General features: G+C 42.6%; 1 protein-coding gene across 1 annotated transcript; it reads right to left on the bottom strand.

The window, feature by feature from the left end:
- Positions 1-33,881: 33,881 nt before the first annotated feature.
- Positions 33,882-35,906, bottom strand: SOX14 (SRY (sex determining region Y)-box 14). Its single transcript, XM_012663958.1, has one exon. The coding sequence runs from the start codon at positions 35,419-35,421 to the stop codon at positions 34,699-34,701; it is 723 nt and encodes a 240-aa protein (XP_012519412.1). The 5' UTR covers positions 35,422-35,906; the 3' UTR covers positions 33,882-34,698.
- Positions 35,907-71,838: the final 35,932 nt, after the last annotated feature.

The raw sequence follows: 71,838 nt of genomic DNA, 5'->3' as shown, positions 1-71,838 counted from the left end.
CAGAGAAATGGGGGTGCTCTAGGAGAATCTTTTGTTATAATATTTGGTCTTTGACCCCAGTTCTTGACACAGAGGCCTTAAGACTTTGTAATTTCCTGAGTGATAGGAGTTTCTGACACAGAGTTCCTAAATTCCTTAGAATTTCCTGGGTAATAGGAACGTCTTTTATTGTAATGAGGTGACTCTTGGGGGGCTCTTGGATGGGGGCTGGTCACCAGAAAGACCAACACATGATTAGAAACTTGGAGCATTCAGCCCACCCTCCATTCTCCAAAGGGGGAAGAGGGACTGGAAATTGAGTTAGTAACTGTTCATATCTATGTGATGAAGCTACCATAAAATTCCAGAAGTACAGAGTTCAGAGAGCTTCCAGGTTGGTGAACAAGAACATAGGAAGCTTCTGAGCCTTTCCCCAGGTACCCCTTCAACTGGCTGTTCGTCTGTATCCTTTGTAAAATCTCTGGTATTCCTAAGTAAGTGTTCCTCTGAGTTCTGTGAGCCACTCTAGTAAAGGATTGAATCTGGGGAGGGGGTTGTGGGAACCCTCAATTTATAGCCAGTTGGTCAGAAGCCCAGGTCACAACCGGGGACTTGTGACTAGTCTGAAGTCAGGGGAAGCCATGTGGGACCGAACCCTAACCTGTGGGGTCTGTGCTAAATCTGTGCTTGTGTCAGAATTGAATTCAATCATAGGGCACTAAGCTGGAGTCTGAGAATTGCTTGGTGTGGAAAAAACTCAAACATCTGGCATCAGAAGCGAGGTATCGAGAGTGGTGTGGGTATAAGAGGAATAACTGTTTGTTTTTCCTATATTCATGGACTCTCAAGGTCCCAGGCACCTCTTCTTGATAGCACTCATCACAGTTGTAATTCAACATTTATTTGCATGCTCTTTTGAATAACAGACTGTAACTGTAGGTGAGTTGAGTTGAGGGACCACGTGTGTTTTGTTTAACATCACATTCACCAGTGCCTGGCACATAGCCAGTGCTCAATAAGTATTTGTGGAATGAAAGGGTAAAGGAAGAGTTTCATTGGGATTGACGTTTACTATCATAAAATAAGATCCAGGCTTATGTCAGTGTCATCTTCCCCTTAGTGCAGTTTCTCGAAGGCTTTGGAAGGAGCTGGGTGGTTCAACAAATGCTGATGCTGCAGGAGAATAACCTTGGCCTGGGAGATGACTCTGAGTGATGTTCATTCACATTGCTAATCCAATGGCCAGGCCCCATAGCCTCAAAAGGTAAATACTTTGTCAAATTGTCACTTAACCCCCCAAAGATAGACTGTATTGACAAGATATGTATGTTATTTAATGATTTAGTTGCCTTCCTTAATTTTATCTTATTAGAACAATAAAATAATGGTTTCCAATCACTAAAATTTAAATTAAAATTCAATTAAAGCAAGATTTGAAGAGACAGAAATATCAAGTTTTGAGCAGATACTATTCTTACTCACCCTTGACTAGTATCAATCACAATTTGTCCTAATTTATTTCTCTTCAAGGGCTTTTCAGGTTAATTCCCTAAATGCTTTAACCTCATGGAGTGTTTGTCCATGGTACATTAAGAATTATAGAACTGTGGCCAACCCTGCATCAGAAACCTCGGAGGGCAACTCCACCTCTCGTTTGACTTTCTTCTAACTTAATTACAAAAGATCAAAATTTTCCTCCTAGGAATCCCAATGACTAGTGATGGCATTTATTGGACACTTGCTATGTGCCAGGTACTTCATACAGATTTTTCTTTTTTAATTCTTTCAATAACGTTTTCTTTTCCAGATAGGGAATTGAGGCTTTGGCCCTTATAGCTATAACTGACTCCCAAACCTTATAGCTAGTACTCACTGGGGCCAAAAGTCATCCCCAGAAACGCCTACTCTTGCTCTTCACCATCAACTTCAATTTCTTGCAGCCTTTGTGATAGAAACTGCAAAGAAATTCGTTTCAGTGCATCTGCATGCTTGCTAGCATGAAACCCTGTAGTTTTTTTCTAGTTGGAAAAACGGAGTTTTTCTCTCTCTTTTTCTTTAACTGTTAGTGTTTTAAAACATTCTTGAGCCTTTTAAAAATGACTTGATAAAATCCAGCCAATCAAGAGATGAATACAAATAAAGTACTAGAAAATAGAGAAGTTGTGATAAACAAACTGATGTTGGGAATTATTAATAAATTCATTAAATACAAACTAAGACTCAACACCTGTGGGTTGTATGGTTATACACTCTGACCGATGAAAACAAGTAAGGATAGATTTCAAAAGGTAAAGCAGATTACAGGAGGAAAAACAAGAAGGATAATTTCCTCAATCTATAGATTAATGAATCAATCAATGCTGCCTAAAATTTAAGCAGCCTCTAAAAGTTCTTCTTAATCTTTGTTCTCAATTTTAGTGCTATATTCAAGGAATCTCTGACAGTGAAAAAATATTTACCTAAAGTTCAGACATTTCTTCATTTTATTTTAATTTCTCTTCCTTCTTTAAGTTCAATTAAGTTTCACTGTAATAACTTTTTCTTAAAATTAGTACATAGCATTGTTTTATTTTTATAAAAATATTTCTCATGTTCATTCTCTCTCACTCATAAAGAAATGTCTGAAATGAAGTTTATCTATGTAAACAATGGCTATTTCAGGGTGGTGAAATTTGGGGACCATTTCCCTATATAACTGTAATTTCATCATCACAGCTAACAAAATTAACAACAATACCTTAACATCATGTGATATGCAATCCATGTGGAAAATTCCCCAAACTGTCCTCCAAATGGTTATTCAAACTAGGATTTAACTGAGGACCACACATCACATTTCATTATGTCTGTTAAATCTCATTGTCTCATTTAATGTCGAACAACCTTCTTCCCTTTTGTTTCCCTTAACAATAATTTGTCGAAGAGACCAGCCACTTGCCCTTTAGAGTATACCACCTAATGGACTTTTGGTCATTTGTAACCTTGTTTCCCTTGTTCCTCTAATCCCTTGTAAACTAAAAGTTAAAACTGAAGGCTTGATTAGTTGCAATCTAAATAGTTTTGGTAAGAATATGTCATCGCTGATGTTGTAGTTTATATTGTTTCATTATGGAAGGCACATACTGTCTAGGTGTCCCACTAGATGCTGAGACAGAGCACTGAGTTCAAGTGGCAACAGCCAGATGCCCTTTGCAAAGTTATGCTTTCCCTCTTGTGACCGGGAAGTAATCTATGGGGTGGTGTTTTGACACCAGACAACTATCCCCTTACAATTTTAGCATCAATCCATGATCCATATCTGAATCCTTTCTCTTATTAGGGGTGGCAAAGTAGTGATTTTCTAATTCTGTAAATCCATATGTTATAGCTGGGGTTTTACTGTAAAGGAGAATGTTCCCTCATCATCTGGGGCTACTTGGAAAGGCAGGATAATGCCTGATTCTTTCCCATTAATTACACATTTTAAAAGTAAGAATCTGGTATAATAGCCTCCTTCAATGGTGATGAATAATTTTTTTCTCTCTTTTATCATTACAGAGTCATGGATTTTTATATATTCAATTTATAGTTATCATTTATTTGATGCTTAAATTATTCCAACTTTGACCGGTAGGAAACCCTTCAAGCTGATGCCTACATCTTTTTAATATAACTCCATGTTTCTTTGAATGTGTCCTTGCTTTCTGGGTTTCTTCAGTTGGTTTTAAAGAGAGTAAACCCCATTCATTCCTCCAGGTATTGACAGGAGACATTTACTCAAACAGATGTATCTGATGCATACATTTACATACTCAGCCCGAAGCTGAGTGCTATGAAAGAACCAAAAGAGGCATGTTCCATTATTAGTTGGTGAGAAGCTCATATTCTTGCAGCAGAAATGACTAGCACCAAGTACAGTTAGGGGAAAGTGGAGGAAAGTATTTGTTCTGGGTTGATTGTCAACCAAGCACATGGCCCACACATAATCAGGAGGGTGGGGGCATCTCTGACACTGAGGGCTGGCCCAGGGTGGGGAGGGGTGGGCGATCGCCTGACTTTGTTAAGATCCAGGCTAATGTCCAGTGTTTACCTGGGTTCTAGAGTGCTCACCTCAAGCCCCACTACTAAAGTGGCACCTCTGGCAGGTACCGGGGTTTACTTGAGAGCTTGGCTTCGGAGTCAGAGCAAGGTTTCCAGAAAGGGAATTCTGGGGTGGGAGGGGAGGTGGGTGAGTTGGTATGCCACTTTACCTGAAATCTCACAGCCTGGCAGAGGGAGTGTTTTCAGTGGGCTGCTGATTGGCTCATGTAATGATTCGTACCATGTGTGTCTCACTCTCTCCCCACTATATGGTCAGCTCCAAGCAGGCAGCAGCCCACCTTGCTTACCTTTCTATGCCTAAAGCCTGACACCATGCCATATACATCAATACTTATTTGATGGAAGTAAAAACTTTTTTAAAATATTGAGTTTAGAATTTGAAGTAGTTAAGAGGAGAAACAGCTTATTTTAGGCACAGGACTACAGACTTGACATTGCGTAGGCCCAGGGTTAGGTTAGAGAGGAGATATAACAAATTTAGCTCTGTGGCCAGCAGGTAGTAAAGGACTGAGAAAACATTGTTGAAGGTAGCATAGCATCTTTGATCATCAATCATCAGACTCTGTCTTTGTGACGTTTTTGCTTGTGTAACATTTGATAATTTACTTCACCTCCCTTAGACTCAGTTTCCTCATCTGTAAAATGGGGACACATTACAGTACCAGCCTCACCAGGATGTTGTGAGGATTTAATGAGACAATGCATGGCAAGTGCCCCATCCAGAGTCTAGCAGCAAGTCACTGTTCCACGTGTGTCAGCCGCTAGTATTTTTACTGGCAGGAGGTGGTGTTGGATGCGGGTGGCTGTGTCAGATGCTGCAGAGAATTTCAGAAAGTCAGGACTTCAGAAAGCCTTTGAGTTTGGAGCAGATGTCATGAGTAAGTCTGAGAAGAGCAGCTTCATTACAGTGGTGGGAAATAAAGAGAAGTGTTTGGTCATGAGAGTGAAAGGAAAATGGAACTGGGGCAATTAGGAAACTTATCTGGTAAGTCTGGCTGGAAATAAAAAGGAGCGGTTTAGACTGGTAGGTAGAAGGGAGAACAAAAATATGGGTGTTCTGTGCTGTTTTAAAGAGAGGGTTGACCTTTATCTATTTGAAGGAAGAAAGGAAGAAAACGTAACAGAAGGAAAAATAAAAATGGTGGAAAGACGGCAACAAATATGGGTTCAATCGGGGTCTGACACAGACCAATCCCCTCTTCCTACTGTTTATCACTAGGCGAGAGAGAGAGAGAGAGAAAGAGAGAAAATAGACTTTCCTCCTCAAACACCCACGTGGGTCTTCCATTAAAACCCAGCAAAGCAATCCATAAAGCCTGAGTCTTGTTCATGCCCTTGTTAGCCATATGACCTTACTCAGGTTACTTAGCCTCTTTGAAACTACTTCCTCCCACGGACAGTGGAGGTGATACTCCCAACCTTGCAGGGGTGCCTTAAAAATTAGAGATAATGCATATAAAACACAAGTGACTTTGTAGGTGATCCGTAAATGGTAGTTACTATGTTAGTAGATCATATTAACACTCCAGCCCCAACTTTAAGAGGAATTTTCTTGAAATTAATGTATTTGTCATCAAACATACACTTGAAAAATTATTTAAAGGGGTCTTGTAAGGGATAATTGTCTTTTCTTTTTCTTTTTCTTTTTTTTGTAAATTATTCCATACTGGAAAATTGAAGAAGACAGTTGTTAGATCAGGCTAGTAGCATTGCCCAGTAGCTTTGGTGCTCAGTTCTCCTGCCAAAATACAGGTACATTAAACACAGGGTGATTTCCCAATAAAAGTAGGGATGGGTTGGAAAGGAGCCAGAATTCTTTTTTCTCCTGATTTTGTAAAAGAATTCTTAATAGTAATAATAATAATGATAATGGAATATTATCAAACCAGGGGTTCTACTTAATTGAATCTTCTGATTAATTGCAGGTGGATCAGATAATCCTTGTGATTTCCACATTTGTCGAATAGCCTCTGTAACACACGCATGTGCTGTATGTCTAGTGTCGTCAGTGGAACATATTTGAACTTTCTTTGATAATTCAGGACCCTACAGTGCCACAGGGTGATCATTACAAACATTAACAAGAACTACAGTTCTGTAGGGGGAAATTAAGAAGATTGAAGGCATTGGACTGATTTAGTATCAACCCCAGGATAGAACCTCTTTATAAAGACTAATTTTCACATATTTCTTCTAGAAGCAATTCTAGCTTGCAACTGCAGTTGGTTGGGTTCTGGTTAATCTAATTTAACCAGGGAGTAGAGAGGGCTGCCTAAGTGGTGTTTATTTCTCATAGGCCCCATGATGATTCCCTGGAAGTCTATTCAGTTTTCTGCCGGGCTGTGAGTTCCAAAGCATCCCCATTTTGTACTGTTAGCTACACTCTTCCCTAACTTATCACCTTGTTCTATCCTGCCCCATTGTTGAACGTACATTTTGCTTCAGTGAAGCAAAATTAAAATATCAGCACAGCATTTCTGTGTTGATACCTAATTATGTGGCAATTAGATATTTTGACATTTGGGATGTTTTGACATTTTTACAAGCTTGTACTGAGAAGAGCTAATTTGCATTTCAAAATAGAATTTTACTAGTGGAGAATCCGCACCAAGAAGACAGAATCAAAGATTATTTTCTGGTAGTGACAGCACCACAAGGATGCACGTCTTAGTTGAACAAACAGCTTTCTTAAAAACAACCTCGATGCATGCAGGTTTCTTCTTCCCAAGGGACACTAACACTTCAGCTGAACCATGCAGGAAGGTTCGTCAAAGAGAAAGTTATAAGCTGTAAGAAAATAGTTTTATCACAAGAAAAGTAATGTTTTATTATTAACATATTTGCTAAACTACATCATTTCTGTGCTGATTCAAATATTTCCAAAAATACCTTTGCGTTTTTACCATTATTTAAACCCTGTGTTTTCTATCCCAAACTCTAAACCCACCTTTCAATTGGAAACACCTATTCCCACAGAATTCCAAAGAATGTTAGTGTGTTTCTGCAGCGAAAATATTTCTTATATTTAAAAAATTAAATTACAGAGCCCATTATGTCTGGTGACCACATTGTGTCCGATAGAATCATTCTTACAAGGGTAAGTCAAATTACAAAGCACGACAGCTCACACATGGTACAGTGTTGTCACTATTGTCCAATTGGAGAAAATTTTATATTAGATCTGATATATTAACACACCTTGTAAATTTAGTTTTCCAACAATGCTCACCCAATAAATTCCTAAAGTTTATTCAAGATCTCAGAGACATAACCAACAGGCACTACAAATTGTCTACCCAAAGCTCTCTTGACATCTTCAATCACCTGGGAGCCCCATCAGCCTAGAAGTGAAAGAGCAGAATGAACACTCATTTGTGCCTGTAGTTGGGAAAATGCAACTTCACTTTGGGATGAACGCACAGCATTCTACATGCCCACAAGATGGCAGTATTTCCCCAGGATGTTAATGCAACCACCTTGGAGAGTATTGGACAGTTGGCTGCAGAGCCTGAACTAAGAATACTGGTGAAAAGCCAAAAGGACACCAAGCACAGGAGTGAAGAGAGTTGCCCAAGAAGTGTAGAAAGCCTGGGAAGTAGAAATCTGGGTCAGCCTCCAATTCAAGGATTGTGTTTGTAGAAATACTATAATTTTATACGTCCAAGTGCTGGTCAGTTCTTGAGAAAGAACCAAGTGAAACTTACGGGCCCTTTTGATTTTGAATTACATTTTCCTATGTCTTATCTTATCCAGGTCTTTTAGGAGGAAAGTTTCAGGACAAACCCATAAATAACCCAGTGCATCAGAAAGCTGACTTGAAAAACTTAAACGATGGCCAGGTGCAGTGACTCACACCTGTAATCCCAGTGCTTAGGGAGGCTGAGGTGGGAGGACCACTTGAGGCCGGGAGTTTGAGACCAGCATGGCAACATAGAGAGACCCTATGTCTACAAAAAATAAAAAAAAATTAGCTGGGCGTGGTGACACACGCCTGTAGTCCTAGCTACTCAGGGGACTGAGGCAGGAGGATCACTTGAGCCCAGGAGTTCCAGAGTGCAGTGAGCTGTGATTGCACCACTGCACTCCAGCCCGGGGGACAGAGCGAGACCTATCTCTAAGAAAAAAAAAATTAAAATAAAAAAGACTTAATCATTGGAAGATAATAATTTTTCAAGAAATGCATAAATTAAAAAATATTCATATTTACGAAGATGGAGTTCTTTTACTTTCTTAGGTTTTAAAATGTTTTGGTGCATTAATGATGTTACCATCAGTTCCTTATACTATTACTACTTTGGATGATTACAGTATCACTGGACGTGGTCATTTCTTTTTTAATTTCTTGGTCTAAATATATGCCTGTTTTATACAATCTGGATGTAGTGCTCCGGCACTTGGGAGGCTCAGGGGTGTGTATGCAAATGTGTGAGCGAGCTTCTGTGGTACACTGGGAAATTTATTTTAAAAAGGCAAAGACAGTTCTTAGTGCCTTTGGATACCCCCTGCTGCCCATCTTCTGGCCTTTCTACCCCTGGGTATCTACAGAGCATAAGGATTTGTCAAGAGGACAAATTCCAGCAACCCTAAATCAGACCACATAGATTCTATGTTCCACAAGAAGAGCCCTGCTTTTATCTTAGGAAAGAAGAATTCTAGGCTCTTTGATTGAGTGGGATGGGTTACTAGGGAAAACCAGCAACCATCTCACTTTGACAGGGGTTAGTTTGAGTAGTACACAGTGTAAGCCCTGAAGTCCAGGGCTGGAGAGGAGAGTATGTTTTTTAAAAAAATGTATGACATAAAGTTAGAGTAAACAAAATTTAAAATAACAATATTCATTATTGACATTATAAATTGGCATACCCTTTTTAAAAAACAAAATGCGAAGGACTTTAAAATATTTCTGTCCTTTGACCTAGTAAGAACACTAACGAGAATTACTCTAAGAGAATAATTCAATAGAAAAAAAAGAAGCCATGTACCACAACATGTACCTCAGTTCTTTCATTTGCACCATTCCTTCAAATAAAGTAATTTGGTACCAACACCCCCCCTCCACCGAAAAAAGAGCCATATGCAAAAATATTCTTTGTATTATTATCCATAATTCTTAAAAATTGGAAAAATTAAATGTCACACATTATGATATAACAGTGATCAGATATTAATAAATTAAGGTGTACCTAGGTGCTGAACGAAACTTTAATCAACACTAAAAATAAGTATAAATACCATTTAGTAACATTTTTAAAATGCTAGTCTCATGAGGTATATTGAAAAATGATCGGCATGTCCCGTGATCTGCAATGGGACAAGAAGCACAGTCCCTGTGCTGCTAGGTCAGGGCTATCCTAGTTGTAGCCATGGACACCTCTCCAAACAGTGCCTGTGCCCAGCATGCTCACGGGGCAGCAAACAGATTCAGGGCATGGCTGTGTCTCTCGAGGGAGTACTGTAATCAGCATCCATCTGACCACTTTTGCTTTGCTGCAGCAATGAGCTTGGTGTTAGGACATCCATGACAGTGGACTGAGCTTCCAAGTGAATGGCCATTTGGTCTCAGTCATGCTGAGAACTCTCCTGTATTCCTGAGTGCAATCTGCAAAATGGAAACACAGAAATTATAACTGCTCCTCAAACTCCCCTTTCTCACCTGGCACTGATCTGAATTAGTGGAACAAAAGATGCTATAAATGAGCAAAGAGAAATAAACTATGCTTTTTACAAAGTAGCATCCACTTTGCAGATCATCAACTTTAGTGGTTATATATGTTAAAAACTTGACTTCTCTATGGCTCCCTTCCTCCCACCGGCTAACAGACTTCTTACCTTTCTCCCCTTACTATCTACATAGATGGCAAACTCGTTTTCCTATTATATACGATTAGTGAGGTAGATCGATTGAAATATAAATCATATCATGTATTCCAAAAACAAATATCTATGGATAGAGTTACAAGTTATTTGGGAGAGTTTTTTTTTTTTTTTGATCAGGTCTTCCCTGCAAGAGTACAAATAATTGATAGTTAATTGTATATTGATTTTTGTGCAGATACAGTGCAATATAAGCTGGTAAAATTCCAGGTTCCTAACCACATAGCCATCAGAATCAAAGCGATAGGACAGGGGAAGCAACAAGACTGGGAGAGGTTGCCCTGACTCAGCAAGCTTCCTCCAGTCTATCGGGATCACCTTGAGATACTAAATGGCTCCTACAACTTTATTTACTAAAGATCCTACTGTTGCCAGTGCCACTCCACTGGTGAACAGTCAGGATGAGGGAAATTCAAGTCACTTGTGGTTGTGTGCAAATGTCAGTGAGAGAGACTTTAATTATTTTGTGAATTATTTCTTATGTAAGTTAGAATAAATATTATAAATTATCTAGAAAAGATTAATCCTGTCTTTGTAACCATATTGGATGAAAAAGGAATTGCTGGTGAGTTATTAAAATAATTCTAAACGCCATGTAGCTTTTATGTAGAGGCTTCCCCCACCCTTCTATTTTCAACGTAAGAGATACTTAAATTTTGAATTGTTCTTTAAATGCTGGTCATGTTTAATCCTTGTCAAGTTTTGAAGTATGAGTAGAAAATGACAGAGGCACAGGTTGTGAATTAAGTGCTGTTTCAATTAAAAGTGTCATGGATGCCGTGTAGCTCACCTGTGCCTGGTTGGCTCATGGGGGAGTAAACTAGGGAGTGGGATGGAGGTGGGGGATGGGGCCTGAAGAAAGATGGATATTAGGCTGAGCTTGAGAAAGTCACTTTCCAGGGACTATTACCAGTACCATGTTGCTTCCAAGAGGGTCAGGCCTCAAACAGCAGCCAAATTCCCAGTGACGAGGCCAGCATCTAGAAGGGAAGAGAATTAAAAACAAAACCAAAATCAGGCATCACTGTCCTACATTAACTTTCTTTTCCTTTTGTTGCAATGGTTTTATACATGAATGGACTACATTTGCCTCTGCAGCCAAAATAATTTCCATCTTATACTGTGCCTATGGTAAATGAATTGGAACTCAAGCCTTCAGAGTTTAAAGAGCTATTACAGCTCTGTGTGTGAGCCAGAACTGAGGGGGTGCACGCATCATTAAATCACCACTGTGCTCTTGTGTGGTCCAGGGCCAAGAACGTAACCATCCTCCAGAAAGTAATGGAAGATTCCAAACTTTTGGAATTCCAAAATTTTGTACTTCTTATTAGCAAATTCGGAACATAAAAGTCACATGCATTTAAGAAAAAAAATAACAACATTACTCTGGAAACAAGACCCCTGATGTGTGTTTCTGTGCCAACCAGATGATTAGCAAATGGTCTATGCATGACCTCCACTCACAAACACTGAGATTTACTCCAGGCTTCTCTGTCATCTCTCCCATATTGATAAATAGGTAGGATCATGTTTTAGCATCTTGCTCAAAGAAACATATATATGGCAGGCTCTGCATTGTCACCAAATTTTCCTTTTGATTTTTGGAAACTCAAATGGAGGGACAGTGAGAGGCATGGCTGGTCTACCTTATTTAAAATAGGAGGATTTTTTTTTTTATTCCAGCATATTATGGGGGTACAGACGTTTAGGTTACATATGTTGCCCTTACTGGAAGATGTTTTTTAATTAAAAAATATGGAGTTCACTAAGAACAGCATATCAATCCTATGTATTCAGGGCTAAACAATTTGTTAAAGTTAATAAAGTTAGCATTTTGTTGTAAATTTTTAAGAAATAAAAGATTAAAATTAAACTTCAAATTCCCCATTTTCTTCTTCCTGGTGTTGTTCTCTCTCCCCCTCCCAAAATAAAATCACAGTCATGACTTTGGAGTGTGCCTGGTCAATGTGTCTGTACTATACCACATATATAAATGTATCCATAAAAATGAATTTTGTGGGTGTTTTATAAAAGTATATAGATGCATGCTCTTATACCTCAAGTAATGGTCTCTAGCTTGAATTTCTTCTCAATATTGTTTTTAATCTCCATCTATGTACTTATGGATTTGGACAATTTATTTAATATATTTAATACTGCCACGCAATAGTTCATCCTATGAACAATGTTATAATCTATACATTTTCCTATTCTTGGACATTGGATTATTTCTTTTTCTTTTTTTTCTTTTTTTTTTTTTTGGTTCTACCTCTACAATTATGCGAAATGGACACTCTTGTTTCCTTGTGTAACTACACAGCTATGGCTAATTTGTGGCCCAGTGCAAAACTAAACTTTGAGGCCAGCCCTCCTGTTCAAAATGTAGGAAAAAAAGTACCATTAAAGATATAAAGCTGTTTCCTTTCTTCCACGATCTCTCTCTTGACTTGTAATGGTGGTATTTTTTTTATTTGCCCTTCTAACGTTGTTTTAAGAAAAATTAAAAATGTAAATTATTATCATGAATCTTACCTTTCATCTTTATATTGTGCAATATCTGTTTTAAATGCAAATATAAGCAAATTTAGCTTGTACGTGAAATCATCAGAATTATACAACTTGCATTTTGTAGCTCCTATATGTGCATGTGTTTCATTCTTACCAGAACAGTGGAAACACTGCACAAAACTAACAACTGTTTTTATTTCATTTCTTGGCTCGTGCACAGTCTGCCAGCACTGTACCATTGGCTCACTGCTGAGTAAGGAAGGACTGAAAGAGAAAGCAACAATGAGTTGCCCAATCCTCCACTTTCCTTCTCTGCCATCACTTCCAGTGTACGTGGTTGACTAATACAGGAAGTAACATGAGTCATAAAGGGTACAACAGGCTTCCTTGGTTGTTCATGTTTCTTGGTCTGCCAGTCTCTCTTTCTGCATTGGAAGCAAGTTCTGGTTCAAAGGGAAAGTGTGGCCTTTTGGAGTGGTCGGCTCCCCACTTACGCGGTGGAAGGTATAACATGCTTACCTTGTTCTTGCTCTGAATACTGCTGCACTCCCACATGTCGTGGGGCCACTGGAATTCCGTGCTTCTGGGGCATCCTGAATGCTACAGGGCAGCAAGATGCAGTGGACGTGCTTATTGCACCGATCTCCTCTGCTCACGACATGCTCCACTGACCCATTGAACTTCACTTAAAAGCACAAATGCAAAAGTAAAATTATTAAGAATTTCAAGATGGTGAAAGCAGAGCATTAAATGAAACACAGGGCCCTTCTAAGGGCAGAGCCCAAGAGACTGGATGTGCCCATGAAGCTGGTCTGCACCTACATGAGAATTTCTTTGGTTATATGGTCCAGAAGTGGGTTCCTGAGTGGTTAGGCACATTGTCCGTTTTAACCTGATATTACCAAAATGGTTTCTATAACGGTTGTACAAATTTACACCAATACCAGTAATATGTGAATGTTTCTAACTGGCCCATATTCTCACTCGTACTTAATAATGATATATTACTTAATTTTTGACAATTGTGTTACTTTTGTTGTTATTTCCCTGTGGGGTTGAACAACTTTCTGTTTATTCTGAGGGTGTGGGTTTCTTTTCCCACACCCTCAGAATAAACTTCTCGTTTTATAACCTTTCCCCATTTATCTGCTAGGTTGTCAGTCTTTAGATATTGATTTGTAGAAGTTTTTTGGTTTGTTTCTTAATAATTCTCAATACTAATCTTGACTGTTGTAAATCTTGCCAATATCTTCTCTCAGGCTACTTCCCGTCTTCTAACTTTGTAAGCTGGGCTTTTTGTTCTACCAAAACTTAAATTTTGTGTTAGCCAAGTTTATTAATTGTTTCCATTATTGTTTCTATTTTTTGTGTCTTCCCTGCTCTAACAACGATATTCTCCTGTATTTTTTCGAATAGTTTTAAAGATTTAATAAAAATTTTCTTTTCTTTTAAGCTTTAAATACTTGAGCCATCTGGAGTTTGTTTTTATGTACGAAGTAGGGTGAGCATTTAACTTTAATTTTAATATGAAAAGTCGGTTGCCCCAAGACCATTTCTTAAATATCCATCACCTCCCCCACTGATTTTAACTGAGCTGTTTCTCAGATTCTTATATCATTCCACTGATCTATTTATATTTCCCACTTATTTAGTAGAGCTTTTAATGAGTTTTGGTATCTGGCTGAGTGATAACCCAGTACTATTAAATAACACATTTTTTATTCATTAAAAAACACAGAAAAAACAAAATGGAACCAAACAACTTTTCTTACTTTTCAGGGTGCTTTAAGAAATTCTTCAACCTACATAGCGTGAAAACACAATGACTTTGAAATCAGACAGACTTGAGTTCTTATCCCAGGCTTGTCATTTTCTGGCTGTTTGAACTTGGGGCATGTTTCTTAACCTCTGAGGCTAGACTCTCTAATCTGTAAAATGGGGATAATAAGATCTACGACCCAAAGCTATTGAGAGGATTAAGTGAGTTAAGTGCCTGGCACAACCTAAACACTCAGGAAATATTCCCTTTCCTGTCCTCGAAGAGAGCTGTGTGTTTCTTGGTTATTCTACTCACTTGTGGACTCTACAAAGGACGACTGGAGGTTGCTTAAAGGCAAAACAAAATCCATCCTAGGCTGGTGATCTGATTCAGTCACTTTTTTGAAACTCAAATAATTGCCTGGGCTTTTGGAAACCCAGAAGCTGCAAGGATGTCCTTAAGTGGTTCAGCCGCTGGCTGCTGCTTTTCTTATGAATTAAATGGTACAAACAGGTCGTAATAAAACCAGAGCCAATCAGCCCTCCCTCCTAAATTACACAAACTCAACTCTCCTGACAAGTGCTGAAAAGATCAAAAGGACTAAGAATCAATAGGATTAAGAGTTTGAAATTCTAACGTCTTACCCTCAGTTCGTCTGGGACCTCCAACTCTGGCATTGCTCAGACCAATATCATTTCCTCAGATAGAGAGGAATTCTTTAAACTAATACACCTTGAAACCTGGGATGGAGGTGAGAACATGCTTAGAATTTCATCATGTCCAGGTAGAAACCTGAATTGAAGTGGCTGTTCTGGAAGATCAAAGGAAAAAAGTGCATCAAGAATAAATACATGATTAATCTGGCTCCTGCAAAAGGATGAAGTTAATGGGCCTAACGAAGCAGGGCTTCTCTAGCAGCTTCCCCCATGCGGGCACACTTCTGGAGGGAAACAAACCATAGGTGAGTCACCAAGCACGCTGAGGCTGTGCAGGTTATGCTCTGGAGCATCCACTGATGGAGCGAAGAGGCCCAGCTGAGAGAGTTGAAGGCAGATGCCACGAGGAAAGGAATCTGCTGCTGCCGTTGCAGAGGACAGCATCCACTTGTCTCCCGGAACCACCACTGTGCTGCTGCAGCTCCCACGGAAGAAGCGCCACAGCACGGCGGAGAGAGGCTTCAGGAGCAGACCTGTGTCCAAATCCTAACTTCAGGTCTTGCTAACTGTATGACCTTAGGCAAGTTATTTAGCACTTTCTGAGTCTGGGGTTCTTCATCTACTAAATTGGGGCAAGAATCTTAAAGTGTTGCTTGAAAATAAATTGAAATGAGAGTTCTCAACACAGGAAAGGCTCAATGCATGTGCCCACTAGCATTGTGCACATGGAGATGTTCTGTGCCCAAGGTGGGCCTGGGCAAGAGCAGCCTGCGTTTTGCTCCTTCCCGCAGCTGCACCAAACCTCCTGTTTCCTGGGTCCTGCGCTCCCACAGTGAGTTGACCATCTACCGCAGCAGGCTTCCTTCGCCTCCACCTCTCAGCAAAGGCCCCCCAGTCTTGGCTCATCTCCACAACTGTGTGCATAGAGTTGCCCCTATGTGCAAATCCTGAACTTTTAGGATGTCTCCTCGAAGTTTGTAAATGGGATGTTTGTGACTCAGAACACATAGTCTCTCGGTTACAATGGTCCAGGTTAGTTTTTCCCTTGGGCAAACTGGTTCAGTAGGGTAGAGGGAGGGATCAGGAATCTGTTTTTAACAAGTGGCTCTAGATCCTTACTATAGGGTGTGGTTTAGGCACCCATCACCTGGGAGCTTGTTGAAAATACAGAATCTCGGAGTTCACATTAGACCTACTGCATCAGAAGCTGCACTTTATAAAGAATACTCAGGTAGAGCTGACAGATAAAATGTAGGACATCTAGTTAAATTTGAATTTTAGATAAACAATAAAATTTTTTTAGTATAAGCAAATCCCATAAGTGCATCTATATTTTTTATTTGCTAAATATGGTAACCCTCTCATTGGGTGACTTTTATGCACATTAAGGTTTGAGAAGCACTGGTCTAGATTAGTAGATCTCAAACTTTCCTATGCTTCAGAATCATCTGCAGGCATTGTCCAGATGGCCAGACCCAACCCCCAGAGTTTTTGATTCTGTAAGTCTGGGCATGGCCTGTGACTCTGCATTTCTAACAAGTTTCCAGTTGATGCCGATACACACACTTTGAGGATCACAGCTCTACATGATGACTAGATTGCCAGGTTAGCCCTCAAAAATCTCTGCAATCCCTGGAGTCTGGACAGGATGAGGGCTCATGTTCCCTCCAACACTCATATCTGTCGATAGAGAGAGAGAGAGAATAACAGTGCCTGATTCCAAGCCAATGGCCTATAAAACCTGGCCACGATCTGTAACAAGATCTGCAAGGACAGGTGTGGTTGACCATATGAAGCACCAGGAGCTTCGTCTGACTTCGTGTATTTCTTCCCTGTTTCTGAGTTCCTGGTAATAGTTCTTAGAGCATAAAGAGGAAAGACGGGAGGGCTGGAAATAGCAAATTCAAAGCAGGGACAAACCTCTCAAGGGGCTGAGTGAAAGTAGGGACAGATTTTAAGGGTCAGTTCTGGGGCGAGAGGAGACCAAGTGGGCAGAGTGGGAAATGGGGTCACCTGTGGTGGCAAGTGAGCAGAAGCGGGGGCAGGGCTAGCTCCATAGTAGGACTGGGTTACCCCAGCTGAAGCGGGCAGTGGAAGTGACAGGAAAGCCACTAGCTTCTGGAATCTGAGAACTAGATTCAAATTCCAGTTCTGCCGGGGATCAGCCTTGTAACTGTGTTCAGCGGTTTCACCTCTTATTTCCTCGTGTGAGCAATGGGGAAATGACAGCTTCCTCAACAGGATGATTCTGAGGAAGAATGGAGACAATGCATGTAGGTAAAGTGCCTGATCCCTCGAGTAGGCACTTAGTAAATAGTAGCAGTTGCTATTATAGTTGCAAGAGGGTTTAATGCTGCTTTAGAGTAACATTCTGTTTTAGAGAAACTCTTTACCTGTATTTAATTTCATAAGATTTAGGGGAAATGTCATCCATACTCTAGGATGATAGAGGCCTCTTTTAAAAAATGCATATTGTTAGTAAGATGTACATTCCTACCCAAATGTGACTGCCCCCCTCATCTATCCCCACTCCCATTCCTACTGACTCAGATGGAATGAAGGGGCCCATGGAAGAGTTGGAGTGGAGCCTGGATTTACAGGGAATAAGCCCTTGGCTCTCAGCTGGTAGCCTGGCAATGCCAGCTGTCAGCTGGACATCAGGCCTACACCCTGAGAGGCACCAGATGACACTGAAGAGTGGCTGGTTTAACAAGATACTTCCTTATTGTTGTGAACACAAACCAAGTGTTCTTCAATGAGTTTCTGTGCCTTGTTTTATAAAATTTTGTTTTATTTTTAAAATGTATATACAAAATGTATATATACCTAAAAACATCATGTTGTTCATGATAAATACACGCAATTTTATATGTCAATTTAAAATTAGTAAATAAGTTTGAAAAATCAACATACAGTACAATTGACTTTTTTGGTGTACAATTTTTGGTGTATGAGTTTTAACACACGGATAGAATCATGCAACCACTCCTGCAATCAGGATGCAGAACTGTGCTGCTGCTCTGTTAGCCACAACTTTCTCCCCAACCCACCCCCCTGCACCTGCCCTTAACCCCCAGCAACCAGTGATCTATTCGTCCTCATTATATTTTTGCCTTCCCAAGAATGTCACAGAAATGGAAGAAATTATATGAGTGAAAAAGCCAGTCTTGCCTTCTTTTATATTTTTAAATAAAGACAGCAAGACTTTTAAACAATTTGGCAGAAAAATTAAATATGAGGCAATGAAAAGACCCATTTGTAAACTAGACTTTGGGTTTTACTGTCGCACACCATGACCCCATACATATCTACCCTGAATTTTTTGCAAACTTACCTCTTCCAAACATCCTTACCTTCTTCCTCTGGTCCTTGTCCTCCCACACTCTGTACACCTCTCCTTGTTACTTTCTTGCGAAGTCAGTTCTGAGCACGAATTAAGCAGCATGGCACAGGGAGAAGCACACGTTCTTTGTAGACGCGCAGGTCTCAGTATCGACCTGGGTCTGTTAGGTTGGTGGGCAAGGTACTTAGCCTCCTGGATCCTCAGGGTAGAATCGCATCTACCCAGAAGGGTTCGAGTAGAGCTGGGACAAGAGGATGAATACAAAGCCCTGGCACAGAGTAGGTAGTCAGCATGTGGGTGCTACTACTCTGAGCCGCCAGTATTAACAGTGCTGCTTGTCCATCACAGAGCCCACACGCCATTCCGTCAGAGGCTTCGTGTGTGTATAGGCACAAAAACAAAATTAGTCAGGATCAGAAAAGGCTCCAAACAATGGACTAAATTTTTCATTTTCTCATGCATTGTTCTGGCAGCACAGTGAAGTGCAGTTCACATAGAGAGAGGCACCAAAGGACTTTGCTCTGCATGGCCCCCCTGGGTGACCTTGACCATGGCACTTTGCCCTCCTTGGTCCTTGATTTTTTTATATGAAAATGTGAGGCTGACCTCAAAGCTCTCAAAGGTTTTTCTCAGCTCTGAACTTCTAAAGCCCCAGGTACACATAGATCACAGCTTTAAAATGTAGTTCTTATAAGATCTTTCCCTATTCTCTCTAGGTTGAAACTGTTTGCTGACCCTGAAGGTGAGGACCCACCCCTCTTAGTTTATTATTCTGATATGTCACTAGATCTATAAAAAAATATGGAAATTAGCCGGGCATGGTGGTGCACCGGTAGTCTCAGCTACTTGGGAGGCTGAGGCAGAAGGATTGAGTAAATCCAGGAGTTTGAGGTTGCAGTGAGCTATGATGATGCCACTATACTCTAGTTCGGCCAAAAGAGAGAAACCCCATCTCAAGAGAGAGAGAGAGAGAGAAAGAGAGAGAGAGAGAGAGAGAGAGAGAGAGAGAGAGAGAGAGAGAGAGATGATTATTAAGTGACTCTAGATTGCATAAACAATAACTAAATAAATGACTTTAAAAAATATACAGGATTTTCCTGCTTTCCTGCCTAAATATCACAGGAAAGAAAAAAGAGAAAAAAATATCTGAATTAATAAAGTAGTCTACTCCATTGGTTTCTACCATTAGATAGAGTTTGATAATATTAATAATACATGACAATCATTGCATTTCACAGGCTTTAATATACATCAGGCACAAGGCTGGGCACCCTGCATGTTATCTCATTTAATCTTCCTAACATATCTGCTGCAAGGTGTGGGGATTGCTGTTTTAATCCCCATTTTTGCTGATGAGTAAACTGGCCCTGAGAAATGTATAACACATAGCTTATGGCTACACATGCAGTAGGTGGCTGAAAACCGGATGGAGTTAAATAAAGCACAGGTAATTTCAGAACAGGAATTATATTCATTCCCATCACTAAAGGAGGGCAGTAGTCTCCAAAGGTCCCCTCTGAATTCTTCACCAAAAAGTGCCTGAATGCGATTAGCACTCCAGGGCTATAGGTTGTAGGAATGAAGGTGTAGAGCGAAGTGGAAGAGAAGGAAGCTGGGGTAAGAATCTAAGTAAAGAGAGAGGGAGCAGGACTTTAGCCAGGAAAGAAAGAGGAGATAGAGGACAGGGGGAGGCAGGTCCTGGAGGGACAGCTGAGGCTGAGAATTTCCAAATGGTCCCAGCTCTGGGAAAGAAGACTCGGGGGCACAGGAGGAAGGGACGGGGCTGTCGGGGCTGTAGGTACCTAAGAGGACTGTGATGAAGACTGGGTCAGGGGGATGCTGAATTCAAGAACAGAGGCAGAGATAACGTTTTCTCTGGCCTCAATGCTGAGAAATGCATTGAAATCCCCTTGCCATTTCCAGCTCCTGACTACTAAAGAGGTGAATGTTTCTGAAACAGGAGATTTTTTTTTTCTTTTCAAATATACCTGGGAGGAAACAAGCAAGATTTTCAATTTAAAAATTTCTAAACTGTGCTTGCCCCTCCTCTCTCCATTTTGCTATGAAGAAAAGAAGCAACCTTTTTAAATGATGGGAAAACTGTAGCAACGTGGAAAGGGGAGAAAGGCTGGGGACTCTCTTTGTATAATTTGTTTTTAAAGTATAATGTCACTTTGAAGATCCTAAGGGGATATTCTCATTCACCATAAAAATATATGGAAAAAAATATCCTGGATTCAAAAAGGGGTTCTTAAAAAAGGTGGACTGCCCCACCCTCTAGTCCAGTAGTTAAAGTTCTGAGCTTTCACTGCTGCAGCCTGGGTTTGATTCCTGGTCCAGGAATCAGCCCTCTTGCTTTGATATTTGTTTCAACTTACAATATAACAACAACAACAAAGTGAAAGAAAATAAATAATACACTCAAAATTATAGCTAACATCAATTAATTGTATGGCATGGTACTAAATACTTCACAAATCCTTTAATCCTCAAAATAATCCTGTGAGGTCTTCAGGGCTGTAATTACCTAAAAGGACTATTTCTATCTCCATAGTGCAGATAAGGTAAGTGAGGCACAGAGAGGTTAAGCAATTTGCTGGAGCTGGCACAGCTAGCAAGCAGCAGATCTAGGATTCAAGCCTAGGGTGTCTAACTAGCTCTGAACACCCAACTGATTAGCCAAAATGCTAATCTTAGCTTCAAAAAACTTTGAAAGACAAAAAAAATTCAAAACAGAAGGGTCCCAGTGAATTAGTTATCACTGCCAAGTTAGAACTGATGAAGGACCCCAGGACTCTGGAGAAATATGTGTTGACTTGAGGGAGGAAAGAAAGAAAGAGGTGTAGGAGACACAAGTCAAGAGGTATGATAGGGTGACAGCAAGAACCCCAAATGAGGAGAGAAAAGATCTGAGTTTTAGGTCCTTTTCATATTGGCTTTGTGACTGTAGACGAGTCATTCATTAAACTTCTCAAAGCTCCAGCCTCTGCTGTAAAATAACACCTGCCACAGGGTCGTTGTGAGGACTGCAGGGAGGTTGAGTTAACTGAACAGGAAAGCAGTGTACGCTGGGAGGGGTCACACACGTTCATTACAGTGGTGGAGCAGCCCAGGAGCTTGGAGCTGCAAATTAGTTCGGAGTGAGAAATTTGGTGGGAGGAAAAAAAAGGTAGCGTCTGTGTCTAAAAGATGAGTTAGACCTTCAAACAAACAAATAAACAAAACCACTACCAGTCTGCAACAAAATGTTTGATTTGTTGGGTGCTTTTTCCTTCCATGGAGCTAAACTGTTTCGCTGGCTTTCTTTACTTTTACTGACGGCTACTTTGGAATCTGCTGGGAGAGACAAATTCGAGGCCATGTGATATTGGAAACAATCACATACTTTGAAAGGTCACACACCACGAATTCAGCTCTGTAAGGCTACAACATGCTCCAAGTTAAAACAAATATCTAGGGAAGGCAGACGCTTGGGCTGTGTGCAGCACTTGGACCCCATCTCCCTGAGGAGACTTCTTTCCTTGACACTGGTGACTTGCCCACGACTGGACTGCTTACGGTTAGTGGTCTTTCCCTTCCCTTCCTGCGATCTCCTGCCCAGCTGACCTTCTTGGAGGATAGGTAGCCCCTGGCTCTCAAAAGCCATTCAGGTCCTTCCTTTTCATAGAGCCCCTCCCACAGAAAGGTATTAGGTTGCATGCAATATCATTGCATTCTGAAGGCATTCTGAGTAAGCAGATAGGGTTTAGTACTACCAAGAAGCATTCAAACTTTATAGAGAACGTGGGGAATCTTCATGCCCTCTTCCCCTAAGAGATAGTGCTGATTGCCTCATGCTTTTATTTTTAACATCTGAGAAAAATGATAAAAGGAAAAAGTTCTGGGCCAATACCTAAAAGATCAGCCTTTCCTGTTGTCAGGCTGTGTGACCTTGGAAAAATGACTTTACTCCTCTGATCTTTCCTCATGTTCCTCAGTGGTACAGTGAGCACTTTAGATCAGTGTTTTCCAAAGTGACTTGAGATAATTATCTCTGTTACAGGGGAAACGTTTTAATTTCAATTAATATTACAAAAAATCTATCACAACAAACTTAGGATTCATGCACTTAGGATAAAACTAAAGTGAGAAAAAATGAGTCAACTTAAAGAAAAGTCTGAAGTAGATAACATCGTAGATGAATATGACTAAAATTGTGAAGGTAAAATTTGAAAGAAGGAGACTTGGCCAGCTCTGACCTTCAGTCCCTTATCAAAGGGCAGGTACCAGGACCAGCACTCAGCCACCTCTGCTGCTGCTCTACTTGGTGGCCCCTGTGCTCTGCCCTCGCAGCCTCATCAGGGATTGCTATCAGCGTTGGCAAGAAACTGCCCAACACACCCAGCCACTGCTCTGCTGTCCTTTGATATAAAACTGTAATTGGCACAAGTGACCATGTCATCAACTGCAGTTCACAAAAAGTCTTAGGAAGGACAACAGCATTTTAAATCTCCGTTGAAAATGTTTATAAAATTATCCAATCTTGCTCACGGGTCTCTGGCCCTCAGTTCTCCATAGGCTCACTCCTCTGGCTTCACACATTCATTTTCTCACGTGACTTGTTAGGAATAATCTGTTTTGCAACTGAGGGTGTGATTCTAACACTAGAAGAAGAAGGAGTAAATGAGCTGTTTCAGAGCAGTTTCATAAAAGTTGCATCTGAAGTAATCGAGAGGCTTTGGAATGTCCTGATACTGCCTTAAACATAAATATAGTGATCAGTAACTTTTTACTGATGGCAAGCTTTGATTTCTCCAGAGAGATGCATCAAATGCAAACTCTTAGCAGCAAGGCAATGCAAAAACCACTTGGTATACCATGCTTGATATGCAAGAGCTCAAAGCAGGCCAAGCAAACATTGTTCCTATCTTAAGGCAAAGACACAGCGGCTGGGTGGATTTAAAGAATTTTAGCTGAGAAATTCAAGGGATGATCAGGGTAACAGATTTACTAAACCCTATTAAGGACAGGAAAATGAGAAATAGAACTTTAAGAACTATTTCTTCTTTCCCTTCTGAACATATTATACCTTCAATTGCTAAGCTGTCTGGCAAAAAGGGCCCCTCTGGAGTGAGGATCATGAAATGGGTCTGAAAGGGCTTGGGGGCTCGTCTGCCTGGCTCTGTAGGAAATCTGTGTCTGTGAATGTGCCCCTCCAAATCTGTGATGATTCGGGATCATCCTGGTGATGTCCCTGGCTGTGTCTGTAAGATTTAGAAGCAGCCAGTGAGACATGGGCCTAGAGAGCTGAGCGTTGTGGGCCCAAAGATTAAGAGGGCTCAGTGACAGGAGATGCTGATTCTGCATATTCTACTGTCAACCCGAGAAATGGAACGTGTTTCGGCTCCTCTGCTTTACCCCCAAACTCTACCTTTTTTCCCCTTCCTTAGTTTCCTCAGCTGTGCATTCCATGGGTTCTCTTCTTCCTCCTTTACACACCTCCAATGAGCTCTTCATTTTATAAATACTAGTTTGGAAGATAGTGAGCTTCTGTATAGCAGGTCCATTGTGGGGCCCATGAGCTCTTGGGTGTGTCTCTTAATATTTTTAAGCCTCAGTTTCCTCATATCTGAAACTGGAGTAATAGCAATACCTACCTCATGGTACTTTGGGGAGAATTTAACAAGATGGAGTATCTAAGGCATAAGCTTCTTTGCACAGAATGCTCAATTAACATCCATCTAATAAACTGTGCGCTCCTTCTTATTACAAACAGAGCACATCTCCCCAGAGTACATCTCCAGGGAAGATGGAGACAAATCTTCAGAGTCCTGGAAAGAGATACAATCAATTAAAACATATCCATAAAATACATTTTAATGAAAGAAAAAGCAATCTCATTTAATTCATTTGCTGGGAGGGTAGCTAAACACTGTTGATTTTTCTCTCAGTCATTGATTTCAAAAAAATCAAAATCTTACCCATTTGTATCCAGTGGATTATTTTACCCACCAATCCAGACACAATCAATGCCCTTGGGAGTAAAATGCAAGTTTCCTGGTTTCTTTTTCTGTGTCTATGCCAGGGACTTCATTAAATGAATGGTCTGAGGCTTGGTGCTCAGTCTCTGGCTTTTGTGCCAAGCAACATCTCTGTCAGGCTCTGGAAGTCTTCCAGGCTGGTCTGATCATACTCTAGGTTTGTATCTTAAGTGTCATAGATTTCTCCTAGTATGACAGTCAGAGCTTTTGATGCTGCCCTCTCTTTTCAAGGGAGAGTATATGAGTGAATTTGATACCATCAGTTTGGGACTAAAGGCCAATTATTACAATTAACTGGCAGTGGTATGTTGATCCCTTCATCATCCCTTTCCTACCGTTTTTCATTGACAGTGGTGGAACCTGAGCATAGCAGGTCTGGGCTCCTCTGGGTGGTGGACAATTAACTGTCATTCAGAAAAGTAAGGAATTTGAACCATAAGGGGTTGGCAAATGCATTTATGAATCAAGGTCTTTTCAACTAGTTTCCCCCTTACTAACTAAAGAAATGCTTTTGACTTTTAGTTGAAACTCAGAGGATGACCGAAAGACAGAAATTAATCCATGTTCTTCTTTGGTCTCAATCAAAAGGACTTTTTTTTCCTTCTGAGTTTGTCTTACTCTTGAGCCCTTCCCATCTAAGAAAAGTAAAGTCATAATGGTAATTTTCTTTTTGGCAACAGTTTGTTACAAATATTCACCTGTTTTCCTGCAGGTTGTCTCATAAGGAGATGAGAGCTTCTCTCAGTGGGTTTGATGATTTCAGATGCCCATTCTACCTATTATACACTAGAGCATAGTGTAGATAACCTAATTTCTGTTTCCATAAAAAAAAAAAATTGAAGGACAAAAAGAAAATGTTCCTGTAAAATGTCCTCTAATAGTTGACATGGGAGGTCAAGAAGATGTTTCTCAAAAGGCAGAAGCTCTTGATCTTTCAAGAAAGCTCCAGAAGAGGCCACTTGCAGAAGGGGTGGGGCTGCTACAGAAACAGACCTAGTCATACATAGGCTTGGATTCATATTTGTCAGTGAAATTTCTCTTGTTAAAATAAAAAATCTAACCCCACCTCAATTATCACTCATTTCACCTGCTGATTGTAAAATATGTTTTCAAGAAAGGTTGGAGCATCTTTAAGCATCTGCAAAGGAGCTAAGTTTATTTAATTTAGACAGCAGATTGACCTTCCGTCTGATTCCAACCCTCCCTACCTAATAGGTTGGCCAGGAACATTGCTTTAGTTGTGTGATACACTTTGGGTTTCACCAAGCCTGTGGTAACAAGACTGGTCTGAACTCCCAGTGTCAACTGAACCTGCCACAGCAACCAAGAGGGAGTCATTTGTATTTATACCAAGTTTGTGTGCACATTAGCTCAGAGCATAACCTATTTATACAAATACATAAATGTCTTATTGTAAGTCAAAAGTATATTCAGATAGAGAAGTTCAGCTCACCTCTTCTATAGATGACACACCTTCAGGCCTTCAGCTCTTTTCTTGTCAATTCAGTTCTCAAAGATAACGCAAAGCAAATGTAGCCTTCTGATTAGATATAATTATCACAAACATTCACAAGCCCAGGAGGTAAAAGACAATGGTAAGAAGCAATTCTAAAATGTTTCGAAAGTGTTCTTTTACCCAGCTGGTTTATATCATAAGCACTTACTCCAAATAAGTCTATAGTGTTCGAGGCAAAAAATATACATGAGACATTTCAACTTCTGATCAAACTGTTACTTCTTTTGTCTCATACGCAGCTTGTTTGATTAAAAATTAGGTGGGTAAGAAAATGCATTATCGCAGTGAAAGAAAGTGAGACCAGGAAGAAACAGACATGACAAAGAATGACGTGGAAAATTTATGAAAACCTAGAAAGTAAATTTCTGATCCATCATTAGTATTTACATGTGAAAAATAAAAGCTAAACAAAATGAGGAAGAAGGGATAGAAAAGGGGGAAAACAAGAATGAAAGAATTAGTCTTCAGTCTGGAGAAGCTTCATTCTCCGGAAATGCACTGCTGCCTTAAACAATTTACTGTTTTTCCTACTTGTGACAGCCATCATCAGATGTTGATGGTTGGTCTTGTCCTTGCTTTGGTCTGCAGATCTCCAATCATTCATTTGGCTGCCACTAAAACAGGGGGTGACACTACATTATCCCTTTATTTAGGAGAATATGGAAAAAGTGTCTGTCATGCTGGTTCATCATTTGTTTTAGGAAAAGTAAAACCTATTCTTATGTAATTTTCTCTAGCACTTGGAAGCCCCCCAAATGACAACACCTCTCATACCTTCTCAACATATGCAAATTTTACTACACACTTATTTGGACCTGGAAACTTTAAACACAAAAGATTTGATGCTGCTCATACCTTGACCAGGCAGAAAATGTGAACTTGTTCGTACCCATAATAATAACTATTTTAATGAAACAATGCATTGTTGACCCAATATCTAACTCATCTTTTGATACATTTTCTATGTTACAGGAAGGTTTGTAACTCATAAATGTCTTTATATAGCATACATATTTTATGGAAAAATAATTGCATATTCTCTGCATATAATCTTAACCACAGGCACGCAGCATGTACTCAAACTGCAAAAATAATGAGACGTGAATATGGTTAAAATTTTGCCCTAAAAGCACAAATCATAATGTTAAATTATCAAGGATAATTATTTAACAACAACAAAACCGTCTCTCTTTACCTATCTTTACCTACTTCATCTCAATCTCATATTATTTTAAAGAAAGAAAACTCCATTGCATATTCTAGCAAAGCATATTGGTAGGGGAAGGTTTAACAGAGCCAGAGAGAATGTGCAAGGAGTGAGAAAGTGAATTGATGGATGGATGGTTAAATGAATATAAATGAACTGACACCTTTACAGGAAAATAACATTTCTTTTCTTTTTTTATTCTATAGATCAGTGGGTTTTGTATCTGTAATTCTTTCATATCAGCAAAGAGGAAATAAACTCTCATGTAAATCATTTCCCCCCCATCTGGAGCATATTAAAACCATGCTTTTTTTTTCTTTTAAGCAGACTCTTTTTTTCCCTATTTGCTTATCAGTTCATCCACCATTACATTTTAAATGAAATTGCAAGACCCTTGTCCCTCCCCCAAATTTCAGCCTGATGTAGGAAAGTGGAAAGCAGACTTTTCTTGCTTTAGAATAGTGACCTAGATTCAATTACAGATAGACCCAGAAGGGAGAAGTGACACCTCACAATTTTCTTAGAGGTCTTGGAAAAATTAGAAATCTCAAAACAATACTTAATGAAAAAGAATCTGTTTATTCCCCCATTTTCCATCTCCTCCTCTGCCTTAATTTCATTGTTTTGGTCCATTTAATTGTTACTGGTATAACATCACAATAGGTTTCCCACGGGATATTTCCGAATCACAAAAACGAGCATTTCAAGGAAATTTCTGAGTTTGGCTTTTGAGGGTAGGTGTCTATACACGGAGTGTGTGTAATTCTGCAAACTTAGACAAGATAAAAAATAATTGCTTAAAAGGCGCGTTTTCCTTATATCCTTTACACAAGAAAAAAAAGTTACATTCCTAAAGTACATCTATTATAATTGCAGACAAAGCACTGACCAGGGAAAGAAAGGGCATATGTGTTGTATTGTTTTCCCAATTACTGTAGAAAAATGTGGTCAAAAGAAATAGGAAGAGGGAGGAATCCTGTGATTCTTCTTATTGACTTTTATCACTAAATTAAGCATATAAATGACCTGAACGGGTGGCTTGGTATATTAAATTTAAAAAAGAACAACGATTCTCTCTTCTTTTTCCCTCCCTCTCTGATCTCAGCCTGAAAGGAGTCTCGGAGAGATAAGAAAGATGGGATTCGGGCAGCGCGCTGCTCCGGTCGGTCCTGCTTACCCGGGAGCGGGGAGGCAGTTGCCTTCCAAGCAGGATCTCCGTTCAGGGTTCACAATAAGCAGTCACAAGCGGGGGCCACGTTCCCCGCCACTTCCACCGCCCCTCAAACAAAGAAGCCAAAGTCGGCTGTCCCATGACCAACGCACCCGCGAAGCTTTGCGGTGCTTGAAGGGGAAGCAGGCTACTGTGGGCAGGTGAACACCGCAATCCTTGCGGCAGGTTTGGAGCTGCCTGGCGTAGGAAGAGGGCAGAAATGGGCTCGCGTCTATGCGGGTATCCAAAATGAAAAAGAGCTGCAAACGACACAGAAGTGCGGGGGCAAGGTGCAGGAAAACAGAGTAAGGGAGCTACCTTGGTTCTCAAACGCCGCCTAGGATGGGCTTTCCCCGGGCGCTTATTTTAGACCCTGGGAAAAAGGTCGCCGCTGGGCGCTCGCCGAGACATTGGGGATGTGGGTGCGCGCCTGGCCCCGCTGGAAGGGTCCCCTGAGCCGCGCGGGGGAGCGCGGGAGACGCCTGGCCCCGGGGGAACCGGCGGAGGATTGTTTCATTTCAAAGTGAAAATCTGCAGGCTTTGGGAAACGATATTCAAAAAAGTATATAATCTCCATATGCCGCTCAATGGAGGATCCTCATAATTTACAGCGGCAGATAAGGCTAGAGGGTGTAATAAAAAATCTGAAGCCCTCCCCTCCCCCTCGCCGCCTCCCCGGAATTGCACCTTGGGCAGCGGAGCAGAATCCGGAATGTGAACTTCTCCCGACATATGTTTCCCGCAGATAAGTAAACAATCTGGACGTGAAATGGAAATGGTAATTAATGCAGTAATGCTGTTACACCTCGAGTGTGCAAATCCCATTGACTCGCCGCGCCACGGGGGGTGCCGGGCGTACAGGGACCGCTGGCGTTCGCCCAGGCCGCCCGCTCCCTCCCTCATCTCTGCCTCCTCCCTAGGTCCTCGGGCGGGGCGTCCGGAGATCCCGCAGGGACCAGGTCCGGCTGCGGGAAGTCGGGAGCTGCTCAGAGGCGCTAGGGAATCTCGGCTCCCGGCCCTCCGCCCGCTAGGCGCGTGCACCGCTCTCCCAGGCAGCCGCGCCTCTCGCGCGTCTCTCCCAGGTCTGGCCGCCGCACTCGCGCCAGGAGGGCCTCGGGGCTCAGAGGTGCAGCCCGGCCTTGAAGCCCCCGGGAGAGCCTGAGCTCTCCAGCAGGGAGCAGCAGGCGGTGCAGAGGTCTGAAGGCAGAAGGAACCCCCGCACCCCAGTGCGGCGGGTCGCCAGCAGTGCGTGCGGCCGTCGGGTCTTCGGTCTCCTCACCGCACCCAGCCTCACCGGGTCGGCTGGCAGAGTTTTTCTGAAGTTTGTTCCCATCCTTTCCCCGAATGCGCTGATCGCGTATGAATTGCTTCTCTTATGGAGCTGAGTGGGAAAGTTTGGAAATGGCCACTGGCTCCCGAGTAGCTCAACTCTTCTACTTTGTAGCAAAGAGGAAAGTTGAGGACTCCTTTCGGCCTCTGCTCAGGCTGAGCGCCCGCTCCCTTCCCCTACTCGGACCAAGCGCTGTGGGCCTTTGGGGGTCAGGATGGATTGCCCCGCGCAGGGTTTCTAGGGAAGAGGACGGAGAATCGGGAAGGCAGACCAGGGACGTCCCGGGCGTGCGGACCTTCCTGCTCTCCGAAAGCACAACTTCCTCACTCAGGCCCCAGAGGCTGTGCTGGACGCAGGGCCAGGGGCTGGGCTAGGAAGTGGGTAGCGAGGCCCCTTCTTTCCTGCCTGCAGGCCCCTTCCGGAAAGTGTGGGAGCGGGTAACTCTCACGCTGCGGGATCTGGGCTAGCACAGAGCCGGGGTCAGGCGGGGGCGACCGCGCGTGTCCCGTTCTGTGTGGGCGCCCCGGGATTTCTAGCGCCCCCACCCGCCTCCAACTGCATTATTTTCTTAATTACTCTGCGACGGCCCAGAGCCAACGCTTCTGGTTCCAGGCCAATGCCCATCCCCGCTGCACCAGAAAAGAAACCAGCCCAAGTATCGCTCCCACCGCTGGGTCCGCGAGGGCATCGTAGGCCAGGGCAGGGCCAGAGGCCAGGAGAGCACGCCCCTCGGCGGAGGCGGGAAGCGTTGGCCCGGGCATCTCCTGCGCCCAAATCTAACCATTCTGCCTGTCTCTCTTCATCTCTCACACTCACACATGCACAATCCACTCAGTAAATGAAGAGATGAGAGTTCTTAACACGAATCTTGTGAATTACTTGATATTCAAATTCAAATTAGTTGAAATTCATTGTCCATTTGAACAATGGTGACAAGGCCTGAGCTGGGGAGGAGCTGATGGAAAGCAGAGTCCTCAAGGGCAGTCCTGGCACCACTGCTAGCCAAGTTTTGAGGGCCCTGGCAGTCTTAGGTCTCTCCAGTCAAGCTGCCTTGCTGTGAGATGCCTCCCTAGGAGGTGCGATGTAATGAAAGTCCCTTGGCCCTACCCTGACTGAAATATCACTCTGCTTTGGACCCTGGAGATTCTTGGAGGTTATCTAGCTCCAGTTGTAAAATGCAAGTGTTCAGGGGGTTTCAGATGTCAGTCACTCACACCTTAGTGTGATTTACTCAAGGTAGCTGACCTTCTCCACCTTTAAAGTTAGCGATTCTAAGGAAATTGATATTTAAATAGAAAAACTCGGAAACTGGAAGGGAATCAAAGGTTTTTGGGTCAGACCCAAAGCCAGAGAAGTGCATTAAATACTGCGGAAGCTCTCCAAGGAGGGCCAGGAGGGAAGGGGGCCAATGATACCGCATGTCTCAGAAGACGTGGCCAATGTACCCCTGAACCAGGTAGCCGCCAAGGTTTAAGAAAGAAAACCTAGCTAAAAACCCCAACAACTCTGCTCCTGCCACGCCAGCGCCGCCGACTGCCATCGCGAGCAGCTGCTGTTTAGGAGTCCGCTGTCCTGGGAAATGTCCAGCAAAGAAGCGGCTGGGGCGACAGCAACATGTAAATTTGGGTGAAATTTGTTTGTCCCCTGGAAGCAATGGCCCCCGCAGGCAGGAGGCCTGGGACTGCCCTGGCAACCCTGTCTTGAGGGAGGTCTAGGCTGCGAGCGGGAGAGTCTGGGGCTTCCCGGCTGCGGGACGCGCGCCTAGTAGAGGGGTCGGCGGAATCTCCTCCTGCGGGGTCCCGGGCGCCCGGCGCGCCACGGAGGTCGGTTCTCCAGACTCCAAGACCCTGTCGGGAGCAGCTCTTGGCTGCTCTGTGCTGCGCGTCGCGCGCTCGGGAGAAGCGGCTCTTCTCGACTCTGGGCGGGCGGGGCGCTCCTCTCCCTACAGGTTTGCTTTAATGATTTTCTTGAAAGAAAGAGACAGTTGTGAGCAAACAGGTTTGACAGGGACTGCTTCCCCCCACACCCCCCAGGGGATTCCTTTTTGTCTGCGCCTGACTTCAAAGTCAGTAATCGGCCCCTGTCAGCGGCGTGACGAGCAGGATTTCGGCTGTTTGTCAGGGCGAGTCCCGGCCGCGCACCTCGGCGGACGCTCTGCGGCCCGCGGGGCAGGGGAGGCAAAGCCGAGGCAGGGGCCTGCGGGGGCCGAGGCTGGGACCAGGTCTACGGAGGGCAGACGGCCAGGAAAGCCTGTCTGCGAAGTAAGGAAACCAGATGCAGAAGCAGCCGGAGCCATGTCTTCGGCTTTAGGTCCCAGGACCCGAAATGGGCCCCCAGCCCTCTGCGGGCTGGAAGGAGGTCTCAGTCACCTGGCCGCAGGCTCCCGGGCGCTTCTCCGTTACCACGCACCCTAGTTTCCTGGAGCTCCCCTCGGGGTCCCCAAGACCGGGCGCAACCTGGAACCCTGGTTGCAGTTTTCTGGCTTCTGCCGTCGCCCGAGGCCTTCGCCACTCGGACGCGCCTCGTTCCTTTTTCCAGCCTAACCCGGCTCCGGAGTTGGCTGGGAGCCCTAGTGGGGGCATGCGCCGCGGACTTCCCTCACGGTCTGGGGTGCTGTGTGCACCCCCGGAGCGCTCCTGCGCTGGACTGTGCGGGGAGACACCCAGACCCCTGTAAGCTTCGTCTTAGGAGATGTTAAGGGACGCTGAGCTATGAGGTAGATCAGAGTGGCTGACAGGACTGTCAGTTGGGGTTATATCAGACTGCGAAACCGCAGTGCCTCAGTCCCAGGCCTCTTGGGCTTCCAAGGGGGCGGGAGGAGGGGCCTTCACTTTGGGCCCAGGGCCCCCAGACCGGACGGCCACCAGAGGCAAGTCACTTCCTAATTGTCTCGATTTGTAAGAGGGTTTTGTAATGCTAAGTAAGCGTGGCGCAGCCCGCCCGGTCTCCCCCAGCCCGCCTTTGTTTACCTTCGCCTGATCGCTCATTTATTTATCTATCTATTATTTATAGGCGTCCCCTCCTATTCAGCGCCCGTGTATGTTAATTGTGTTATACCATTTAATTCTAACATCGGTCTCAAAAGAGCTCTTAATGAGAAAAGCATATACAACACGAATCACTTTGCTATTCAGCTCAGCCAGATGGACAACTGCTAACTTTTTTTTTTTTTAGTAATGAAAACCCCCCTTTGACAAAGGGGCTCGGATGAATAGGCTCCAAATAGCACCTCAAACACTTCTAATTGTTTTGAGGACAATATGCTAATCCGTGGGTTTCGGCTTTGGTGTCTGTTGACAATGTTTCCCGTGCACCTCGAGCCACCGACTCCTTTGGAAACGGCACAGGCAAGCGCACAAATCCAACGGCGGCCGAAAGCCGACAAGCCCCTAGGCTGCCCCACCCCCCACTCCCCACAATATGAAAGCCAGTGGGAAAAGCACGCGACTTACGGAAAAACACGCGTGAGGGCCGCTTTGGGGGTGAGACTCGGAGACGGGGGTGGGGTGGGGAGCACCCTTCGATTTTGAGAACAATTCCAAAGAGTTGTGTTGGCATCAGAGGGTCCTTTCTCCTCACGAAAAACAGTACTCTTTAAGCAAACACTCACCCAGAGGGGAAAGAAAAGGGCTCTTTTCCTTGTTTGTTAAACACCATGGGCTGTGAGTCATTTAATTTTTATGATTTTTTTTCAACTCCTTGCCTAAGCCATGACAATGCCGCCTTCCTTTTCCCTTTGCTCTCGCAGCGTCTTAGTAAAAAGTCTTCCACAGTCTGCAGCGGGGGACCTAGGACACATTTTTCTGCATTTCTTACAGTTTTATTTTTTAACTTAGGAACCAGTATTGAGCCCCAGATCCCCAGAGGAGCCGGCAGCAGCGTTTCGAAACACCTGAAAAGCCAAAAAAAAAGATTCCACCCGTGTTCCCCCATGCTTTGAACTTAAACACCCACCGCAAGACGCAGTGCTCCGTGCGCAACTGGTTCTCAGGAGATTCCACGCTTCTCCCCATTCCTTGGGAGTTTGATTTTAAAAAAGTAAACAGCACCCAGATCTCAGAGGTCTGGGGCGGCCTTTGTCTTAGTTCATTTGCTCCTTGAAGTGGTCTGACCCCTTTGTGAAGAAGGTGCAAAAAGAGTGATGTCCGGGGACAGATACCTTTGTCTAGCCTCTAAAAGCAAAAAGCAGGTCTTTGGGGTGGGATCCTGACAGATCCCAGACTCCAGCCCCTCTGCACCCCACTCGCAGACCACCAAGCTGGGCCAACGCAGGGCAGCCGCTAGCCCTCACTACTAGAGCTGCTCTATGCACTCATCCTCCCAGCAACCCAACTTCCCAGCCCCGAGGACCTGGCCTCCTGACTTCAGATTCTATGCACATCAAAGGTTACTTTTTTTGCAATGACAGATTGTCTTTATTCAAAATGTCTTTGTTCAACAAATGAACAGAGTAAGGAGGTAAAATCCTTCTAAGTACATTTCCAAGACATCGTCAAAACATTTATGACCATTTAGGATGTTTTTATTCTTTGAATTTTTTGTTTACTTTCTACTTCCTGACTTCGTAATCCGACATTCTGTCTAAAAGTAAACTTAGGTCTCTAGGAGCACTGCTTTACACAAAGTAAATAACCATGTGGGTCCTTTTTGTTTTCCTTTTAAAGAAGCAAACACTCTCATAGCATGGTTTTAAATAGAAATGTTTCCCTTTCTGTAGTTTAAAACTTTGAAATCTTTCCCCATACACACATGAAGAGCAAATGGCGCCTAGTTGTGTCTGATGGCAAAACACAGAGACACGGCTCTTTTTTTTCAGGGGTCAAAAGAAAATATATATGCATATTCTAGATATAATATCAGGATCTGGGAGTTCGGAGTCCAAAGCCTATCCAAGGAGAGTGAAGGGGACATAAATAAAGCAAAACTGCCTACTTTTTTGTCCAAAGGGGGTACAGTTGGAGATTTGTTTTGGGAGAGTCGGATAGGGGCAGCTGTGTAGCTGTCAAAACCTTTGCAAGTTTCTGGCACCTGTCTGCGCCTTGGGTCCGGGAGAACGCCTCTCCCTTCCCCCCGGGAAGAGAGAGGAAAAGTCTGGGATGGTGTAAGGGACAGCAGCAGGGCTGACCCAGAGGCGTCTGCATGCCAGGGCTAGGCGCAGAGGACAGGGTGCATACCCCACTTCCAGGCCACCCTTCAAGTCCAGGCCAGGCTGGGGGTTACATGGCGGTGGCGTGGGCTGACGAATAAGGGTCTATGCCAGTCTTGGTCATGCCTGGGAAGAGGATGTAGGCGACGGGGGGCTGCAGGGTGGAGGCAGACCAGGCAGTACAGTTACAGGGCACCACGTAGCCCGGGTTGGTGGGGGACGGGTGCGTGTGCGTGTGCTGGCTGGGGCAGCTGAGGCTGCCGAAGGCGCCGTTCTGGTAGCCCAGGGTGGACGCGTAGGGCAGCGCGCCGGTGGCCAAGGTGTGGGGCACTTCACCCATCTTCTGGATGGCGCTTGAGCTAAACTGCGCGGGGTCCAGCAGGGAGTAGGGCGCCGAGGCCGGCGGCAAGAAGGCCCGGGCTTTCTCGGGCGCGCTCAGGAGGCCGTCGGAGGCCCCCACGGGCAGGCCAGCCGCCTTGAGCGGGTCCGTGTCGCCCAGGTAGGGCAGGGGGAAGACATACCTGTCCTTCTTGAGCAGGTTCTTGGGCTTGCGCCGCGGCCGGTACTTGTAGTCAGGGTGCTCCTTCATGTGCTGGGCGCGTAGCCGCTTGGCTTCGTCGATGTATGGCCGCTTCTCCGCCTCGGACAAAAGCTTCCATTCTGCGCCTAGGCGTTTGCTGATCTCCGAGTTGTGCATCTTGGGATTTTCCTGGGCCATCTTGCGCCGCTGGCCCCGGGACCATACCATGAAGGCGTTCATGGGCCGCTTGATGTGGTCTGAAGGTTTGGACATGGTCCCGGCGGCTAGGTGGGCGGGGATGGGGAGTGCAGGGGTTCTGCAGGCGAGCCTGGGAGCGGTTGGCCGTCTGTCTGTCCTGAGCTGGGGCTCTGCGCTCCCCTCGCCTCGGAGCCGCTGAGGGGAAGCCAGAGAGAAGAGCTGACCCCTCAAAGTTCAGCTGATCATGCCAGTCCCAGCACCCAGGCAGCCCCTGGGGGGCTAGAAAGGGCAGGAAGGGCGGGGGAGGAGATCGGCGGGGGGCTTTGGGCAACAGAGGCAGGGGCCCAAGTATCGGCGTCTCGGGGATTAAGTAGCCAGGTAATTTTTCTGGCGAGGGAGAGAAGCTCCTCCTTTTCCCCCTCTCCACCTTCGCCTTCACTCTTTCCCTTCTCTCCTCTTGCGTCTCCGGCAGTGGCTCCCCCCTCCAGTGGCTTTCCCGGGGCTGCCTTGCCCAGCGCTGCACCTGGCTGAGAATGCGGGGAGGCTGGTGAACCAGAGCCAAAAGCGGCGAAGTTCAAAGGCGAGGTGGGCCGGGACAGCACGCACTCTGACATAAGCGCGGGGCGGCGACTCCCCAACCTGGGCGCCAATCAGCTGCGGAGAAGGCGAGGGGGCGCACCTGCCAACGCGCGGGTGGAGGAAACCGAGAGCGACTGGCGGGGGCGGGGAGAGGTGTGAGGGACAGAGAAGGCCGAGAGAGGGAGAGAACGCAGAGCTGCTAGCTCAGGACTGGGGACTTGGATCCCACATTGTCTCTGGCACTATCAACAAATAAAGCTCTTCGCGCCTCCTGTTTCCTTTCCAGGTGGTGAAAAGAGAATTAGGGCTTCGAATACAAAGGCCCAGGGAAGGGGCAGCAAAGGGAACCAGACGAGAGCTCCTGCTGATAAATAGGACAGCCTTGCCACGAAATACAAGGACAGCACTCTTCCCCCTTGTCAAAGATCCTTGGAAGAGAAAAAGAATATATCAGACTCAGGGTAAAAAGCCAAATAAACTTTTTGCGCCAGACCAGACCCTAGGTGGTCCTTTGGTGGGGTGATCCCGGGACGCCCCTGCAGCCTCCACTCCTCCCCGAGGATGCGGCGCCCGAGGGTCGCTCTGGGCTCCCCGGTGGCTGAGCAGTGCGCTCTGATCCGATGCTGATGCCCGAAGGCCTCAAGTCCAGCAACGCAGAGATTTCAAACCCTGGTTGGTGAGCCCTTAAGAGCACCAGGACCGCCTTTTCACTTTTGGGGCGGGGGTTGGGGTGGGGTGGTGGTGGGATTTCCATCACGGTTCCTATTTATGTTGTTATTATTTAATATTTTTAAACCTCCAACTTTTACTCCACAACTGTCCAAACTGTAAGGGCAGCCTGGAGGCCAGGCGTGGCGGCCTTGCCAGTGCCCCTTCTGCAGCGGCCCTAGAGCGAAGACTCAGGCTGCAGCAGCAACCAGGGTCGGTTGGTCCCTAGGCGCTTCTTTCCACCCAGCGAGGCTGCCAGACTCGGTTTCTTGCATGAGATTGAGCATTCTTCGGGTAAAGAGGAGGAAATAACCCGCAGAGTCAACCAGCACTGCTGTTTCCTTTGAATAATTGCCTGCCCGGTGTGAAATGCCCTTTGGGGAAATATTTATTAAATGGAAACCATTGTCCCTGGCCCCGCGGGACCTGCGTGTGTTCCAGGCTTATTGGCTTTTGCACCAGTCTCTCTCGGGAGGACTGACCAGAAATATACACCGCTCGGTGGGCTTGGAGGGGACGGGAATAGGGGAAAGTGGCAGACAGCCAGGAGGCAGGAAGGAAAGGTCTTTCTCTAGCATGTATTGTACCAAGTTTGAGGAGAAGCTTTTGCTTCTCCTTCCTACAATTAGAAAGACGCATGGAATTTCTCACCCTTAGCGCTCTCTTCAGAGAGGTGGCCATTATTCCCATTTTACAGATTAGGAAACTGAGGTTGAGAAAGGCAAGGTGATTTGCCAAAAGTGACTCTGGGAGGAAAGTGGTGATGTCTCGTGTACAGGATTTGAAAACCTATAATTTTTTTTTCCCACCCCACGCGGCATCACGTCTGAGGACTTGATGGTGCTGCAGCCAAACGCGGATCACTTGACAAAACTATTGGAGCCATCGAACCCTGCCATGCAGATAAACGTCACTGGATGACCGATTCTGCTCTTGATTTGTTTAGTCAGGGCGCCACCTCTGTGCAGGTTGGCGAGCAGGTGCACAGCCTTTACATTCCTTCTCAGCCTCAGCCCGGCCTCCCCACAGGAGCCTTGGTCTGGTCCCGTTACTATGTTATGTCTGCGGGAAGTTTCACTTAGCTTGGGGTCTCAGGAAGTAGGAGCACTTTTCAGTCCAGTAGGAGGAGGGTTTCCAAGTGTCGCAGACAATCCCTACTCAGGTCTGACCAGCGGTGCACTACACTGAGAGCCTGCCAGGGATGGGGGTGCAGGGGCCACGCAATTCTAATTTTACCCGGCGATCCCGACGGTTTTGGGAAGGAATGAGAGAAATGCTGATATCTTCAGAGAGGTCCAACGTCCTGTGGGGACCCGCCAATCTCTCATTCCGGAACTTTCAGGGGTCACCAAATCCACAATCCAGAGGTGTGGGTTAATACAAACCAACTTCTTGGAAACTGCAGGAGGAGGGGATCTGGCACAGGGTCCTATACCCTTTCTCTCCTTTCAGCCTCCAGGCCAACCCATTCCAGTTGCCCTAAGGCAGTTGGGGGCAAGTGAGCGCCTTTCTTCAATTCCTCATATTTCCTCCTGCTACAGCCTGCGCTCCTCTCCAAGCCTCTCGCGTTCATTCCTAGCGCGCAATCCAAAAGCTATCTGCAATCCAGAGCGGATTAATACGAAGGGCGCACGACGAAGAGAAGGGTGTGGCAGTTTGTGGTCACGGAGCCATCTGACCTCCAGGGTTTCCGGAGCCCTAGGCTGCCTGGTCAGGCTGCTCGGACCCAGGAGGACGCCAGCATCCACGCTGCGTCTTGCCCTTAAAATATGAACTCGGCGCTGGGAAGGAGCGCAGGGTTGAGAGCCGCATCTGCCAGGCCTCGCAGTCGCTTGTCTCCTAGACGAACCGCGCAGCCGCGCATTCCCCTTACGCAGTACTGGGTGGCCACCGGTTTATTCAGCACTCCTTAGAGCTGGGCGGGGCGCAAGAGTAACTGTGATCTTGAGGTCTGGCCTAGTGCTGTCTCCAGCCGGTGCCTCTAGTACGCTGCGTTGTCCCTCTGCACTGTCTCCCTGACAGGCATAGACCACTGGGTAGCATGTCCCGGAGAGGTGGACCCTGGGGAGAATCAGCAACTTGGATGACCTCTGGAACAGACATTAGGACTGAGGTTGCCTTAACGCTCCTCCTGCTTTGTCCTCAGGCTAAAGTTTGGGCCTCAGGCTACCAGTCCACTCTCCAGGGATGGAGACATTCCTTGGATGAGGTCTTTCCGCTTCTACATTTGCCTGCAGAAACTGTGCACACACTCAGCACGCAGCTCAGTTACTCAAGGCTTGCCACGTGCAGGCCTTAGCCAGGTGTCCAAACCCCTGATCTTACCCCAGGGATTCTGTCAGCGAACCGTCGCTGTTCCACAGAAGTGAAGGAAGAAGCCTCGGAAATCACGACCCTATCCGCTTCTCTTCCGGCCTGCCTTGCGCATCCCTCCACCGCGCACAGAGTCCACGCTGCACCTTCCTCTTTTCTGGCTCTGGGCCTTTGCAGGGAGTATTTAGTGTTTCCCCTCTTCTTTCCTCCAACTTTTTTATGTTTCTCAGGTACCAGTTCAAGGCTATCACCACCTCTGGGGAGCCTTTTTGTTTCCTGGGCTGGGATCAGATCCCTTCTACGCTCTCGCTCGCACACGTCCATTTCAAGCCCCTTTCCCCAGCCTCGCGCGGAGCCCTTTTGCAATCCGTGCAGTCCGCCGGCTCCTCTGGGACGATGGCTGCGTGTTATCTTTGGGTGTTAAATGTCCGCACAACTCCAAGAGCAGGGAAGAAGAATAAAAAAGAAGAAAGTTTCCTTCTGCCCAGGCCCAGGTAAACTTTCCGGACAGGCTTTTCCCCAACTCACAGCTGCTAGAATCTGGGACTGGGAGGCCTGTACCCACCTGCCTAGCCTCAATGCTCTCCCCTGCCCTCCGGCCACCATTCCTTCCTCTCCGGTGAGTAAAGGTCACCGCTTCGAGGCCTCTGGGACTGGGAAATGGCTGAGTGCTGAGAGGACGGTGCAAAGAAGTGACATGGAGAATGCGGTTGGGGGCGGAAAGAAAGAGGGGAGCAGGCCTTGCACCCTGCATCTCCCACGGGGCTTTCAGAAGAGGCCAGGAGAGTCACCTGCTGCGCGGACTGGCGGGATGCTGGGGACCCGCTGGGCACCAGTCCTGCTCGTTCACTGCGGACCCTCAGGGATTCCAGTGAGCAAAGTCGTGGGTGCCTGTTACTGGGAGCCTGCGCGCAGCTCGGGCTCCAGCTCACTGCTGGGAGGGTGAGCGCCAGCGTGCTCAGGTGTTTAGCGACAGGAGCTTTAATCAGGACCACCCCTGAGCGCCAGCAACCGGCCAGCCATTGGGGTGATAAATTGATCTTGGGAAATAATGTACTTTAGCCAAGTCATGAACTTTTAATTTTTGTTATTACTAAAAAGTTTTAATATGTGGTACCCCTAATCCCCCTCCTCCATTTTCTATTTTAAAATTCAGAGACGTCATATATCCCGTCTCTAGAGAGTGCTCAGATGAATCCAGAGCTCTTGTCTTATTAATGCATTTGCTGGTAATTGCTCTGGGTCTTCTCTCCAGAATCCAGCCTGTGTAAAATTCACGTGTCCCTCGCAGCCAAGAAGGTACAGGAGGGCACCGTTTATACCAAGAGACAAAGAGAAACCCAACAAAACCCGGTCCCAGGACAGACGCCTGAAGCGCCTGCGACAGAACGCGTTTGCCCTCAAAGAACTGTTTAGCCGGCTGGGCTGGGTTGAAGAACACGTCCTTCTCAACACCCCAAGAGAGCCCAGGTAAGACTTTTTGGTGCTTCAAACTACCTTAGCTTGACTAGTTTAACTTGAGTCTATTGATAGAGAGCATGTGACTCACCCACAGGGGTGCAAGTTTAATAGAGGATTGCATTACATTACACTTATCTTCCAGAAAATGGAGGGCGTGGGAGCAGGAATACAGCTGTGAAATCTTCTTATTCATTAATTCAACAGCTATTTATCGAGCACCTACTATGTGCCAGGCATTGTGCTAGATACCAAGATACAGGAAAACAAGATGTATGATTGTTTAGTATCTGTCCTCCCATTGGGCTATAATAAGGATGATTAATAATGGGAACAGACAGAAGCAAATTCCTGGGGTAATTCCTGGCTCTGCCATCAGATAGTCATGTCACTTCAAGCAAGGTACTTAACCTGTCTGTGTCCTGGCTTCCTAACCTGTAACACAGGTGTAATGAATTATTATCAGGACTAGATGATTTAATATGAGAAATGTCCTTAGAACAGTGCTAGGAATATAGAAACTATTCAACAATTTGTCAGATTATATTACTTTATCAATAAACATAAGGAATCATATGTTCCAATAATGATAAGTGCTAAGACGTGAATCAGGGCGATGAGATGGAAGGAGGGAAGGAGGGTGTTCTAATTTACATTGGTGGTCAGAGCCTTGAACACAGGAAAAAGCCAGCCTTATGAAAGAAGGAGGAACAGAGTAGGGGATCATTCCAGGCAGGAGGAGCAGGAAATTCGACCGCCTGGAGAAGCCCAGCTGAGAGCACCTGATGGCTTTAAAGAGCCATGGTGGCTGAAGGCTGGCATGATCTTGGGGAAAGTATAAGGAAGAGGCTGGGTGAGGTTGGCAGGGTCCAGATTATCCATGGCCTTGTAGACCCCATAAAGAGTTTGGGGTTTATTCTAAATGCACCGGGAAGTCATTGGAATGAGATACACCAGAATTATTTAACAATATCCCAGCAATCACACACAAGGAAATATTTGTTATCGGACACTCTACTTATGGAGGAATCTTACTTCTAAACATGGGCCAGAAACTTTTAAAATTGACAGATTTTTTTTTATTGGCCTTGGGGTCAGCTTTTTGACCATCCCCTAAAGATCAAGGACACCCCTGCTAAATGCTTGGAACTCCTCTTACAGTCTCCTTTCCCTCAGGAAGCCAAGGGATAAAACAGGGATGATAGGTCCATCTATACCTAGTGGATATTCACAGCCTGCTGCATTCCTGATTTACTTTTTTCACTTCCTACCAAGTGAAGTTCTTCTACTTCCTTGTGCAGAGTGCTAACCTCTGGCCCTTTGGCCCTTTCCGGAGAAACTGAGTCCACATTTAGGAAACTTGAATATCTCAGCCTGAGAAATAGAGGATTTGTGTATGAGCAAATGAGGTTTCTTAGGATTAAAAAAAATCCCAGTGGTCATAAGAATAAGAAAGACACATTTTGTTTCTAAGAATAAAGGCCAGAAGAATGTCAACATTGTATGCCTCTGCCTTGAATTTTATTGTATTCATGTTTTTCACATACATTAGGGCTTCCCCACCTCCATTCTTCTAATGTAAGAATCCTTGGTCAGCTTTTATCATAAACAATACTCTTTAAAGCTCTGTTTGCCTAATGCAATTGGCCAAGTTATTGGAGCATACATTCTCTTGCCAGTTTTATCACAAATTATTCACTGCAGAGGATAAGACCAAACTTTGGCAACAAGCCCCAGTCAAGGATTGGAACAACAGTTCCTTTTTTTATGTATGGTACCTGCCTCTGCCCCCAGCCTAAATAACAGGAAATATTAGTGCGGTTAGCAGTTCCAAAAGGTGCTACATTAAGCATGCTCATTTTCATGAACCTGTTGTTTCTTTAAAGCACCATTTTTATATTTTCTGAAGAGCAATAACATGTAGCATTTTATTTAATAAGAAAGTCAGTGTAAATATTTGCTGAGTGAGCAGAAGAAAACTATAAAAATGGAGTTCAAGACCTAAGGCTGCCAATTACTATGAGACTTTGGGCAAATTATTGTACTAACTTCTCTTGGTCTCCACTTTCTTTCCTGCAAAACGGGGATAATCATAGTCCACTGGTGGCCCGTCGGGCCCTGTATTGGTTATCTATTGCTGTGTAACAAATTGCCCTAACATTTAGTGGTTTAAAACAACAAATATTTATTATCTCATATGGTTTCTGAGGGTTAAGAATTCAGGAGTGGTTTAGCTGGGAGATTCTGACACAGGGCCTCTTACGAGGGAACAAATCACAATGTCACTAGGGCTGTAGTCATCGGAAGGCTTGATTGAGCTGGACGATCTGTTTCTAAGCTCACTTGTGTGGCTATTGGCAAGAGGCCTCAGTTTCTCACCACATGGACCTTTGGGCCTTTCTCTAAAGACTGCTCTCAACATGGCAGTTCAATTCCAGTTATGCAAGTGGTTTGAGAGTGACCAAGCCTGGACCCAGATAGAAGCCTGGTGCCATGTGGGAGGGGACTACACATGGGTGTGAATACTACAAGGAGGGACCATTGGGGGCCATGCTAGGGGCTGCCTGCTGCCACAAGCTCCAACTGGATAGCAGACTAGGAAGAGCTTTCTAGGTAGCAAAACACCCTAACTCTAAACCACACTCACTGACTTCACTTCCTCCTGGCATTATCACAGCTAGCTTTTGACAGAAATGTGTGGAGAACATTTAGTTCTCTGACCCCTCCCTACTCTCTGCTTCCCCTCCTCCACCCTCCCAATGTAGTTTTATTACAGTTTTTTTTTTGTTAAATCAACAGTGTTTACATTATTATACCTATGCAAATATTCACAGTTGAGCGTTGTCATGTATTATGACAATTTTCCTTTCCTACTTTCTAATAATTGCCCCATTTTCCACTACTCGATTTGCTTTGTAGCTGTTACCAGTTCTCTCCATACCTTCCCATACCCTCTCACATAGTTTTCCACAAGGTCGGTCATATCAGGTAATTTACCATTTCAGGCTCTTTCTTAAAGGCCTTTTCTTTCTGGGTTGACTTTCCCATTTTCTCTTTCTCACATCTTTCCCTTCCTCACTTTACTTCCATGTTTTGTTGGAGGGTATCTTCCAGTGTTTCCATCAGGTTGGAGAAATGGTATGACAACGGCAGTCCCCAACCTGAGCCTCTTGACTCCCACTGCTCCAATCTGGAATGGTTGCTTCTCTGCCTGGGGCCTTGGGGTCTCCCTTCACCTCCCTCCCGTGTTGGAGCTGCAGTTTTTCATGTCCTCTTTTCCCCTTTCAGGCTTCATTCCTCATGTTTTGGGTGTGCAGGAATCCCTCCTGCCTTCACTTTTGCTGCTCCCCTTGGCTCTGATCCTCTGCCTCTAACTTTCTGAGCGCCCCTCTGTCTCACCTCTTAGCATTCTTTCTCTGCCCCCTGCTGGGAGCCAGTGCCCCCATGCTGTCCTATGGCAGTCCTGCCCTCTGAGAAGTTGTACGTGTTTCTCTACCCTTACTAAAACTCCCTCTGAAAACATACAAGGGAATAGTTGTGTCTGAAACAGCCCTGGCCTAGAGATCTGGCAGAACTGGCATCTGTGATTCTACTATGGGTTATTGGTGAGAACACGAGCAAAAGTTCAGTCATGATTCAAACCTGGCAAAGCCTCCTCGGCCAAGGTGGTGAGAGCCCAGCAGGACTTGATGAAAGCATTGGGCAGGGCAAGGGATCTGTCCTTCCTGGTCATTGTCCACAGGGATTTCAGCTGGACCGGTGAGACAAGACTGCAATTTGAGAGCAGACAGTTGTAGCAGATAGCAGCCAACAGTTACTGAACTCTTCTTTACTCATACCATGTTCCAGGTACTATGCATAAACTTTTTATATGCATTATTTTATTTAATATGCAATAAGCCTAGGTGGAAAGATCTATTATTATCCCCATTTTGATGATGAGGAAACCAAGGCACAAAAAGTTTAGCTAGGATTTGCCCAAAGTCACAGGCTTAGTAAGTGGTGGATCCAGGCTTTGAACTTAGCTGTTGAGTCCCTCAAGACCCCTCACTGTTGCTATCCCGACTGCCCTCAGTATAACCCTGTGTGGACTCAGATGAAACCTAAGTGTGGTAGGAGGCAGAGGAGAATTGTGTGGATCTTTGAGGACTGGATCTTCACAGAAGGCTGCCTTGAGTGGGGTCCTTGCCACTCTTCTGTCATGAAAATAGGGAAGGATCACATAGGCTGAGGGGTGGGATAGAGCCTGTTGAGATGGGAAGGTATTGGGGCAGGTATAGAGATGGGATAAAAGACTCATGTGAACTGGAAAAAAAGTGAAAGGTAAGATGGACTAGATCCCAGTGGCATTGGATGTCAGAATGAGGGACAGGCAACGTATCAGAGAGGCAACCAAAACAGTACAGTTCAGAGATGAGAAGTGAGATTGAAAGTGGGACTTTATAAAGTTCAGAATGAGAGTGTTACATAGTCGGATTGAGAAAGAAATTGGAAGTTACTCTGTACTTATTTACTGTCTTTATTTATTCTGGGTAAGCAGTTTGCAATGTCTCTGCTAATGTGACATTTATTTCAATAAATTCCCCTAAATTCTCACTTTTATCAGAAAGCAGAATGTCTGGTCTGCTGATGAGGACTTATTTTGATCTGTTATTATGGTTTTAACTGCATATGTATTTCGGCAGTTCTTTGCTAAAAATACTTTTAGGTTTGTACTTATGATGCTAGAGTGGATTGATTTTCTTATCAACCTATATTTAACAGCTAAATTCAGTAGAATAATTTTAGCAATGATTAGCCTAGACTATAAATCAGGGCAGTCCATTTATAATTCTTGGATTATAATTTAGAAGATAATCACAATCCTTGTATTTCATAGTACTTATTATACACCGGGATTCTTTGTTTATTAATCTCCACGGTAGACACAAGATTATGAGAGAAGGAAGCTACATTGGAATGGCTTGGCCAAGGTCACTTATGTATGTGCATGTCATGGGGCCAGGGTAGGTAGCTAGGTCTGTCTGATCCTACTCTACCAGGCTACACTGCTAAAATACTTGATTAAAGATATCTAAACGGAGAGCGTGTTTTTTGGATATGTGCAAATGGATTTGAGCTGAGTAACTAGGTCAGATACCTTGAAATTCCTTTGTGGTCCTGGTCGATGGCACAGAACCCCTTCCTCATTTGTGAAGCATCCTATCATGATTCTCTGACTTGCTAACACAAAATCTGTGACAGGCAATGCTGTCTGCCCAGCCAACAGTCATTTCCCCTATTCTTCCTTGTTAATAGGACCTTGATTTTTTTCACTATCCAGTTCCCAGGGGTTGCTTGATTAAGCCGGTAATAGACTCTCCATCTGCTTGCCAGCGATTGATTTAAAGGTGGGCATGTGACCCAATCTGGCCAATGAGCAGAAGTCTGCTCTGGGGTGAGGCTCTGGGAAAAGTTTTCCTTGCTCATCAAAAGAGTTGCACAGCAGGAAATGATCCTGTTTTCCTATTTTTGGAGGTTTTCTGCATGTCACCACTTCACCACTGCAAATAGGGTGACCCCCTGGAGACCATGAGGGGAACTGGCTTAAGAGGGCAAGTCAGTAAGATGAGGATGGAGATTAGTAAAAGGGGGATCTAGTTTCTTGATGACTTTGTAGAGTTGCTGAATTAACCAACTTTGGAACCCAACATTGAAACTTCTTGATGTGTGAGAGAACTCATTTTTCTTATTGTTTAAGTCCTTCCTGGTTAGGTTTTTGTTGGTGCAGCCAAAAGCTTCCTATGTGATAGTAAAGCCTCCTATCTTCACCACCCCAGGTTTTGTCTGGCATTGAACTTAGATGAATTTATACAACCACAGCTAGGCTTTTATGTGTAGAAGCTGAAGCTCTTTTGGTATGCACATCTGAATCTTCTTTTTATGGATTTTCTGTTCAGGTATACTCTATTTTCACATACTTTAATATAGTAAAATTGTGATTATTTTTACTGGCCAGTTTATTTGGGTTGGCATCTGCTTGCTGTATAAATAATCCCTTAGTTTTGCAATCCAGGAGGAATAGGAATGAGCTGTGCTGAGTTTCTCCCTGTAATGATATTGGGATAGTAGACTTTGCTCTCCCTTTACAGCTGCTGGGGAAACATGGTGCTGGCTCCAGTGGGATTGGGGGCAGTACCTCCTCAGCTCCTCTCCTGGGGCCAAAACCTGTGTCCTGAGATTGTGCTGGCTTTGCCAGTCCTGTGCCAGCTGCCCGTGTCTGCTTAGCAGTTCTTTTTCCATCTATTGTTCTGACTGTGCTCCTTTCAGTGGGACTGCACTAAAGATCCATCCAATTTTAGCCGTTTCACCAGTGAGGTCCCTCTTTGCCCCTCTTCATCCCTAAACATGGCTGTTTCTTCTCCATCTTTTCTTTCTCTCTCAGTCTCAAAGGAAGAAGTGCCCTCCTTTTCTCCAAAGTTCCCCGTATACTACCACACCATTCCCCTCTCTTCTCCCTGCTCTAGGGCGTGACCCTTTATATTAACATGTCTTTTGCAAAAACTTCATCCTTCCTGCCTAGAGATGAGCACTGATTTCTCTTGTCCCGGAGCAAAGACACGCTGCCTGTGCTGTCTCCTTAATGTACCATCTTATGGTCCCTCTTTCCTTTACAAAATATTCCTCAGTTTTACATTCCAGGACGAATAGGAGACAGCTGTGCTAAACTTCTGCCTGTAACAATCTTGGAATAGTAAGTACATCTCCAGATGTCTAGAATGGAAAGGCCATGCCTTTGGCTCCCTGTCTTCCTTGTACCTCTAGCCCTACTGTCCTGCATTCTATTCCCTGCTCCCATAAATTACCAAAAGTGAACTAGCAAGTGAACTAGCAGCCAGACCCTCCTAATTGCAAATGTGTGCCTTTTCTCAGCTCTGCTTTCCCCTGACTGCTTTGCAGCCCTTGGAGCTGCCCTCCAACCTCTTAAACTTTTCCCTCCAAAAGACCCTAACCTCAGTCTTCTGACCCTTCCTTTTCCCTCATTTCCCTGGGAGAGCTCACTAGTGTACTGAAAACCTATCAGCTGAGTTCAAATGACCTTCTGGCCAATAACAGTCTTGTTAACCTTGTATCGAGGACACTTCACAGTCTTGCACCTAATAGCTCATCAGATGTCTGCCAAATGGATTCAGATCTGTCCTCCATTCTCACCTCTTTCCCGAGTTCCAGTCCTACTTCTGTGCTTAGTGGACATTTCTAAATGGGTGTCCATACATTACTTCTAATTCCTTCTGTCCCAAGCAGAAGTTATCTTTCCTTCCATGCTTACTGTCCACTCTTTTTCCTTCTTTATTTCCGCCTGTAGTAGTATCATTCACTATTCTCCCTGGGGTCCATGAGAACACCAATATTCTAAGCCCTTCTTCTTCCTTCTTCTCTTGTGTGCTGCCAACCAGCAAGCATTGTATAGTCTTTCTACTTAATGCCCACCCATTCATCCCTCCTTTTTCTTTCTCATCTTTAGCCTGTGTCACCTCATGCTTGAACTGACAAGAGCTTCCCACTATTCTACGTAATATTCAGATATCTATTTTAAAACCAAACATAACACTCCACATGGTGCTTCTGTGCTAAGATACCCTTCATAATGTGGATGCTGTATCCACTGCTTTTTTGGCTTGTAGAGAAATAGCTAGCTTGTTTTCCCCATTACCTCCATGGTTAGGAGAGAGCATTTCCCTTCTGGCCATCTGCCACCCCAAGGTGTTAGGACTGTTAGGTGGTGGGTTTTATGTAGATGGTGGGCCAGCTGGGGTGCAGAGGACCTGGCAGTGTCCTCAGGTAGGTGGCACTGAGCATGATTCAGCTTGCTCCCAGCTCCCTAGTCATTGACATGCAAAGACTCCACTAATTCCCTCCTCCTGTAGAACTGAACTTTCTCTTCCCTCTCAAGCATCTCAGTTCCCCCACTCTCTTCCCTTTTTTCCTACTGAGTCTAACCTTGTTTTGGGTAGTGGAAAAAAAAAATCCCTGGGCAAGCAAGCACCCCAATACTCTGTCTTTTGCCTTGAGGTTTGCTCCCCAAGTGAGTGACTCTGACAACCATGGGAGTGGCTAGGTGAGGCGAAAAGACCCTCAGAACACCTGTGAGAGGGGAGGGGAGAGGGAAATATATTGAAACACAGGGACAGTTACAAAGTGAAATAATCTTGCCACTCTTACACGACTCGTCTGTCTTTAATGTCAATTTCAAATGTGTATTTCAGCTTCAGATTCCTCAGCTATAAAATGGAAATAATAATGCCTTCCCTACAGGTTGACATGAGAACCAAAAATGAAATACCATGGAAGCAACAGACCCAGCTGGAAACAAAGTAGGAACAGAATAAAGTGTTATTGTTTCCTCATTATTCCTCTTCCTTACCATGGCCCCAAATAGCCTTTTGACTCTCACCCCTAAGTTACACATATTACATCTGCTCAGTTTCATTGTCCAGACCCGAATCACTGACCCGCCTGGCTGTGAAGGAGGCTGGGAATTGTGGTCTTTGTTTTGGGTAGACATGTGCTGTTCCAAATATGCAGTGACTGCGGAAAAAGAGAAGAGAGGATGCCGGGGAACACTAGCAAGCACTCTCTGCCACATCATCCTGATGACTTTCTTCTCTTTTCCTTGGACACAGAACTTTAATAAGGAGTTTATAAGAATACCTTACACTGATCAAGACATATATACTACCCTCTTGTTTCTTGCTGGCAAAGCTCACCTTTTACTTAGAGGCTATAAATGGCAAATACATACATTCATAGGCTCCTTTAAATTTACGGGTGAGCATGACACACAGTTGTGGACACTGAGACCATGAGACAGCACATAAGCAGGGATCTGCTGAGGGCTTTAGGAATAGTTTTCTTCCCTCATGAAAAAAAGAAACTGTACTGGACACCTCTGGTACATCACTTCACCATCCCCCTGGCCCCCGTGGTGGGGCATCCAGCTCTGTGCAAGCCAGTGCCTGTCTGCCCAGTGCAGTCTGACAGGGCCCACCTGGGCCCAGAGGGTATTTCTCACTTCCTGTCCTAAGGCTTCTCTGGTGCGGCAGCCCTATAAGTCCACCGGAACCCTATTCTCTGCCCTTGTTCAAGCATAACCTGCTGGTGTGGGGGAACTTAGTGCCTCTGAGGCAAACCTTGACCACTGGGAGGTCTGTAGTGATCAGTTCTTTCCCCTTTTATCTTCTAAGTGGACAATTATGATATGCCTTTCACAAGGCTCCACAGAAAGTCCCTATAGTTTTGGATACCAGTATCTCTGTTATTGGCTTTCCTTCCATCCTTGTTTCATTGCCTGTATCCTAAACTCTATTCGTTTTTTTTGAGACAGGGTCTCACTTTGTCCCCCAGGCTAGAGTTCAGTGGTATCATCATAGCTCACTGCAACCTCAAACTCCTGGGCTCAAATGAGCCTCCTGCCTCAGCCTGCTGAGTAGCTGGGACTACAGGTGTGTGCCACCACACTTGACTAATTTTTCTATTGTTTGTGGAGACAGAGTCTTGCTGTGTTGCTCAAGCTGGTCTTGAACTCCTGGCCTCAAGTGATCCTCATGCCGCAGCCTCCCAAAGTGCTAGGATTACAGGCCTGAACCACCGTGCCGAGCCCTAAACTCCTATTCTTTATTAGGGAATCACATTCCCTAATCAACTATCTGTATATAAGTCTTTGTCTCAGACTCTGTATTTGGAAGCTCCCAGACTGACAGCATCTTTGAAGAGAAGTACCCTCCCTCCCTATTTCCCTGTGCTCCCTTCCTCTCTCCTCCTCTCTCCTTCTCTTCTTATTGTCCTGTGGGGATGAGGTTTGTGGAGCAACAGCAGTGGATTTGTAATTATGAAGAGAAAATCTAGAGAATCACTGAGAAGCTAATCCAGAGTCCTCACATCAGTGAGCCACTGAACCAACCCTGTAACCATCTACAGCAGGCATCTCTGTTGTGTGAAAAAACAAATGACAATTGTTCAAATCACTTTTAGTTAAATATTACGGAACTTGAAGTTGAAAGAATTTTAACAACACACAGTCTGCATCTGATTGTAGATGAATATATAATATTACCACATATATTTATTCACTTCTGTTTTTCAAATGCATGTTAGTGAACTACAAATTCATTTAAAAGGATGTGATAGGCACTATTGTTTACTTACTCAATGTGTATTCCTTCCTTCTTCATAACAGCACCTCAGTTTTTCCCCAGACATCCACCCATTTTCCTTGCAGCCGAGAGCCTGGGGGAAGCTGACCCCGCTCCCAAATCCAGGAGTAAACCTGATCTGTATCAGTCTAATACTAATCTCTGCTCATGATTAGTCAGGAATGGGGAGGCGAACATATTTAGGCCAATGAAACTTGAAAGAAAGGTTTCCAGGAGGCTTCTGGGACAATTTCCTTTCTCTAAGAGGGGACTATGGGAAGAGATAGACTTTCTCACCTTTCCGATGTGTGTCTGGACGTGGCAGCTGGAGTGACACAGCTGCTGTTCTGCCAGTCTGAGGATGCAGAGTGGCACCAGGGAAGACCCTGACTCATGAGGACCACACTGATCTGATGAATTGGCCCTCTATGAAGTCCTTCCTTGGGACTTTCTGTTGTATGAGTCAAAAAAATAAATATCCTTATTGTTAAGGCCAGGTGTGTCTGGATTTCTGTGTCTTGCCATTGAAAGTACCCTAACTATTTCTAATCATTACTGAATTTAGCATAGTTTTCTGTGCAACATCTTCTCAGCTAACAGGTACTCAAAGCAAATCCCCAATCATGCTGAGGTCCATGAAATATTTGGATGTTAGAAAGGGATCTGCATCCTTTGAAAGGTTGGGAATGGCTGTTCTAGAACATCTTTCAAGAGTATTGCCTCCTTCCTCTTTTGGTTTGTATTTTCCTCTTCTGCCTTTCTGTTCCTCCAAGGGCTTGGAGACTATTCAAGGTGAATAAAGCAGGAATGAGCAAGGTCACTGCCAAGGTACCTCTGCCAATGGGAAGGAGATGACTTTACTAGAGCAGGGAAGAATGGATACTGCTTAGAGCAGAGCTGGTTCTTCATGGCCACTCGGTAAATTGCTGTGGAATTTCATGGGCTCTTATGGGAAGGATGAGAGGGAGACTTTGTAATTGTTTCGTGCAGAATTAGTCCCAAAGGTGAGGAGTGACCCATTCAGCGTGGAAACTTCAAGTCAATTAGATCCAATTCAATGATTTTGTTCAAAGCAGCTAACATGTGCAAAGCATCGTAGTTGGTGCTGTGTGGGCTGCTACCATATGTAGTTCACATCCGTTTGATAAAGTTCACATCAAAGTCTAAGAGTAGTTTTGCCATGTAAAAGTAACTGTAAAAGATGCCACATAATGCTACATGCTGCATGCTACCAGTCTCATTGATGAGTGAAATGGCAGCATCTGAAAAGCAAAAAACCAGTAGTCCCTTGGACTATGTTAAGACTGTAAAACTCTACCTGGAGGAAATTTTGCTTTGTTGTTACCGTGTGGATTGACCAATAGAAATAAGAACATCTCCAGATTGGGTGAAAACGAAATTAATGGCAGATCTGGTCCTCAGTCCAGGTTTCCCAAAATGTGTAGATGCCTGCTCTACTCTATTTATTAAGTGTTATAAGAGTCTTGAAATCTGATATTTAAAAAGAAATCTCAAGTTAAAAGTAAGTATAAGATTTCTTCATTGCAGGTTTTCTGTGGCCTTTAATGTGCCAATGGGCATTGTGACTCTTTAAGAAAAGAATGCTATATGAATCTTTCCCCAAATTTATTTGGTGAAGGAATCCTTTTTTCAGTGGTATGGTCTAGTGGAATATGTTTTGAGGAGTGCTGCCCCAATCTAATGAAGTATAATGATGGGATCCAATAAAAATGAAGTACCTACAACTGGAAATGGATTCTCTATTGAGAACATAAAATTATCAGTGGAATTATGATCAACCTGCTCTGTCCTCCCACATTTCTGATGCTGTGCCCTATTTAGAACTAACATCTCTCTTTTGGGAATAATAGCTAACAGTGGGATCAGTTCACCCCGGGAGGAACATTTAAGTCAACATTCCCTTTGAGTATGGCCAGTGTGCTTTCTCCAAGCATCCTGTAATTGGAAACCTATTTGTGGTTTCCCCAGCATAGTATCTGACACCCAGGAGGAATGAATTCTTCTGCTAAGAAGGCTCAGGCTCTTCTCTTTTGATAATTATCTTCTGCCTGTTGGGCGTTAAAGAAAACCTTCCTTCTAGATTCCCAGAGATTCTTATGCTCCAAAGCATAGGAAGACTTTGGATGTTCTGTGGATAGCAGTGAAAACTTTACCTATGTGGATGAGAAGCACGGTGAAGGATGTAGATACCAAAACCACACCAACAGGCCTTTAGGCTAAACAGACTATTGATTATATACCTTTCCAACTCACAAAAACACATAGAGTTACTGAATTCTAGGAAGGCTGAAATCTGTGCAGGTACTTACAGCCAACACGACTGGCTTCCCCATGTTTCATGCGTGAATAGAGTGCATTGCCTGGGTAGTGAGGCAAAGCTGTGCTGCATCAGTCACTGTAGGTAGACACAGCAGACTCACTCAATAGGAAGTCAACCTCTAGGATGGTACACCATGAAGATGAAAAGGGACTGATATGCCAGCTGATGGGTGATGTTCACACTGGTGTAACACTGGAACAAGAAAAGGGGAGTAGCAAGTATTCATATTACCTAGAGCAATAGTTCCCAAATACAAGGCAGTTTTTCTCCTGTAGGGAATTGAGAGAATTAAGGGAAAAAAAGGATTATGTGGTGAGTTTTTCATCTTTAAAATTTAAAGTATTAATCATTAGAGAAATGCAAATTAAAATCACAATGAGATACCACTTCACATGCATTAGGATGATTACTATCTAAAAGATGGAAGATAACAAATGTTGGAGAGTGTGGAGAAAAGGAACCTTTGCACACTGTTGGTGGGAATGTAAATTAGTACAGCCATTGTGGAAAATAATATGGAAATTCCTCAAAAAATTAAAAATAGAACCACCATATGATCTAGCAATCCCACTTCTGGGTATATGGCCAAGGGAGATGAAATCAGTATGTCAAAGAGATATCTGCATTCTCATTTTTATTGTAGCACCGTTCATGGTAGCCAAGATATGGAATCAACCTAAGTGTCCATCAACTGATGAATTGATAGAGAAAATGTGGTACATATACACAATGAAATACTATTTGGCCTTAAAAAAGAAGACCTATCACTTGCCACAAGATGGATGAAGTTGGAGGACATTTTGCTAAGTGAAATAAACCAGACACAGAAAGACAAATACTGCATGATCTCACTTATAGGTGGAATCTAAAACAGTCAAATTCATAGTGGTTACGAGGGGCTGGGTGGGCAAGGGAAAGATGTGGGTCAAAGAATAAAAATTTCAGTTAGGAGGAATAAGTTCAAGAGATCTATTGTACAACACAATAATTATAGTTAAGAACAATTGATTACATTCTTGAAAATCACTGAGAGTAAATTTTACATGTTCTCATCACAAACAAAAAAATAAGTATGTGAGGTAATACATATACTAATTAGCTCCATTTAGCCATTCCAAAATGTGTACGTATTTTGAAACAACATGTACACATTAGATATATGTAATTATCTGTCAATTAAAAAATAAAAATAAAATTTAAAGTATGAGATTTATGTTTTTCCCAATCTTTAAATATGTACATGCTCTTGGTTAGAAAGTGGTGTTTTTTTTTTTTTTAAAGTTTTAACATACTTGGCAAAGTAAAAAGTTATTAACTCTCACGTTAGTCTCATGGTTTTAAATTTTTGTGTGTGTGATTTTTTTTCTCATGCCTTATTTGCAATTGTACTGCCCCACATGTAGGAACCCCTGCTCTGGCACTTACTCAAGAGTTTCATGTTAGGTTGCAAGACACTGAGAATGGGAGAGAGAGTGATAAAAATGACTTGGAGGATATGATAGTAAAGACAGGTCCAATGAGGATTCTCAATGTAAGTTTGAAATATAAGTTTATTAAAACAGTATGTTTTAGGTAAGTTAGTTATCCATAAATAATGATGATAAAGCTATCATCCTATTTTAGGGTAGGCATCATAGTCTCACTCCCTGAGGGTGGTTCTGGTCTACCCGTGCTCACTTGTTTGAGGGAAAGAAGCCAGTGACACATTTTGAAAAATACCAGAAATCTTATTGAGAGAGAGGGTTACAAAGTTAATTGTTCCTGTCTTAAGCACACAATTTTGGGTTTATTATAAAATATTACTTTGAAAGTTATCTATGATTTTTCTGTCTATTAAGTACCAGTTACAAGTTATACAATCATAATTTTTCCTGGTAAAGATTTTGTTATCTCAAATGGTGACATATATCTTTTGAAATCATAGGATGAGAAGCTGCTAGATTCAAGCTATCAAAGTTTCATAAGCCATATCTATTGATACTAAAATACTTCATATATGAGATTTGATTACAAGGGAATGGGGTTGATTTATATGGCTGGTTGATGAAATCTGTCTCATTTATCTGTAGTAATATTTTTGACATGAACAAGAACTTTTAAGAGGCAGGGAGTAGAGCACAGTAACTTTGGAGTCAAACTGGTTCCAATTTCTCAAGCTTAATCAAGTCACTTAACCTTTCTAAGCCTCAGATTCTTTAATTATAGAATACGGAAAATAAAAGTTCCAACCTGAGTAAACTATGTTCAATATGATGGGTTAAAGACATGCTAAAATCTTCCACTCATACACTACATCACCAAAATGACAATAAAAAGAAATACATAGCCAAGCTTTAAACAACACAGAGAATTTTCTATGTGCTAGAAATGGAGACAGCTTCTTAATGGAAAAAAAAAAAAAAAAAGCAGAACAGGAGCCAGATCAGTAAGTAGAGGCCACCAAACCATTGCAAAGGGCTCTGAGCTTTTGTAGCATCTTCTCTGTGAGTCTGAAGCAGCTGCTGTCATGAGACTTCCTCGCCAAGAGGGGGCAGGATCTACGAGTGACCCATTTGAAGATGTCCACGTATTCCAGGAAGGTCACTGTCAAAAAAGAGAGACAATGTGACAGATTGTATTTTCTTAAGTGACCATGACACTCCTGTTCCACATTCTCTTCTTATAATGTGACTTTGACACTCCTCCTACTGAGAGGTGGAATCTTTAGACCCATCCCTTAAATTTGGTTAGGCTTATGGCTATGGTAGAATTGGTGCTACAAAGCTAAGTCATTAAAGCTAATACAACTTCTACCTGGATCTCTTAGAGCACTTGCTTTTGGAACTATGCCACTGCATGATGAAGCCCAAGTGCCCCATTGTTGAGGCTCCAATGGAGAGAAGTCAAGGTCCCTGATTCCCAGCCTAGGCTGAGCTGGAAGCTGACAGCGAACATCAGCTTGCCAGTCACACAAGTCTGTCTAATCTATCTACCGACAGCCATTGAGAAAAAGAACCCTCAATTTCTGAATAGCAGGTTGAGCTAGCTGTAGAGTGAACCAGTGAGCTTAATAGTAGACCTGAGGAATTCTTCGAGAATGTTATACAAAGAGAACAAGAAATGAAAAGAGAGGAATAATAATGAGGGAAATGGTACAGTCCTAGCTAAGCTGAGGTGGAGAGGCCAACAGAGGGCCAGCAGTAGCCACTACCCATAGAAAAGCATACAGAAGTATTCCATGGGTGAGATCACAATATTTTGACTTGAGCTATTTTCCTGACCACTATGTTAGTCTGCTCCAGGACACACAGTTTTAGCTAAACATCAACCTAGGACATAAAGGTAAGTCTCGCTTTTCTACAAAATGTGTTTATTTTTTCATTTATAAACTCTGTCTTAGGTTTGTTCTCTGGCAATCAATCTACATATCTTTGATCTTTTTATTCAAGTAAATTTCAGCTGTGGTTTTAACCAAACTCAATGCTTATGTTTATTCTTTGACAAAAGTATGAGATAAAGGTACTGAAAAAATGGACATAGAGAAAGAACTTCAAACATTTTAATAAGAGTTATAGACATAAAAATTAAAGAGAATGAAAGAAAGGCAATATTTGACAAAAAAACTCCAAATTTCCCAATGTCCAAAATGATCAGAAGTTTTCAGATTTATAGAGCCTACCAACTGTAGAGCAGGTGAAATAACAATAAGCCCATACTTATAAATATTGTTACTAAACTTCAACACATTAAGGAAAAGCAAGAAACTTAAAATATAACAGGTAAAAAAGGCACACTAACCTTAATGGAGCAATAATCTGAATGATACCAGATTTCTATTTAACAACATTGAATCTAAGAAGACAATGGAGAAATATCTTTGAAATCCTGATAAAAAATAATATTGAACTTATTTTTATACCCAGTCCAACTATAATTCAGTTGTACATGCTAAATAAGTAAGTTTTCAGACATTTGGGACTAATAAATTTGACTACTGCAGATTCTCATCAAAAGAACTTCTAAAAGATGTGTTTCAAAGAGAAGAAAATTAATTAAATATGATAATGCATAGAAAACATTTAGTGTGATGTTAAGTCTGCTTTTTCTCTGCTATTAAAAGGAACAGAAATGCCTAGCACTATTCTTCTCCTGGTCACCTCATTCCTATCATGAATGTGGATGTGATATCTGGTACTGCAGTAGGCATCTTATGAACCATGAGGTCTTTCCTTCTTGTAGAAGGAAAGAAAGACCAAAAGGTCCACAGAAATGCAGATCCTGATATTGTTAGCCTATTTTTTCATTTCCAGTAATTCACCTATCTTCTAGTTACGTGAAAAAAATAAATTCCTCTTTATTAGGCCATTATTGATTGGGTTTACTGCTACCTCATCCAATACATTCCTAAGTAATTTACTTCTCCACTTTTCTTATCTTTAAAGTATGAGCTATTAGGATTAAATGAGAGATTAAGTTAAAATTTTTCTAGTACCTAATGCATTCTCTCATAAAAATGAAGCTGCTTCTTACCCTTCATTCCAGATTTTAAGTTCAAACCATGCTGTCTTTGTTATACTTGCATCTTCATTGCTTAAGCAATTTAGTCCAGTTCATTGGATATTTTTTGAAGGCCAATTTATGGGCTAGGTTCTTTGCTAATTGCTAATTCATGGTAGGATATCAATAAATTTATGGTGAATGGGTAGATGAATGAAAGCTGAAGACAGGTCAGTAAAAAAAGTAATAATTATAGTTGCCTTAAAAGTATCAAATTAACCATTTACCTTTTTTATTTTTTCTTGCTGTGTTAATGTAGCTTTTGCAATGTTCAGAATATGCTTCTTGTCATCTTTTTCCATCTTCCTAGCTTTATTTACTCAACATCCAACACATAATTTTTAATTCATTCTGAAGAGAGCTCTAAGTGGAAGGGAAAAGTGACTTCATTATCCTCTCTCCATTGACCCAGTTTTTGTCAATTTAAACTTATTTCAAGAGTGTGAACCCCTTGGATTCTCAAACAAGTAACCGAAAGACAGCATATACATAGTCAAGGGGTGTTTTGTTGTTGTTGTTGAAATAATTCGTACAAAGGGATGTGAAATGTTGTGAGTGTTAGTCTTGCAAAAGGAAGTGTCAGGGAAAAGGAAAAGGAAAGGACAAAGGATGAAAACCTAAAGAAATACTTAAGAACTTTATATACAAAGAAATGCCAAAGGAGAGTGATACCCATAAAATAGAAATTGATGGATAAATAGATGAGGTTATTAAAAAGGCTTTGTAGAGGCTTCACGAAATACAATAATTTGGTCAAGTAGAGAAGTCATACAGAATATTTCACATTAAAATCATCTGGAAATAAAAAACAGAACTAGCACCAGGTTTTGTATAAGAAAAGGACTGTGTTTTAAAGTAAGGGTTTGGGGAAGAGGAAACATGTCAACACTCAATCTCTGACTGGCACGTAGCAGATAATTCAGAAAGCTGGCTGCCCAATAATATGGGGAAAAACAGTTTATCGGAAGGCAAGTAGGAAGAGCAGAAGTCTATGATCCCACTGACAGATGAACTGCCTAGAAACCAGAAAAGCCAAAATACGTGCAAAATAAAGATTCAGGTAAAAGAGGGAGCAGAGGCGCCTGGTGTATGGTCAATCTCCTGGGTCTGTGATAAGACCTAGGGGTCAACCTTAGTTCCACTCCTTACTAGCTGTGTGACCTTGCACAGATAGCTTACTCTCAACATGATCTATGAATTGGGAATGAAACTGAGTTGTGAGAATCCAGAATGAATGGATATAAAAAGGTCATTAAAATATAAGGGAGAGTGGACTATGGAAAATAGAAGAAAGAGAGGAGAAAATAAAAATGAGAATTTATTTATTTATTGAGAATATATTTTGTTCATAAGATACTGACAATGCTCAGTGCCAGGAAAAAGTTGTATATACCAAAAGCAATTAAAGAAACTTCTCTGAGTGCTCACTATGTACTAGAAATTATACTGAAAGGCCCCACTATAAATGAGAGTTCTATGTTTGTCATGGAAATAACCACGTAGATGGAAGTAAAGGATAATGTAATAAAGTATGTGTGATGTCCTATCATATACCATATATATGTAGTATGTGGTATAGGGATAGGTAACTATAAGTAATGTGGACTGGGAACAGGGAGGGGAGTTAGAAGTATTAGTCAGTTATTGCTGCCACCATGTTGCATAACAAACCATTCCCCAAAGTCAGTGGCTTATAACAATTAGCAAATAATTTTCTCACTCATAGGTCTATAATTCCTGAGGCCAATGCTGGGCTCACCTGAGATTGGCTGGGCTTAGTTTCAGAGGCTGTGGATTGGGTTCAGGTCTATTCCACGTGTTTCCTTGCTTAGGAACCACGAGATACCTGGGAAATAGTCTTCTCATGGCAGATGGCAGAAGCTCAAGGGGGATGAGGGGAAACTTATCATGCTGCTTAAGACCTCATCTTGGAACTGTCCTACCAGTTGGTCAAAACAGCTCATGTGGCCAAGCCTAAACTTACTGGGGCAAGGAGTATACTCTACCTACAGTGGGAGGCATTGCAAGGTTACATGTAAAGTGTGTGGAAATATATCTAATCATATTATAGGAGAATACAGAATTGGGAGCAATAACACAACCTATCACATGTCCACATAAAGACATGTGCAGCATTGTTCACAATAGTCAACAATTCAGGTTACCATCAACCAGAGAATAGATAAACAAAATGTAGTATATCCATAGAATGAAATCCTATTCAGCAATAATAAGCAATGGAGTTGTGATGTATTCTCCAGTGTGGGCGAACCCCAAAGACATTATGTTAAGTGAAAGAAGGCAGGCACAAAAGACCACATATTGTGTGATTTCTTTTATATGAGATGTTCAGAAAAGAAAAATCTATAGAGATGGAAAACAGTGGTTGCCTGGAGCTGGGGCTGGGAACAGGGAATGACTACAAATGGACAGAGGGATTTATTGGGGTGACAGAAATGTTCTAAAATTGGATTGTAGTGATGGTTGCTCAAGTCCAAATTTACTAAAAGTCATTGGAATACACACTTAAAATAAGTGACCATTATCGTATGTAAATTATACCTCAATAAAACTAAAAAAAGAAAGAAAGAAACTGGAGTCATTCTTGGGTGGCAAAAACTGTCTGTCATCTCAAGAGTTTTTCGAGGATCAAGTGAAATAATAGTAAAGTGGCTAACATAGGGTTTGGCACATAATAGGTAGAGTGGGAAAAAAGCAAGTTGCAGAATCCTACGTATGGTATGATCTCATTTATGTTAAAATGTGCATAGATATGTGTAAGTATACTTCACCCACTGGCAGATACATTTCCTTCTTTATTGTGTGTTCCCCAACTAGACACAGCTGGGACTGTCTTTTGTGCCTAGAGCAGTGCTTAGAACATGGTGGGCACTCAGTAAATATTTGCTGATTGAAAATTTTTTGATGACAGGAATTAGTAATATGGAGAACATACAGCAGCACACTGTTGTGTTCTCTCTGGGGAGTTGGATTATGCACATGCACAAGTATTTGTGTGTGTGTGCTGGGGAAGACTTCTGGGGTCAGTTGGTAAAGATTATGGGGAAGAGGGTACTAAAAGTCTATGTCAACATTGAGAACTCAGGGGTTAAAAAGAATGAAGGCAGCAGAGGAAATAGAGAGACCATGATTTGGGCAACTTGGAGACAGGGGAGATAGGGAAAACTGCATTGCATGTGGAAGGAATTAACAAAAAAAAAACCTTGCCCTATGGATTAAACGCAGTAGGAAATACAAGAGAAGAATGAGATGAAGGAGAGAAATTAAATCTGAGTATGCGAGAGAATCCAACTCCTCCTTTTAATTATTGAGACAGATGGGTAAGTTCCTTAGGCAGAAGAGTAGGTAGATAAGTAATAGTTACCACCCTAGTTTCAAACTGACTCAGTGGTGCAGAGGAAACTGAAAAGTAAAAGCCTACACAAGGTATGTTTGGGGAGGTAAATGGAGAAATGGCCCTATTCTTTCTAGAGAATCCTGAAAATTTTCAGGAATTAGGGTAGTGAAGATGGATGCAGCTGGAGCTCAAAACAGGTTTCACTCATTAAGAAGCAACTGGAAGCCCAAATCCTCTCTTGGCCCCACATGGTAGGAATGGAAAGTTTCAGGGCTCTGGATATTGGGACTTCAGGTATATGACAGAGGTGGAGAGAAGAAATGTGTTAGTCACTAAGGCCCCACACCTCTGACACCATCTCCAAGAATGCTGGCAGCCAAGATTTTCTGTCCCCAGTTAGAGATTCAAGGAGAGCAACCTACCTAAGAGAAAAGATCCACAGACATTGATGACTGGGAGTTCTGCCCCTGGACAAGCATAGCCCACATGCACACAGGGCTTTGTATCAGCTTTCTAGTGCCTCACTCTTGAATATGTGAAGATAGCCAAAGATCACCAGACATTTGCGGAAAACCTCTCACTGGAAATATGAAGACCAAATAAACGAAGTAGGAGAAAAGGAAGTGTGGGACACAGAGACAATACAGAATGAGCCATAGGAAACTGAACAACAATAAAACCATATGGTTAAGTATCCTCAGATAGATAAAGAATATACTATATTCATAGAAAAAGAACAGAAAGCTAATAAAAAGGGAACATTCAGACAGAAAAAAGAATTCTTGAAAACTAAAAATGTGAAAACAGAAATGAAAACTCCAATAGAGGATTTGGAAGATAAAATAGTAGCATGAATTGGCAAAAGGATGGAAAATAGAGAAAAAAATATAAGAAAATAGGAGGAAAAATAAGAAAATTAGAGGATCAGGCCAAGAAATCCAAAAATCCTAAGAATAGCCTCTCCAGAAAGAGATCAGAAAAATTGGAGATGAGGAAAAAACCAAAGAAATAATTCAAAACAATTTCCTATGACCCCAAGACCTAAGTTTCTAGGTTGAAAAGGCCCTTTGAGGGCTCACCTCAGTGTAGGGAAAAAACAAAACAAAACAAAACACAAGGCTTGTATAAAGTTGTATAATCATAAAATTTCAAAACCCTGGGGACACAAAGAATATCTTAAAAATTTCTGAGAGGAGAAATGGGTCACAGAGAAAGGATCACAAATCAGAATGGATTAAGACTTCTCAAGAGCAGCAGATAAGCTAAAAGATAGTGAAGCAAAATGTTTCAGCTTCAGGAAAGACACGAGCTTCAGGAAAGTGAGGATCTAACCTGGGAGAGAAGTGGAAGGGCTTTTCAGGATGATTGTCCCATGATAACATCTGTGTAGCAGGAATAGAGAGCAAATGGCTCAAATCATATAAAACACAAACATATAAAAACCAGAGGGCTTTAGGAGACATGGAAGGGAGAGGTACTGTGGGAGCTATGGGTTTCTCTGAGTCCACTGAGATAATTTCATGACGTAAAAAACTAGGAAACTAAACAAAAGAAAAAAGATAATTTGTATAAAAAAGAAGGAAAATATTTCTTAATTGTGCGTAATGTTAATATAAGCATAATAAGTAAATTCATCCAGAATTTGTGATATTACTATTAATATAGAGAAAGATGAGGAAGGGGTGAATGGATTGTGTTTTGTGTAGGGGCATTTCGTGAGTGGGTTTAAACTTAATCTTCCATAGTAGCAAATCAATAGATAGTATCTTACACTGAAATTCAAGCAATGACCATATGTCATATAAGTATCATACTAGTATATCATATAAATAATATAGAGAAAAATAGCAGAACAGGAAGTCAAATGAGATGAAAGTGATTGCACCTAGGTGGTAAGATCTTGGCATGTGCAGGGAGAGGTCAGGGGATTCTGGTTTTTCCATTAGAAGCCTAGTAAAAAACATTAGCTTTTCAACTAAGTAAATTATGATTTGAATTTTTAAAAAGCAAAAGCGAAAAGGTGGTGGGAAATGAGTGCTGGTTTTGATTAGGGGATTGACAAGATCAGAGTTACCCTTCGGGAGGCCTGTCGTATGCTGGACAGGGCTGAGGCAATGAGGAGGCAGGCAGTGAGCTCAGACAGGGTGTCTTTGAGGTGGCACAGACAGCAGCCACTGAGGCCCTAAGGGAGGGCGGGTTATTGGGGAGAGTGGAGAGACTGAATCTGAGAACTTTGCAGAGGCTAAATGTGCAGGACTTTGTCCTCTTCACCTGAGGTTAGGAAATTAATCTTTGGAGCAAAATGCAGGGCTATACACTTCATCCCCATCAAGTTTAAATTTTGCCATTTCGGTTCAACACTTCATATAGTTTTAAAGTTAGTATTATTTACTAGTTTGATTTAAAATATATGCAGTGAAAATCTGAATAGTATGAAAAAATATAAAAGAAAAAGTGTTTCCGTTCTACCTCAGACTCCGGATGTCCTAGTTCCTTTCCCTAGAGACAGTCACTCAACAATTTCTTGACCTTCCTTCCAGTCATTATTTATGCACAAATTATCTATGCATAAAGTAGCAAAGACTCTACTGTTTGTGAGACCCTCTTTGTTTTAACACATCACAGATACTATTCAGCTCCTAATTTTTTCTATAGTATATTTATCTATTCAAATATATTCCTTGAGCATTGTCTACATGCCAGGTACTGATCCAGGCATTGGGAGATCTGAGCTGTTCCAGAAATCTTGCTGTATCCACATTATGTGCATCTAACTTAGTCTTTATTCAAGTACCTGTCATCTCATAGGTTTACACCATCATTTTACCTACCAGCCACCTTGTGAAAGGACATACGTGGAACTCACAGAAGTTGAGAGGGTTTTGATTTTGAGGTTATTCTTAACATGTTAGTATTCCTCACAGCCCTATGCCACCTGAAAATTTGATTCATGAGTCTTCTGTAATAGATCTTCATGACACTGAATGAAATGCTGAACTTGATAAAGCTACTAGGCACTGTTCCAGAGAATCCCTTTGCTACGGGTTCTAAATTCTTACTGTGTGGATTTTACCAGCTTCCATTTAACTGACATCCTGGTGACCAGCACTCTCCGTTCCTCTTCCAAACCTACCGAGGGGTAACTCTGTTTGCAGTCAGGCTGGCGTCCAGCTCTGGTATGTCTGGGGGATGCTGCTGTTTTCAGCAGTTGGGATTCATGCTTTCCAAGACTCAGGAGTGTTTGCCCCAAGTCTGTTTTTACTTGCTACTGTAGTTATGTAAATTAATTAAATATCATGTAAACCAATGAAATATTAGTGCGAAGAGGAGAAGCTGTTTATATGAAAACTGAACCAAGTGCTTTAAATAAATTGATAAGGCTGAGTAGCCAAAAAACAAAACAAAACAGAACAAAAAAACCAAAAAACTGCTCATTTAGATGTGGGTGAGAGAACTTTAGAAAGTTGGCGAAAAATATTTTAAAAAACCCAAACGCTACAAAGAGTTTGCACTCAAATTGCAAATGGCATTAAATTTTTGCTTTGCTTAAAAAAAGAAACCCTGGAGATCATAGAGGATTTATCAAAGTCGTGCTTTCTGCAAGAAAGAGAACAAAACATACCTTGGCCTCAATCAAAAGATTGCTAAATAATTGTACATTTATTGCTAAATAATTGTACATTTATATACTTTAGCACCAAATAAAAATTTAAGTATATATTATCATTTTTATGATGCTTCACTCTAACCAATTTGTTTTTTAGTTAATGGTTGAACTACTAGGCCTAATAGCATCAGAATTCTATTCTATTATTGTTGATAAATGATTTAAATTCAGCCGACAGTAATATCACAAGTTCACAGTATCATTTTATTCAAAATGGTACCATGGGTAGCTGTATCACATGCTTACTGATATCAAGAGATAGATATGGAGTCTCCAGCTTTTTTCTTGACCTTAGTAACTCCAAGAATGGAGATAGTGCTGCATACTCTATTCTTTGTAAACTCTATTGTTCTGATTGATTTCTCCCTTGCTTTCTATTAATAAAAGGTCACCTTATGGTGTGTTGGGGTTTTTAAATCCTCCTAGTAGAAATTCTTCCAGTCTGGGATGATGGGCTTCCAATCTAGAAGGGCTGTAGATTTGCATTCATTGTCGCGTCCTCTGTTTGTGCATAGTAACTGGTGGAAGTTTCCTGTTATCTTTCTAGATGAAGTTTCACGAATGTATTTGTCCTTGTGCACACCAAGGCTGCAGCTGTACAGGAACGAGGATGTACTAAAATGCAGGCTCTATAGGAGTAATGATATTTCCTTAGAATTTGTCTGCATGTAATGACAAACTTAGCGGTCTAGATACTTAAACATGTCTTTTACTTTTTAAAAGATTGGAATAGTATTTGCTTGTCTTCATTCTTCTGGCCACCGTTTCCAGTATTGAAAATGGTCCTGAGATGCTGCCTGTTTGCCTATAACTTAGGATTTGGAGATCTGAATTCAGATACACTAAATGACTCAGGGCTTTGAGGGTATTTCCTAACTCATGCTAGGCACAATTACATTGTAACTTTTATTCTCCTCCAATTGCTGTTTGAAGACCATTCTACATTCTGGCTATTTTGTACAGTGTGGTACAGTGTAAAGAGTCAAGAATGGAGAGAGAAAAAAGTTCTATTCCCAGCTGCCTTTGACCATGAAAATTTCCCAGTAGGGCCAAGGGACTCCCGTGATTGTGGGAACAAACTTCATGGAGGCAACAGGTGTATCCCACCTTCAGATTTTCTTCTTTTGTTCTCTTTAAGAGGATTTCCCTATCTGTTGTGAGCTCCTGGTCTCTAAGTTCCCGCTGACCAGTTTTTTGTTTTTTTTTTTTTTTATCCCCAGCATGTCATATTCTGCCACTTCTCTATTCCTTGGTCTTTTTTCTTTCTATCTCCTTCAAATTATTTTATTTACCTGTGACATTCATTCTAGCTATTATTATGATTATTATTGTTTTTAATCTTAGTAGTGGAGTGGCTGATAGAGCAGAACTTTACTTTTTTTTTTGTTTTTCAAGGAAGAGAAAATGCCATTTACAAGTTGTCCGTGTCCTCTACTTCTTTAGCTAGAGCACAGCAAGTCACTTTGTCTTTTCTTTAAAAATTTTCTGAGACTGACTTGAGTGGTCCTTCTAATGTATTCATTCAACAACTATTCATGTAGTTCTTCCATGTGCCAAGCCCTGTGCTAGACATTGGGGTGACAAAGTGAATGAGGCAGAGATAACCTTCCTGGGCAGAGCAGACACTAAGCAAGGCAAATAAATAAACAGACAAAATGATTTAAAGAAAATGAACACAGGGCTGTGATAGGTGGGTCAGGTGAGGCCACTTTAGACAGTGGGGTCCACGTAGCCTGACTGAGAGGGAGATGAGATTTAAGCTGAGAAAGAGTCAGCCCTGGGAAGATCATCCCAGGCAAAAGGGATTTATCATGATAGCCTGGGAGGGAAAAGAGGTGGATATTCTAGGAAGTGACCTAATACTGATGAGGCTGGAATCCAATGAGCGGAGTGGAAAACAAGGCACAGTGATGTGAGGTGTGACATGAAGGTAAGGCCAAGACCACATTTGTATTCCCAAAGTGTTACATATGTCATACCTGCTACATTATTAATATATCACACAAGAACAGCTAACATTTAGTAATATCTAGCAACAAATGAGCACCTTACAATGTGCCAGGGTCTGCTTTAAAACTATTACATCTTTTACAACATTTGTCTTCACAACATGCCTATGAGGTAGGTACAGTCATCATCCCCATTTTACAGACGAGGAGACTGAGGCATATAGAGGTTGAATAACTTGCCCAAGATCTTATGATAACCAATGAGATTCAGAACTCTTCAGTCTAGCTCTCCAGGGCTTACCCTGTCAATTGCTATGTTTTGTGCTACAGCTTCTGAAGGGCAGCTGCCAAGCCCAAGTGGTTAAGGGTGACCTTGACTCAATCAGCTACAGGCAGGCAGCCTGGAACACAGAGGGCTTCTGCAGGAGGAGCTACTGACAAGCTGCTGGATATACTGCTCATCAGTCTGGGGGAAAGGTTAGATTGTTACAGCCAAGACAGAGAAACCCAGGAATGGTGGCTAAGGGCCATAGTGGGACAGGGACTAAGAGAGTAAGTTAAGCTGGATCAAACTGGGGATCCAGAAACATTCAGATATGAAAGCTCATCTTGTAAACCAGAAGACCACATCAGCCATAGCATGGAGAAAAATAATGAGCTTGTGAATGAGCCTAGAGCCAAAGAAGGAGGCTGGGTGTGCTGGACATAGCAGGTAGACATTGTCTCACTTTTATTATTCCCTTAGTTACATTAAAACAAAAGTTAGCCAGGCCCAGTGGTCCCTGTAGTCCCAGCTACTTGGGAGGCTGAGGCAGGAAGATTGCTTGAGTCCAGACGTTTGAGGCTATAGTACACCATGATTGTACCTGTGAATAGCTACTGCATTCCAGCCTGGGCAACATAGTAAGACCTGTCTCTTAAAAAAAACAAAAAACCCCAAACCCCAAAAAACAAACAAACAGTCAGCATGTATTAATTTTTTTTACTACATAGCCAAAATAGCACTATTTTATTTAACAGATAAATAATAATTCTAACTAACATGTAATACATATTCAGATTTCCCTAGTTATCTAAAAAAAAATGTCCTTTGGAGCAGCTTTGTCTAATCCAGGATCTAACCCAGGACCACGCATTGTCTCTGGTTATTCCTCAAGTCTCTTAATCTCTAGAGCAGTTCGTTTTCTTGTGATATTTTTGTTTGAAGAGATCCAGACTAGTCTCTAGCAAATTGTCCTACCTGGATTTGTTTGGATGTTTCTTCTTGGTGACCATTAGTTTTTTCCCACACCTTTTGTATTTTCTATAAACTGGAAGTTAGATTTTACAACTTAATGATTCAAATTAAACATTTTTGGCGAGAATGTATCATAGGTGAGCTATATATTTTTTTCTTTTTCTTAAGGATTGTATGTGGATATGCACGCTGTTCATTCTCTGGTATTGCCCTGCTAGAGACCAAGGTACAAATTGCCATCTAGTGACAACATACCCCAAATGCAGCTTCAGATCTTTGGAAGGCTGAAGAAGACACTTCTGAGGTTTTGAATCTATACATTAAATCATAATGCAGTGATGATAAATGACAGTGCACCTTCAGCTCCCTCATCAACTCTTGCTCCAAAATCTTCTCTGTCCTTAGATACCCTCAGTTTTTATTAAAACTGCAAGTCTCTTTAAAATCCCATCTGGTTCCTGCTTCCTTCTCCTACACCAGCATATCCAGCCTCTCCTCCAACCTCTTTCCAACACACTTCTGTTGCTCCAGCTTCCAAATTTATTCTCCTGTCTCCAATTCAAGAATATTCAAATATTTACCTAAACCTTTCTCCTTGGCTGTAAGTTATGAATGTGTCTTCTGGTATTTAAGAAAGATAATATGTCTCAACATTTAATCTTTCATTGTTACTTAGTAATTACTTTTTCTTTTAGAAATGTATCTTTTTTCAGTTTGGAGATTCATGCAATTTGGAATGGTATAAATGAATTCTGGGTCCTTAAGGAACATTTGTCTAAATCCACACCCGGTCTGTTCCCTCTTTAAATGTGCTTCTCATGCTGTCTTGTGTGTCTATGTGTATGTTTTTGTTAGAACAAGGATGTGCCTCCATTTTCAGGTTCCTAAGAACGGCAGGGGTTTCTGATTGATTAATCCTCCCCAGGATGTGCTTTCTCCCTTACTTGGGCCCAGGCCCTAGGGACCCTGTGGAGAAGGATGTTAAGGAGAGTTCACAGAGAATTAAACTGAAGGATGCCCTGGCTAATGAGCCCGACCTTGAGACTCTGCGAGTCTTCATCACCAGTACCTCATGATGACATTTGATGGATGGGGTGAAGTTGCCAGGGGACTGTTTTTGCTAGGCTTAAAGAAGTATTACAATTGATTTACAACTGGACAGAAGTTGCTACTAAGACAACAACACTTCTGGGAATAATGTATCTGTTAGGAATTTTCTAATTAATTAGTAATGGCAGAGGCCTGACCTGCAGTCCAGGTGAGAGCAAGAATTAGAAGGGCCAATGATAGGTATGAAAAATGATGTAGCTGAGGTCAGCCCTTCTGAAGATTGCAGCAGGATAAAGTGTCTGTAGTGAGTGGGACATGCTACTACCTCTCGCACTGACTACCTGTCCTTTATCCACTACCATTAATTCTTCTCTTCTCTCTTGTCAATCCCTTTCTAGCTCACTTCTTAAATATCAGGGTCCCCTGGTGTTGCTCTAGGAACACTATTTTTCTCCACTCTCTCCAGGGGCTCTTAATCATATGCTACATTTCCAGAGCCTTTTGGTGACGGTATCTTCAGCTGCCTGGCAGACTCCTCTTCTGATTTGCCCCAGCACCTTGACCTCAGCACATCGAAAATAGAACACCTCAAATCTTCTGTTCCTCCTGTATCTCCTGTCTTGGGTAAATGTCACTATCCTCTACCTGGCTGCCCCAATCTACTCCACTCCATTCCCACCACCCCAGACCATGCCACCATTGTCTCCTGCAGAAACTACCCTAATCCTAAGCATTTGTCCCTTAACTTGGTGCTGCTTATGTTGTACATCCTGTTTCCATCTCCAGCTTTTCTTCCCCTAATAGCTTATGCTCTAGCTACAGCAAATGGTCTATCATTCTTAGGCTATGTCATGGTTTGTCATACTCATTTGCCCTTGGACATCCCTCTACAAGAATGTCCTCTTTCTACATCCTCCTGTAAATTATTATTTGTCTTTCAAAACCCTGCTTAGATGTCACCTATTCTACGAAGTCTTCCTGGACCACTGGTTTCTTTCAGAGTTAATTGCTTTCTACTCCGCACTACTTGTATGCCTTGTGCATATTTTATTATACAATTTAGTCACACTACGTTGATATTGCCTACTTATTTTTTTTTCCTAGGAAACTTTGAGCTTGAGAGGAGGGACCTTGCCTGATTTTCTCTCTGATATTCCATGTTAAATAGGTTCAGAGAAGGTCCTTAGAAGGCTGAGCTAAAAAGCATTAGAAAAAACAAAAAGCATTAGGAGGAGGTCATAAAAACTAAACAGAGATATCAATTGTAGCACACATGGGGGATATTAGTCCAGGCACATGAATTTCCTAATAAGAAAAAAAAAATCTAAAAATTTCTGAACTCGACCAAATTCAGAATTACTACAATGTATCCAATTTTAGCTAAATTATGAAAATGCAAGGGAAAAGAAAAAATACGACCCATACTCAGGAAGAAACTAAGTAGATAGATACTGTCTTTAAGAGAGACCAAATGCTGGATTTATCAGACAGACATAAAAGCAGCCACTTTAAATGTGTTAATAGACTCAAAGAAAAATGTATTTAAGAAATTAAAGGGAAATAGTTTTAATGAATGAAAATATAGGAGTCTTATGAGAGAAATGAAATCTATCTATCTATCCACCTATCAGCTGTAAGCACAATCACCGAAATGAAAAGTTCACTGGATGAGCTCAACAGAAAACTGGAGATGGCAAAATAAAGAATTGGTGAACTTGAAGATAGATAAGTTGAAACTACCCATTCCAAAGATGAGAGAAAAAAGATTGAAGAAAAGTGAACAGAGCTTCAGAGACTTGTGGGATAATATGAAGTGATCCAATTCATGTCCTTGTAGTCCCAGAAGGATAGATGAGAAAAAGACAAAAATTATTTTAAAAACAGTAGATTAAAACTTCCAGATTTTATGGAAAATAGTAACTTACAGATGCTAAAAGCTTAACAAACCACAAGCCGAATAAATACGAAGAAAACCATTCCTAATAAACTACCTAGAAAATTATTACCAGGCACATCACAATTAAACTGCAAAGAGAAAAAAGAAAACTTTCATGGCAGCTAAATAAAATGACACATTTCATAAAGGGGAACAATGGCATAAAGGTCTGACTTCTCATCAGAAACAATGGCAGCCAAAGATATTAGCATGAAATATTCAACGTACTGAAATAAAAAGCTGTGAACCAAGAATTTCATATCCAATGAAACCATCTTTTGAAAATAAAAGTAAAATAAGGACCTTTTCATATAAACAGAAACTGAATTTATTTCCAGCAAACCTGTCCTATGAGAAATGCTAAAAGAAGTTCTGGCTGGAGGGAAATAATAGTATATCTATAGGAAGTAAAAAAAAATGAAGTGAGTGTGTGTGTATACACAGTTGTGCACTAAATAATTATGTTTTGGTCAACAAGAGACAGCATATAGAATAGTGGTCCCATAAGATTACAATGAAGCCGAAAAATTTCTGTCACCTAGCCATGTTGAAGCCATTGCAATATCATAGTGCAATGCATTACTCATTTTTTTGTGGTGATGCTGGTGTAAACAAACCTGCTGTTCTGCCAAGTCATATAAAAGTATAGTACATACAATTATGTGCAGTTCTTAATATTTGGTGATTATAAATGACTATGTTACTGATTTGTGTATTTACTGTACTACACCTTCTATTATTTTAGAGTATACTCCTTCTATTTATAAAAAAACAGTTAACTGTAAAACAGCCTAGGCAGGTCCTTCAGGAGGTGTTCCAGAAGAAGGCATTGTTATCACAGGAGATGACAGCTCTGTGTGTGATATTGCCTACAAAGAACTTCCAGCGGGACAACATGTGGAGGTGGGAGACAGTGATATTGATGATTCTGACCCTGTGTAGGCCTAGTCTAATGTGTGTGTTTGTGTGTTAATTTTTAACAAAAAAGTTTAAAAGTAAAAGAAATTTTTTTTTTAAATAGAAAAAAACTTTTAGAATAAGAATATAAAGAAAAAAATATTTCTGTATGGCTGTACAATGTGTTTGTGTTTTAAGCTAAATGTTATTACGAAAGAGTCAAAAAGTTAAAGTAAAAAAGTTACAGTAAACTAAGATTAATTTATTATTGAAGAAAGAAAAAATTTTTAA

The sequence above is a fragment of the Propithecus coquereli genome, unplaced genomic scaffold (genome assembly GCF_000956105.1).
Source record: "Propithecus coquereli isolate 6110/MARCELLA unplaced genomic scaffold, Pcoq_1.0 Scaffold12, whole genome shotgun sequence".
Lineage (NCBI taxonomy): Eukaryota > Metazoa > Chordata > Mammalia > Primates > Indriidae > Propithecus > Propithecus coquereli.
The sequence above is the reverse complement of the archived record's forward strand: the minus strand, read 5'-3'. Positions and strand labels throughout refer to the sequence as shown.

Excerpts from the sequence above, each read along its gene's own strand:
- SOX14 (XM_012663958.1), bottom strand. The coding sequence starts at position 35,421 with ATGTCCAAACCTTCAGACCACATCAAGCGGCCCATGAACGCCTTCATG.